This window comes from Botryllus schlosseri, chromosome 7 (genome assembly GCF_051294905.1).
Source record: "Botryllus schlosseri isolate E-star chromosome 7, Bs_hap1, whole genome shotgun sequence".
Taxonomy (NCBI): Eukaryota; Metazoa; Chordata; class Ascidiacea; order Stolidobranchia; family Styelidae; genus Botryllus; species Botryllus schlosseri.
In genome coordinates, this window is record NC_137242.1 from 3,805,556 (window position 1) to 3,877,644 (window position 72,089).

The 72,089-nt window shown below is 40.3% G+C and overlaps 3 protein-coding genes across 4 annotated transcripts in view; 1 reads left to right on the plus strand and 2 right to left on the minus strand.

The window, feature by feature from the left end:
- Positions 1–11,090: 11,090 nt before the first annotated feature.
- LOC145442611 (hydroxysteroid 11-beta-dehydrogenase 1-like protein) lies at positions 11,091–21,875 on the minus strand. The gene is made up of 8 exons (XM_080320574.1): positions 21,529–21,875; positions 17,533–17,663; positions 17,347–17,458; positions 13,932–14,019; positions 12,765–12,868; positions 12,527–12,695; positions 12,030–12,094; positions 11,091–11,335 (listed from the first exon to the last, which is right to left on the minus strand). The coding sequence occupies exons 1-8, from the start codon at positions 21,608–21,610 to the stop codon at positions 11,214–11,216; spliced, it is 873 nt and encodes a 290-aa protein (XP_080176700.1). The 5' UTR covers positions 21,611–21,875; the 3' UTR covers positions 11,091–11,213.
- Positions 21,876–22,106: 231 nt separating this feature from the next.
- LOC145442612 (hydroxysteroid 11-beta-dehydrogenase 1-like protein) lies at positions 22,107–57,560 on the minus strand. The gene is made up of 8 exons (XM_080320575.1): positions 57,118–57,560; positions 55,790–55,920; positions 53,973–54,084; positions 26,821–26,908; positions 25,722–25,825; positions 25,484–25,652; positions 23,119–23,174; positions 22,107–22,318 (listed from the first exon to the last, which is right to left on the minus strand). Exons 1-8 carry the CDS (start codon positions 57,200–57,202, stop codon positions 22,197–22,199), a joined length of 867 nt encoding a protein of 288 aa, XP_080176701.1. The 5' UTR covers positions 57,203–57,560; the 3' UTR covers positions 22,107–22,196.
- A 14,517-nt stretch (positions 57,561–72,077) lies between these two features.
- The window catches only part of LOC145442583 (G2/mitotic-specific cyclin-A-like), a 6,198-nt gene continuing 6,186 nt past the window's right edge, over positions 72,078–72,089 (plus strand). The window contains exon 1 of one of the 2 annotated variants that reach the window (XM_080320532.1): positions 72,078–72,089. This exon is cut by the window's right edge and continues 261 nt beyond it. The gene's annotated coding sequence lies outside the window, so the exon portion shown is untranslated. The other variant, XM_080320531.1, reaches the window with a different exon arrangement.

Consider the following 72,089-nt stretch of genomic DNA (forward strand, 5'->3'; position numbering starts at 1 on the left):
AGAACCGTCAGCACCGGACGCGTTCTCCCGTATTCACAAGTTGGAAAAAAGGTGCTACCGTTTGTTTTGATTTCAATTGGTGGAAAACCTCTCAAGGCTCTGGTGGACACTGGGTGCCAGCAATCTGTTGTTCTTGAAGACGTGTGTCGTCGTATGGGACATACCGTTTCGGGTCCGAGAAGGATTGTGGAGATGCTGAACGGGGAAAGCACTAGTTGTTACGGAGAGACCATGGTAATGATGGTTGTGGGCGAGACCAACGTCAGGGTGCAATGCTTGGTAGCCTCGGAGCTCGTATGTGCTGCTGGCGTGATTCTCGGTATTGATGTTATCCAGCAATTAGGCGGAGTATTCGTTGATTCAAATCTTGACGTGTGGTTTGGTGCAAAGGTGTGTGTAGCAAGTGCGGTGGCCGCGACGAATAAACGGTTACAAATTGACGATAAAGATTTCATTGCAAAATTTGATGGAGCGAAGTGGACTATGGAGTGGAGATGGGAAAATGGCGAGCCTGAGTTGACTAATCAATGTGGGGGATATCAGATGCCGTCGGAGTGTCGTACATCGTTTGATGATGAACTCAGCCAATGGATCAGAGACGGGTGGTTGGTGGAGTACGATCCTGCCCGTCACGGTTCCCACGGCGGAATAATTCCGCTGTTGGCGGTCAAGCAACCAAACAAGAAGCAGAAGGTACGGCCAGTGATGAACTACCGCGAGCTGAATTCCCATGTCATGAGTCACCCTGGACTGGATGCGGCAGTATGCCAAGAAAAATTGAGAAATTGGCGCAAACGAAGTAATCGCGCATCGATCTTGGATCTCCGGAAGGCATACCTACAGATTCACGTGTCCGAGAGGCTGCAAAAATTCCAAGTAGTGCGGCATCAAGGAAAAGTTTACGTTATGACGCGAATGGGGTTCGGTTTGAACATCGGCCCAAAGGTGATGACCAAGATCATTTCTACCGTATTGTCACTGGAAGACGACATAGCAGGGGGAACCGACCATTACATCGACGATATCTGGGTTGATGAGAATGTTGTAGCGGTTGAGAAAGTGCGCAGGCATTTGGCAAGTTATGGGTTAACGACGAAGGATCCAGTTCCGTTACGTGATGCACGTGTACTTGGATTGCGGGTGAATGAGACCCATAATGGAGTACTGGAGTGGAGAAGAGATGGTGATCTGCCGAGTTTGAACGGCCGCATGACGAAGAGAGGGCTATTTTCTGTGTTCGGCAAACTCACAGGGCATTATCCCGTGGCCGGGTGGTTAAGAACTGCATGCAGTCATGTAAAACGACTTACTAACGAGATAGCGTGGGATGCGGTAATCCCGAATCCAGTTATGCATTTGGCTGAAGAAATCTTGACGAAGGTACGAGAGAGCGATCCAGTAAGAGGGGACTGGAGAGTATATCGTGATGGAAGAGCGCAAATTTGGTGCGATGCGAGCAATATGGCGGTGGCATGCTGTTTGGCCGTAAATGGAAAGGTTGTCGAAGATGCAGCATGGATGAGGAAAGAGGACGACGGAACACATATAAATGTCGCGGAGCTCGACGCTGTCGTAAAGGGGTTAAGTTTGGTGTTGAGATGGGGTTTCACTAATGTGGAAGTTGTGACCGACTCGGTCAGTGTGTTCCATTGGGTCAAGTCAATATTGGAAGATTCGCGTCGACCTAGAGTCAGTGGGCTAAGTGAAATGATTATTAAAAGAAGATTGGGAATTATCGCGCAGCTCTTTCAGGAATACTGCATGGAGGTCACAATCCGTTGGGTACCATCGTCGGAGAATCTCGCAGATGCACTAACGAGAGTCCCGCAACGCTAGCTAAAGAAGGTGTGTCTTGGAGTAAACCGGCGTAATGAGAACGTGATTGAACAGGTACGGGCTCTTCATAACGTGCATCACCTAGGTGTGAATCGGACTCTTTTCGTGGCCAAAAGAAGCATTGGCGAAGCTGTTACTCGTGATATTGTTCAACGAGTAATCAATGAGTGCAACATCTGTCGCAGAATTGATCCGAGTCCCGTGAGATGGGAACACGGGCAGCTTTCCGTTCCCGTTGTCTGGGAGCGCCTGGCACTTGACATTACTTACGTAAACACTCGACCATACCTGAGTTTGATCGACTGCGGGCCTAGTCGATTTGCGATATGGCGGGCGGTGCGAAATGAAACGGCCGATAAAATCATCCAGATCCTTGAACAAGTCTTCTCGGAAAGAAGTGCGCCGAGTGAAATTTTGAGTGATAACGGACCTTGTTTTACTAGTCAGAAAATGCGCCAGTTTTTGAACAGTTGGGGGGTGGAACATGTGTTCAGCTGCGCCTACCGGCATTCTGGAAACGGTATTGTGGAGCGGAATCACAGAACTATCAAAAGAATGGCCGCGAGATCTGGAGGTAGTGTTGAACGAATGGTGTATTGGTACAATCACACTCCGAATTCGGAGGATATTGTACCTGCGGATAAGGTGTTTCGCTATGAATCTGGTTTGCCATCTTCAATGATCCGCGCAAGCAGAAAGAGATTGGACCGACAAAATAGTTCCAACCCATACCGAGTCGGTGATGTAGTGTTCGTGAAGCCACCAAATGCTCGATGCACTACTCCATGGAATAGGGGTGTCGTTACCAGGGTTGTCGCCGACGTGGTGGTCGAGGTTGACGGGATGAATCGACATCTTTCTGACGTTAGACTCGCCGTCGGGGATCTACCTAACCCACCAGGAAGCGTTACGATGCGCGAAATCGACTTGAATTGTAACAGAGGAGATGACGCCATTGATACGGAAAACAGCGGAAACTCGGGTGAAGCTAATGGTCCAGTCGGTACGGAAGAGAATATCACCGATGGGAATAACTCAGCTAATCTGGATCAACCTGGTGCTCAACCTGGTGATGACAATGTCGATCAAGATATTGAGAGAAATAACTCTGAACATTCGCGACCAAATCGGGATCGAGCGCCGCCACAATGGTTGGCTGATTTTTATGTAGGCTAGATGTTGAGTGTATCTGTACTAAGAATAAGTGATTTTTTTTACATTTTGATTTGTTCGCGCGTAATGCTTATGCCTTGTGATGATTGCATATACCTTGCAAGTTTTAGCCTTCAAGTACGAATTCTGTATGCTACAAATTCCAGTTATCATCGCTTTCGTCCATCGTTTGAGGCACACCTACACCGCAGTTTTTCGTTTCTTGTACGCCAGTATGTTTTAGTTGTGTGATCCACTTTGTGTGCTTCTAATAGCAAACGACTCGTGTTAATTTATTCAGAATTAGCCCATTGGCCAGACAGTCTTATATAGGCTCACTGCGGGGTTACACTCAAAAGCTTTGAATTTGGTTCAGTGATCAATAGATCACGGGGGTAGGAAGACCAAATGACTCCCCGTCCCCGTCAATAGATCACAGGCATATATCGAAATTTAACTTTCAATTTGATGTATCGATATGTGTACGTACACTGCGTATAAGTTTTTTTTCGTTTCCACACTTATCACGTTGACTTGGCTTCCCGTGCGATCTTCAGACCAAGGGGAAGTTTGCCGTTTCATGTATACACTGTTTTAGAATTGTTCACCTGATTTTCACGTTTGAAGTTACATCGTTGCGTTATGTGTTGGTTTCCCTTGTGATCTTTAGATCAAGGGAAGTGTGATTGTGATTAACGTAATTATTATGTGTGTGCTCCCGACGCTCCTGTCACGCGATCGACAGAACGGGCTCGAGGGCGAGAGGACTGGTTGTGTGGTTTTTACTGAAACGTTTTAAATACATTGAACTATATTACAGATATGGACAGTTTAACATAGGTAGCCTATTTTGCGTCCAGATAGTTCATTGTGGCTATGTCCTGGAATGCGGCCGTAGGCTACATAAGTAATCGAAATGAGGCCGTGATTATCAAAAATTGTTGCCCACATCTGTATTAGATGATGTGCATGCTCTTTTTGACATGACGATAAGTGCAGGGGGCGCATTTTTTGACCAACGCCAAGGGGGCGCATGTCCAAAAAGGTTGAGAACCGCTGAACTAACTGAAGGCCAAATATCCACATTGAACTGTCCATGTCGATAATTGTCCATTGCCAGTGAACTCCGGACTAATCCAATGAATTTCCTGACTTTGACATTCAGAGCACTATCGGTAGAGTTACTGCTCTTTATTTAAAAATATATAACTTTGAATGTCAAAGCTGAGAAATTTAGCAGCGGACGGGTAATCAGCGGAAGCAATGGGTAGCTATTCTCATTAATATATACCCAAGGAACAGCTCTTGGTTTCAAATAGGTTGTTGGAAATTAACATATAGTCTTCAGGGGAGTGATGAATATAACGTGAGCTTAACAAGGTGTGTAGAGTAAAAAAAGTATGGGAACCATCGGTGTACCATATTCCGAACTTGAGCATTTCCATGCACAAATGCAGTGTACTCTGGAGACTGCAATTTCACCACCTTACAGTCAAAAAAACAGAATGAAAAAGCTATGGAAAATTGTCTTTATAACCAGCTTTCAGATCATACCCTACTCGGTTGAATATATTCATAAGGTTTTGTTCAATTCGCATTCTAAATTATGTAACGCTTGACCGATTTCAGACCATCGATCAAGTTTCGCCCTAATTCAACCTTTAACACTACACCACATGGCATTTAATACCACATGGGAATATAGACCAATAGACTAGCTACTCAGAAAACCCAGTTCCAAATGTCAACTGTAATCCCACATCTGTTTACACCTTTTTGAATTTTACATTGATAAACCTGAATGCTGCAGAACTGAATGAGCAGAAAATCGTCAATTTTTTAAAATGACGTAACTTTTGACCCCGGGGATCAATTTTCCTCAAATAAACTTTATTGTGTTCGAAATCAACTAATCTATGCATATACCAAATTTCAGAAGATTTGGGAAGGTGGTGGTTCCAACTTTTGTTGTCCAGGCTGGGAATGGCCCAGATAGTAACAAGCTTTAAATGACTCGCCGCCGTCGTTTTACTGATGATGTAATTACCCGACATGCAACAATTATGCAGGTATTAGCATGAACGCCAATTCCGTTGCACCGCAAGCTGTAAATTGGTGAGCAGCGTGAAATTACACCCAACTGAAAATACGTCCCAAATACGGTACTACGAAAAACAACTATACATCGTTTGGTATGGCCGCATATTGTGATGTTGCGACATAGGCCGGGCGCGTCAGTGCAAGTTTTAAAAGCTTGAAAAGATACTCCCGTATTATTTGATTCGGATATTTATCCATGGAATCTCAAGTTATTCGTAGTCACTGGGGTGATAACTGTATCATAGATGTGAAGGGGAAAGAGATCTTTCGGTTCGTGTGTGTCGTCAATATTCAACGAAAATCCGGCTACATAATCGTGCGCGGGAGCCATTTTTGAATTTGAATTGATCAGCGTAGCGCTATTCATATTGCACCTTATCGAGAGCATCAATAGTCCCAGCGTAGTTGTTCCCAATCCTGACCTTCTGCTCGTACGGATGGCATCAAAGCGGCGTACCTCGAAACATCAACCGAACTGGAGGATTTTAGCAAGAAAATCGACGCAATGACGGACAACGATATCATTGATATATTTTTTTTTTCGGAATAAATGAACTCGTACACTATACAATGGTATTTCAATGAGACTGAGTAAAGTGTCAGAAGACAGGAAAAGGAGTGAATCGTATGAAAATGTGGTGACTACGGGAATCGAACCTACAACCTAGAGCAAGAAAGTCGCCTAATTCGTCCGTGATGACGTCATAAAACCTAGTTCAACGTCAAGTGTATTGTGCGAGAATTCATATTCTCAAAAACAGCTCAGTACGCATAGTCTGCGCGATAGTCATCATGATGTGGCATTGAGCATCATATAGGTAGATGATGTGGCACTATAGGCGTGGTTGATGATGTGGCAATGGGCGTCATATAGGTGTGGCAATTAGGGCGACGTGGCCTTCTCTGATTGGCGGGTCTATAAAACGGATCCCCTCACTACTACAAAGCCTATACGTCAGATCATTTACCTTGTGCTGATGGACTACCCTACGTTCTGAATCATCTTCGATTTCAAAATCTTCATCATTAGGCCTGCTATCCCTAAGATCTTCATCTTGATCCAAATTATCGAGCGTATAGGAGTTTCAAGTTACACCGTACAAGCTGAATGGGGCATTGGACCTATAGTTAATAGTTGATGTGATGTTTACTTTATTTGCCATATCTTGCAGTTTGCATCAAATATATGTCTGAAATCTCTTCAGATGATTGCATCCTCCAACCAAAAATGGGTGAAAGCATCGGCCTGGATCGATACCAGTACCTTTTTCCCTAATAATTCAATTTACCACTTGGCTATATAACTTATTATATGATAAAAGTGTGGATTTCTCAGGGTTGTAACCAAGTCACAAGGCTCCGAGTCACAAGTCAATCTCACTTTTATATTTTTGACTCGAGTCAAGTCGAGTCATTTTCAATTCCCACCGAGTCGAGTCCGAGTCCAAGTCAGCGAACAGGGGATCGAGTCCGAGTCATGGTATTATGACTCGAGTCCGAGTCCAAGTCATTGTGTTGACTGCTCAGTTTCCAGTTAAAGTCTTCCTAAACCCACTTTTTAAACTCTGTTTGGTGATATTGAATGGTTCGCATTTATAATATATCAATTTTCCTCACTTTTAGCAGTTTCTGGTCGCATTTTCAAGCACCAGTCCCCACAAACGAAATCCCAATAGTGTGTTGGCTTCGAAATTACAATGAAATGTGGGTCTTGGCAGTCTGAATCTAGAGTCAATGACTTGCTTCGAGTCATGCGCAATGACTCGAGTCCAAGTCGAGTCAATACACAGATTGACTCGAGTCGAGTCGAGTCATTTCCGTATTTTGAGAAAATGACTCGAGTCGAGTCAAGTCATCTGAAAATCGTGACTCGAGTCTGACTCGAGTCGAGTCATGACTCGAGTCATTACAACCCTGGGATTTCTGCATGGTATGGAAAAGTAATATGGCTAAATTCGTGAAATTTGCGTATTTTGGGCATATGTCGTAGAGCAAAAACTTGACGTGATAGAAAAAACCAGCGACAGTTTTAGAACCAGCACGCCAAAATTAGCCTCAATCAAGTGCAAAATCAAAGTCAACAAATTTTTCGTTCAAAATTGTTGCCCAGTGTTATCAATGATAAACTTCCTGTGGAAGTATCCTATACGGTACCGAATTGTAATGGATTGAGGATTTAACGCACCACATTAATCTTTGGAGTCGGTTTAAAAATGTCCGGCCGTGAACTCATTGTACATAATGTTAGAGCAGGGGTGGGCAAACTACGGCCCGCGCAAGCCTCAAGAAACGTAAAAATATTAATAAAATGAGCACTGACAATCAAATTACTGTGCGTACTTGATGGAACTTGGCATATTCTTAGCATAGCATTTTTTATTACATTGATGGCGCGATAGCCCGACATCGCGGCCCATGCGTTTTGAAAGGTTTTAATCGCAGAAACTGAGACGTAAATGACTTAATCCGAACCACGAGTGTGATTTTAGATTGGCCACACGAGCAAGTTTATTACTTTTAGTACTGTAATGTCATGTGTGTAATGCCGTGTAATGTGATGTGATGTAATTCGCGAGGGTGTCAGATAGATTCGTTCTTTGTATGTGTAGAAGTATTTATATTTATATATATTGTAGAAGCATATTAAAAGGTAACATTGTTATGATGCTGCCAGCATTGTTTGTGCTGGAGTTAAACCAAAACTACAATCAATAATCGTCAGATTATATTTTCATCTGATCATGACACACACAATGTACTGTACGATGTAATGAACAGATAGGAGGATGCCGAACGATCAGTTGTGGTGGCCTGAACTGGCATCCACCTCGACCTATTGTCCGATGTCACAGTCCTTTTTCTATATGTTAATCTCTATTCCGCGGCTCCTTCTTGCTCTTTCCATTCCTTGAGAGTGCATTCTTTCATCGGGTCTTTTTACTGAGCTTTTTTGTCGCCGCGACAGCGACGTGGGGAAGAGGAGCCCGAACAAACCCCTGACGCGGAATCGAACCCGGGCTGCCGGGCGTTTATCGTCACCACTACACTATATAACTCCTCCGATACAATCAGCAAAGCTATGAACTTATCGCTTCTCACATACTCAAATTTACATCTAGTTCTAAGAATCAGGACGCCGACTTTCATCCCTGATTTTGACAATGAGGACGACCACCTTACATATTTTCGCCAATGTTTCTGACGCGTGTACGTTATCATCAACTCAATGTTTGGTTTGTTTTAAATATACAAATACATATATATTATTTCCATGTCGTCAGTCACTATATAAGCAAATAACAATATTGAACTTGACCCGCCGGCCATCCGACAGTCGACGAGCATGTCCACATTCAAGTCGAAATACAAGCAATTACTACTAAATAAATACAGTCCATCCTCAAGATTACCGGACCACGACTGACCTATCGATCTCGCTTCCCATGACATGCCGCCCTATTTCTTGTCGCTTTCTTTTTCTATACTGTATTCTTTACTTTCATTCAGTGTGCATGCCTCCTCTTTACTACGCCTAGGCCAAGGTGGGTGTCCGATTCCATTGACAAATCCAAGTCGCTTCGACATCTTCCTGTCTATTCAGTGTATCGCATTTTTTGTGGTGTATTGAAGTGATAAAATTGCTAATAAACCAATGATGATGATGATGATGGCTTAGTATCCAAATTTTATATAGTGCGGCCCGCGAATGGATTCCAATGTCGAATGCGGCCCGCGAGCTAAAAAGTTTTCCCACCCCTGTGTTAGAGTAACATGAATCGATAGGCATACTATTTACAGTACATTGTACAGCTAGCATATTCAAGAAGTCTGTCTCCACTTCTCTATATAGTATCCCATTCACCACAGAATTGTTTGAAGCGTGTTCAAAATGGTTATATTTTTCCAAGAATGGTCATATTGTTCCCCACCATAGTGCAACTGAAACCCAGGGTTGTAACCAAGTCACAAGACTCCGCGTCACAAGTCAATCTCACTTTTATAGTTTTGACTCGAGTCAAGTCGAGTCATTTTCAATTCACCACCGAGTCAAGTCCGAGTACTAGTCAGTGAGCAGAGGGTCGAGTCCGAGTCGTGGTATTATGACTCGAGTCGAGTCCAATTCATTGTGTTGACTGACCAGTTTCCAGTTAAAGTCTTGTTAAGTCCACTTTTTCTAACTCTGTTTGGTGATATTGAATGGTTCGCATTTATAATAGGCCTATACTAATTTTCCTCATTTTTTGCAGTTTCTGGTCGCATTTTCAAGTACCCGCACCAATAGACAAAATCCCAATAGTGTGGTTGCTTTACTATTCTCCGAAATTACAACGAAATGTCGGTCTTGGCCGTCTGAGTCTCGAGCCATATGACTTGGTTCGAGTCATGCGCAATGACTCGAGTCCAAGTCGAGTAAATAGACAGATTGACTCGAGTCGAGTCAGCTCCGTATTTCGAAAAAAATGACTTGAGTCAAGTTGAGTCATCATAAAATCGTGACTCGAGTCAGACTCGAGTCGAGTCATGACTCGAGTCATTACAACCCCTGCTAAAACCCCAATCACACAGTGGATGCGGGGATTGGATCATTTGGTTTCGCTATGTGAGTGGAGCAGCGGATGTACACAAGAGTTATACGATCTTTCAGGGCCGTAACTGTCGCACCACAAACTCCCTATTGAGGGAAGCTTGAAGGTGCCCAAAATTATTTTCATTGGTTGCTTTTTGGATAAGATTTATTCAACATGAAGATGTCCATATAGGCCTATATTTATATATGTTTAGAAAGAGAAAATGTGCATATTTTAGAGAAATAGGCATATCGTCGACGGCGATTGCCACTGATTGTACAAAACTATGACTCTAGGATAAGAGGTGGTCCATAGAACATTTTCAAATCCGAAAATGGGCCACGGCAAAAGGAGGTTGAGAACCTCTGGCCTAGGTGAAGTAGAGAAGAGGCATACACACTGAATGAAAAGTAAAGCAGAGAATAAGAAAGGCAAGCGACAAAATGAGTTGGCAGCATGTGGCGGAAGGCGAGATCGATATGTAAGGTTGTGGTCCGGTAATCCTGAAGGCTGACTAGTATTCATTTAGAAGAAATCGCTTGTATTTGGACTTGAATGCGGACATGCTCGACGACTGTCGGATAGCCGGCGAGATGCTGTTTCACAATTGGGATCCAGCATACTTAATAGAGCAATGCGTTTTCCTGCATACCAGGGGCGAGCAATATACGGCCGCGAAGAGATTTGAGCAACCAGCATACATGGTCTGACATGAGAATATGCCCTGCGGTTACAGTCTGCCTCAATTCTTCACTACTTGTTTACTACGTCAAATGATAGTGACAGTAAAGTCAATTCATTCCTTATTTCGGACACAAATAATAGTGATTGTTAGTCAGTCTTTAGTTCTTTGTTTTTTTTTTGTGTCCGACATGTAGCCGGAGTTCAAAGAACCTGTCCACAACTTTGATTGACCACAGATGTCTCATTGACTTCAACAGCTTTTACGACAATACGCAGCGGATGTTTCCTAGAAACTGATACCGATTTCACTACTTCTTTCTTTACCGATTTCACTACTTCTTTCTTTCTAGGCAGTAACGTAATCCTCTCGAGCGGAACATTTTCCTCAAACTTTGCAAAAGGAGTTCGTGTACCATCTTAAAATAGTACATTGAACGCTCTCTTATTTGAGATCTCATTTCATGCTTTCATGCTCATTTCATCACGTCATATTTTGTGATACGATTGTTGATATACAATGTTCTTTCCAATTCTCTATACTAGTTGCTGACGATTACCCCTGACGAGTGTCAGCCGAAAATATTCGGGTTTATTTCAACATGAATATACTATTCAATTGTAGCCGATATTGAAGTTCTGTACCTCCAAGAAGCTCTGCACCACGTTTAACATAAAACATATTGAAAATTTTTATGTTATATGCTCTGCTTAGAAAAATGTATGACTTTTGTAAATGAATTTGGCAACGTGTCTGTTTCTCTGATAACACGTCGAGAATATGGGCTATGATCACACAGTATAAATGCATTGATAGAGATCGAGTAATATGCATACAATGCCTCATTTCGAATGCATCGTGAACAGTAAAAAAAATCATGCACCGTAAATGAGATATAATATAGCTTTATCGAATAGCGACGGACTGATTTCTCGGATCAAGGAAAAGAAGCGCAGATATCCCGGGAGGTAAATGTATCTGTCTCTCCTCAAACCTCCTGCGAAATAATAGATTGTCCAATAAATTACCCGAGAACCGATATCTATTAGAAGTAGAGGTGGCATCGTAGTAGTTTCAAAGACGTGCCAAAACTATTTCAAGAGCAAAAAATGAAGCTAGGAAAAGCACACAAGTAAGCAGGTTCAAAATGTTGTTTTGATCGATGCGTCGCATACCTTGAACATAGTTCATCGTAGGTGGACGCTTGCGAAATTGCAGGGTGCATATTCGCGACTAACGAAAAATGAGTAATGCCACTACAAATATAGTTTTGTTTGAAAAACTGAGTGGAGAAGTAGTCTAAAAACATATAACCACTCAAGTAAGTAAGCCAACACTTATGAGAATATTCGGAAAATGTAAGTGCTTCGTTACGGACCAGCTATGTTATTACGAAATCAGGTCTATTCACATTTGAAACGCGAGCAAACTGCGAGAATTTATATTCCTATGGGAAAATCTTTCGGCCGTAGCATCAATCTCACCGGCATGCAGTGGGCAATTCCGTTACGCGGGAATTCACTGGGTGAGTGTTGGTTTTTCATACGGACAGTTTCTCAGGACATTGGAAGGGGAATCGCGGTGGAAGTACAACTAAAGGCGCCAAAGAAATGACACATGGCGTTAAGATTTATCAAATGATCACTCATGCAAAGGTCTAGTATAATTCCCAATGGCGCTGTTCAACCCACCTTTAATAATTCCTGAAGCTGTATCCGACAATGGATACCCCTTTATGAGCTTCGTCCCGATTTGCCTGCAAAAGAATGCGATAGAAAATGATGGAGTTTCATCACCACCATAATTTCAAAAAGGTTCATTTCACGAAATACGATGGATTTAACATTTGTGATAACGTATTAATGGGCTGGTCGAGTCGAGTATTCGATTGTCCCTCTTTATGACGTGTTACGAGTATGGATGATGTGGTGAGTTCGAATGAGTACCTTCTATGCGACAACAAAGCAAATGCCAGCTCTACACCATAGTTTGCTTGTTTTTCAACCATACCCATTTCATTGCAGTTTGTGTCAATGCTGTGGGCGGAACAGGACTTCACAGATATGCTATTTCCATTAAATATATAACATATATATATAATATATAATATATAAAGATATAAATCTTAACGGCACTGTATCAGAGAAGTCATTCGCGACGACCGAATATAAACTCCACTCAAACTTACTTAGTAGCCCATCTCGCCCCGTCCGTATCAATCGCTCCGAGATAGCATATCGTGATGCTCGGGTAATCCTCTCCTTTTAACATAAGCTCCATGCTCAAGGACGAGAAGAAATTGATGACGGCCGCTTTTGTTGCCCCGTACGCAGCGACATTCGGTAAAGCGGGTCGACCTACGGATATTAATGAATCCTACAACGGTCGTAAAATCTCATCGCCACGTCTCCGGTGTATCAAAATACCTGCCTGTGATCCCACTACGATCAGTTGACCTTGGGACTGCTTAAGCGCGGGCATAGCTGCTGTTGCTATCTCGACATAACTCCAGTAATTGATAGAAGTAGATCTGTAAAGAGGCAGTGGCGAAATGTGTCAGCGATGAAGTGTGGCACGCAAGACATAATGTCCCGTTAATACAAATTTAAATGTCATTTTGCCACTGTCCATTATCAGTTCCACAAATTGTGATTGTTGTAGTCAGAGGTGGTCAGGGTAAGTAACGAAGTATTTTTACTTTTTCGTGGTACTCAAATGGATTTTGCTTACTTTCACTATACTTACCTCAATGGATGTGTTTTGGACTCTATGCGCATTTATTTAATAGGCGGAGCTACTGATTTTTCATGCACTTTATCTTTTGAAAAATACAAGGTAATTTTGGATTAAGTGATCACTCTCTCATGAGAGAAATCATCGAATGTCACATTCGACAGTGTAATTGTCATAAGAACCGCGCGAAAGAGCGCCTATCGCGGTAACTTATCATCCTTATCATATATCTTATTATGCATTTTCAAATGTAGTCGCTTCAACTGCAATGCGATAGCTCGACCAACTATACTTTTCAAAACTGGTTACTTGAGTACCTTACAGACCATTCATACTATAATTCCATTGCAAGTAGATTTGAAAATCGCTACTTCTACTTCAGTAGAAAGGAAAGGACATAGTTTATTTTGTCCTTGATGTTTTTTGCGGCATATACACACTCATGATAGACATACACATGATCTGTGCAAATACATACTACGACTTCCTGATGTGCAAGGACAAGGACAGTACAAGGAAGGTACAGATATAGCTTTGTGCAGCTTTCCAAGTTCTGCACCACCCCTCCATGCTATCCCAGTGATGCATGAGCGCCAAGCAGGGAAGTCATGGATACCAGTGTTACTAATCAGGTCTTTGGTCTGACCCGGCCGGGGATCGAACCCACGACCTACCGACCAAGAAGTCGGACGCTTCACCATTACGCTGTCTTGTCGATGAGAAAGTTACTGCATTATCCCTATACTTCTTCTTTGCGAGATTCCAATAAAAATATTTAGATGAGCGCACGATTCAACGCACATGTTACTCGTTCTATTGTGTTGCACTGGTCTTAAATTAATTGCTTCTCTGACACTTACTTCTTGAGGTATACTAGGTCTTCATTGCTCCCATTCCATCTGAAATGTCTTCCCAGCACGTGATTGAGCACCAGAATATCGAGCCCACCTGTGCGCAGAGCATCGTGTTGTAGGATATTGGACAAGATATTTTCATTTCATACTTTATTGACTCTTTCCATACCATTACCATTCCACTAGCTTCCTTACGGCCATGAGTTATTACTATAGGGCAAGTTTTTGTTGCACTAAAATCAGGAGGAAGTTGCATTCATAATTTTTGTTGAATTACTAGGATGTGAGATAGGGGAGATGTGGTACCGATGGATCAAAAATTGCAAAATGATCTCTGGCCCTCAAATCTTCAGCCGAGAATAACAGATCCTTTGCTGTCTCAACACTTCGATACAAGGTCTACATATCGCGGACATTTACATGAATATCCGCCTTTTCAAAAGATATTTATAAACGTTTAAAGTTTGTTGCTCGAACGGGTCATCGGTCCCCACCCGGTGGGTCCAAAGGCACACGACCATGGGACCTATCAGACATACGCTCAAAAACTCAAATTTGTTAACTTGTTTTGTTGTGTACTATAAGCTAAGCTACAGCAAGCCAATGAAGAATGTTTGGTCGTGACCTTCAAGAATAAAATATATTATATCAACTCAAATGTTGGTATAAAATCATGTTTTGATTTACGCCTAAACTTACAAAATTAATGCCACATACATATTACCCGCAAATCGACATTTTGACTTTCAAATACCTCGTAATAGCGATAAAACACCCCAGATAACTATGATTTACACCCTATATATATGTAGGCGAGTTTCTGTTGTTAAGTGATTGGTTGGTCCATCTATTTTGCTTGATTTGGCTATGGTACCATAGGTCCCCCACCCCATAAATATTATAATTGACTTGAAAATAGTCCACTCGAGGATGGTATTGATTCACAAAATATGTGCCATTATATACCCTGATACAAGCCCTACACTTCACATAAAAAATTATGGCGGGTTTGTTAGTCTGAAAGATGATATAGAAAAATGCAAATGTCGATTCAAATTTACTTTACACCCCCTAAAACGTAAATCATTTGTCACAGACCTAATAACTCACGCAGGTCGAATTTTTTTGCATGTGAGGAAAGATTCTGTCAGCATGTAATTGTAGACAAATTCACGGAGTGTAATCATGGAATTATCATGGAGAATTTTTCCAGTATTTTCGGTCCCAGTGATCAATCGGTACCACATCTCCCCTACTCGAAAGGTTCCGTTGTATAACCTAGCTCCTGCAGAGCTGTCAAATTTGTTACTGAGCCATTTCACGGACATTCTGGCGAGACCGCCAAAAATTATATTTTTTCCCGGTACACAGCAAGAAAATTACGCAATGCAGGAATAATTATCCCCAAAAAAGCCAAACAGCATAGCGATAACCCCCTACCCCTAAAACAAGTCAAATAACTCACCCAAAACCTGCTAGGTCTGCAAACTTGACCCAACTGAAAAATCAGCCTTGGCGACTTCAACAAAATTAATAGCATGAATAAGGTGACCCAGTGAAAATGTAATTTTCGGCCGTCTCGCCTGGGCGTCCATGAAATGGGAAACTATCTCAAATTTAAACGTCAGAAATACTAAAGCGATCTATTTTCATATTGTTCGGACACGGTCGAGCTTCGACAGGGATAGTTGAGCTTCTTGCTTGCAAGCCGTTGTGTCATAGATAACACAGTGAGATGCAGCTAACGCATCATATAACTCTTTGTTATGCAAATCAAAGAGAATAGAACCTTACTAGAACTAGTTTATAGCATTTTCTAAATCACTCCTTTACATTTTGACGCAATATTCGATAAATGTCGCAGTAAAAATTGGTTTGAAAAATAGAGAAAAGTTGCAAAAAGTTGCACTATAAATTCCCTCCAAACAGCTTAAAACATAATTCTACATAGATTCTGAGTATCTAAGAAGCTGTTGGAAGCTGTAAAAAAAATTGCAAAAGTTGCAAAAAATTGCCCTTTATGATAATTACTAGGGCAAGTTTTTGCAACGTTTGCAACTTTTTTTTTACATGTTCTAGCAGCTTCCTAGACACTCAGAATCGATGTACTATGATGTTTTAAGCTGTTTGGAGAGGGATTTTATAGTGCAACTTTTTGTAACTTTTCTGTTTTTCATGCCAATGTTTACTGCAAGTTTTATCAAATATCGCGTAAAATGTAAAGGAGTGATTTAAAAAAACATGCCATAAACTATTTCTAGTATGGTTCTATTCTCTTTGATATGCATACCAAAGAGCTATATATGATAATTGATAGATCAGCTTCATCTCACTGTTTTCTATGACACACTGGCTTGCAAGCAAGAAGTTTAACTACCCCCTGCCAAGCACGGCCTTGCTAGAACTACATGTAAATGGATCACTTTATTACTTCTGTCGTGTAAATTTGAGATAGTTTCCCATTTCACGAACAACCAGACGAGACCGCCGAAAATTACAGTTTCGCAGGGTCACCTTTTCCCGAAGGCTATTGATTTTGTCGAAGTCGCCTAGGGTGAGTTTTTCTGCAATGCCTTGGGTCAAGTTTGCAGACCTATGGGGTTTACGGGGTGGTATTTGTCCTAATTTGTTTTAAGGGGACGGGGGTTATCGCTATGCTGTTTGGCTTTTTAGGGAAAATTATTCCCGCATTTCCGTCATTTTCTTGCGGCGTATCGGGAAAAATGTAATTTTTGGCAGTCGCGCCAGACCGTCAGTGAAATGGCAAAGTAACAAGTTTGACAGCTCTACAGGAACTAGGTTTTACAACGCAACCTCACGAGTATCTCATACCCTAATAATTTAACAAAAATTACAAATGCAACTTTTTACTGCAACTTTTGATAAAATTAAGTGCAACTTGCTCGCGATTTTAGTGCAACAAAAACTTGTCCTAGTTATTACTGTTCATTGGTTTTCTTATATGTTCATTATCATCCTTAGCACAAAATTAAGATACCCAAATGGGGTACGTTTTATAATGTTATTTCTCCCTTGAAGGCAACTTGAATAGCTTAGTACGAATTGACAGCCGAATTGAAGTGGTTTGCCTGTACAGTTCGGTACTTATTACTGAAAACGCACGATATGCTTTGCTTATCAGCATTTGTATATGTCGAGAACACGGGATAAAAGCCGAATGAAGAGAGAAATGACGCGCTCTATTGGGATGACGGGCACACTGGAAACGACTCACAACGACTTTTCAGTACGACTGGAAGCATTTCGTTGCGGCGATAATACATAGTTTTAAAACCCTACATCAAGAATTAATATATAGGATGGGCACTTGGGCAGGTAGACACTTGAAAACATCCTACCCTTGATTTTGACCGACCTCTCCACAACAGACTGGGTGGGCATGGGTAAATTAATCTCTTACCCATTATTTTTACCGACTTTTGCACAACAGACTGGTAAGCCGTTTCGTCGGCCATGTCAGCAACGATATATTCTGCTTGCGCTGCGCCGAGTTCCAGGCATTTAGCGGCGACCTGAAAGGTAACACAAAATTTGTAGATCAGCCTACCAGTTTATGACTATACAGTGTACAGTCACCCACTCGTACCTTTTTTAAAACCTGCTCTCGACGGGCAGTTATAACAATTTTTGCCTCAAGTTTTGCATATTGGTAGGCGATTTCTTCTCCGATATTTTGACTAGCGCCCGTTACAAGGACCTTTTTCCCGCGTACGGAGCCTTACAAGATAAATATATCAATAAGATTTTCAGGTGTGGATTAACATAATTTTCATTGTAATTCGTCAAATTGTACGAAATTGCCTCCCTACGTTCTACTGACATAAAAAAAGATCAGGGAGAGACGAAGGTATTAGGGCAGTGGTTCATAACCTTTCCGACCTCGCGGCACCCTTTGGAAATAAAAAATAGTTCGCGGCACACCATCACAGTGGTTCTGAACTTTTTTGGCTTACGGCATCTGCAAACTACCAGAATAGTTTGCAGCCCCAGTAGTACGCCGACTAGTGCAACCACCTCTGGAGTCAATCCAAAATGTTTTTGTACTTCCTTTCTTTTGAAATAAACTTCTCCATTTTAATATTTCTAAAAGTAAACTTTTTGTACGTAAAGCGTCCCTCATATAGCTTACTAAGCCGTGATATAAAGTCGTCGTTTTCCTCGGGCAAGAATATCGTCCCTTCGTGATTACAGCAAACAGGGCGTAATCAGGCGAAAGTAAAAGGGGTCATTTTGATATAGGACTTCACGGAAACTTCGGGCTGCCCTTAGATACTATTTCTTGAGATTTGTTTGACTCTAAATCTGCCCACTGCTGCATTGGGTCGAAAAGGTCAGGCACGATCGCCGCTAAAGAATGCGGAGGCGTAGAGGTGCAGGTGCATGCTATACCAGGCTATATATACAATGTGTAGCACGTGTGAGGATAGCCACCCACAGTCCAATTATATTTCCAACAAACCAAGATTATAACCTCAGCGGCGAAGAGGTTTGTTAACTGATATAATATGATCAACTTATGCAAGCAGCATTGATGATCCTACCAGCGTGTTTCTAAGAAAATATCACATCTTGAGTCAAGCACATAGAGGTGGTCAAAGTAGCCAAGAAAGTTACTTAAGTAGAAGTAGAAGTAGTACGAGAAGTAGTACGAGTAGAAGTACTTCTTCCATAAACAACCTAAAACTACTTAAAAGTAGAAGTAGAATTGACTGACTTTAAATCTACTCATGTAAGTAGTTGTGAAAACGATCGTAATGCGTTCGCATGGATTGTCACAAGTTGCAAATTGAACTATGTTAAAGGTGCAGAGCTTGATTCATATTGATGCATACCAGGAGGTATCCAATTTTCGACAGCATAAGCATTCGTCCGCATCATGGAATGAAAATGATAGTATTGATATGCAAATGCAATACTAATCCTCTGTTTACTCGAACAGCCCGTTTTAGAAAATATCATGGTATGGTGCCCTCCCCCATATTACAAGACCCGTAGTTTAGTCGAAGACCAATACGGAAAAGATGTATCGGATACGGTGTAAACACTTTGCGCGATTAGTAAACGTTGATAAAAAACATGGTGGATCGTAAAAATGCCATATTATGTATCTTTATTACCCGAAATTGAAGGCATTTCTACACTTGCTTTTATACTTCAACATGTATGTTCTCCGGAGGAAAGAACTGAAACTAATTATAACTCAAACTATGATACTAGGAATTGAAAGGAATTGAAATAAAAAAACTACTTTAAAAAGCGGATAATGTACTTCATGTCTTTGGTCCAGAAAGTTTCAAAGGTGGTGTGCTAAAGCAGGTCTGAAGCTTAAAAACGTCTGTGTCCACTTTTCCAGATTAATTCACGCCATGGACTGCTAGATTACGATATGAAAAGTAAATGCTAGACTGGGAAACATCAGTTTCAAACGTTATGATGGGCCATATCTACTGTGATGAAATATTTCATATTGGCGAAAATGCGGTGTGAACGCAACTATACGCAACCCGCTACCTAAATTATATTAACCGATACTTTAGTGAAATCATACTGGTCACCAGAGGTGGTCAGTAACGAAGTACTTCTACTTTTTTGAATTACTCAAGTAGTTTTCCTCTACTTCTGGTACTTAATCAAGTAGATCTTTTTTTCGCTACTTCTTTTTCTACTTCGTAATATTTTGTGAACTACCTACTTACTTTTCGTTATTTTCAGTTTGTCAAGTGGAAGTAGTTAAATCCCCCAATAAGAAAGATAGCCTGAGGAATTTCGGGGCTGTTTTCACGTAGTACCAACATTTAATTTTCATAAAAGTCATGTAATACCCAGAATTGTCGTTGCGCTTCGCGCACTGTAGATATGGAGTGACAAATGCGTTTTAACGAAAGTATCGCTGAATATAATTTAGATACCGGGTTGCGAGGTTCCGTTCACACCGCATTGTCGCCTATATCAAATATTTCATCACAGTAAGTATATGTCCCCCCATAACGTTTGAAACTACCGTTTCGCATTCTAGCAATTACCTATTATACCTAGCAGCCCATGACGTGTCCTAATCTGGAAAACTTTACTTTGACTTTTTTAACGTTAGACCTGTTTTGGCAGACCACCGTTGAAACTTACTGATCAAAAGACATGACATATATTTTCCGCTTTTTAGAACTAGTATTTGTATTTTTCTTTCAATTACGAGTATTATACGTTGAGTTCCAATTATAGCTTCAGTTCTATTGTTTGGAGAACAAACATGTTGAAACATAAAAGCAAGTGTAGTAATGCCTTATATTTTCCGAAAATAAAGCTATGCACTATATGGCATTTTTACGATCTGCCATATTTTTAATTACCGTATACTAATCGCGCAAAGTGTTAAAGCCGTATCGCATACAACTTCTCTGCATTGCTCTTCGACTGAACTAGGGGCCCTATAATACGGGGGAGGGCGCCATGTCATGATATTCTGTAAAACGGGGTGTTCGCGTAAACAAAGGATTAGTATCACATTTCCATATCAATCCCACGATGTTCACGACTGCTTATTCTGTCAAAAATTGACAACTCCTGGGATGAATTAATATGCATCAAGCTCTCTACACCTTCCGCATAGCTCCATTGCAGGCTTTTGACAGTCTATGCGAACGAATTACGATCGTTTTCAGAACTACTTACTTACTTGAGTAGATTTAAAGCCAGTCAATTCGACATCACTTCAAGTAGTCTTAGGTTGCTTATGAAAGAAGTACTTCTACTCGTATTTGAGTAGATTTTTTCATCGCTACTTCTACTTCTACTTGAGTAGCTTTCTTGACTGCTTTGACCACCTCTGCTGGTCACTCCATAACATCCACTGTGCGCGAAGCGCGACGAAAATTCTTGGCTTTACCCAACTTTTAGGAAAATTTAATGTTGATACTCCGTGAAAACAGATCTTAAATTCCTAAGGCTATATTACTGATTGGAGGATTTAACTACTTCTACTTGACAAACTGAAAATAGCGAAAAGTAAGTAAGTAGATCACAAAATATTACGAATAAGAAGTAGCGGGAAATTAGATCTACTTGAGTAAGTACCCAAGTAGCGGAAACTACTTGAGTAATTTTTTTTTTTAAAGTAGAAGTAGTTCGTTACTGACCAGTAACCACCTCTGGTCAAGCATGAGGTGATATAATTTCCTCCAACTATGACAATAACAAGACGCTGTGTATATGATACTGAATTGAACTACAGTTAAGACGCTGGTCGCTCATGCTACCATTAATGTCACGCTCGGGTAATTCACACGCCAGATGATTTCCGCCTGACTAGCTGGCGGCACATATTGCGTAACCTGTCGTAGTAACTTATAGCGGGGCTCAGTTTGTTAGGCTTGAACGCAACACTGTGTATGTGGAAGTTTGAATTGATATTTGATTCTTATAGGTACTGTCACATCGATATCCTGAACTGCGCAAAGAGCAGTACCTTGCATCGCTCACAGAGTACACTCAGTACCAGCGCATGAAGCATTCGGAAATTGATGTTTGCCTACTGGGTGTTTCGACAAATGATAATGCATGATATTAGCAATAAAGCTTCACTTACTCGTATCGACGTTCCTGTGAAAATAGGAATAGGCTGCGTATGATACCGCAGACACCAGCAGCGCATCCAACCATCTAACCATAATCAATAGTGAGTAAAGGCTACCTGAAAATGGTCGACGTCGAGCTATAACTAGTCTCGGTAAAACGTTTGAAACAGTCGCTAGATATAAAGAGCACTGTCTGATTACGCCACTTGTTAAATAAATAAATCGTATGCGAAGCAATCCCTCACTCAGAGCTCTTCGGCGGCATCTGCTTCAGTCAATACTGGTCTGCACGCACGTGGGCAAGGGCATGGAGATTACCGAATCGATTTTAACACACCTAGTTAGCCTCTGCCCAATGCTGTGTCATACCTTTTCAGCGCCTTCACATCTTTCTGATAATTCTGCAAGCTATTTCTCATTGAGTTTGCAATTGTGTATGCCTCTTTTTAACGCGATTCATTCTTATATTATATATTAGTAAGCAGGACCGAAACAGCAAACTATGTATCTAAATAGATTTGGCAACGCGTCTGTTTTTCTGGTAATATGTGTTGACCTTCCTGCATGTAGACACGGTCAGAATGCGCTATAATCACAAAGTGTAATTTATTGATAGCGATCGAGTAATAAATACGCCTGCAATGCCTCATTTCGATACATGGTGAAAAGTAAAGGAGAATCACGCTCCGTAAATAAGATATAATAAAGCTTTATCGACGAACGACGGATTGATTTCTCGGATCAAGGGTGTGAAGCGTACATATCCCGGTAGGTAAACGTACCTCTCTCTCCTCAGACCTCCTGCGAAATAATAAAATGCGAAATAAAGTATCCGAATTATACGGTTGTCACCGAAATCTTGGCAGTGGTCAAGTATAAGTACCCAAGGCTTGTACTCCGGTCGAAGTAGAACTAACCCCGTAAATTTATACTCAACTTTACTAAACCATTTCAAGGAGAAGTATAAAATGAAGTTATGTATACTATCCTGTAAGTAGTTTCAAAAATGTCGATTTGGACGATGGGTCGCACACTTTTTCGCAGTTAATCGCTTGTAGACACTTTCGCAAATCCAGGGTGCATCTTCGAGACTATAAGCCAAAATAATTACCAGCGACTCTTCAAATATAGGTGCAATTGTCGAAAATATATTCAAATACCGAGATACAGGAGTCCTGATGCCCCAATTGTCCCGATGATTTCGCCCATAAAAGGGATGCAAGCTGCAAGCATATCCCTAAACTACTTTCTACCTTACAAAAATGAAAGAGTAGCCTAAGTAAAGTACGTAGGCTAGTATAGTAAGAAGAAGAGGAAGTACATAGTCTAAAACCTACATGATCATCCCGACAAAGTAGAAGTATACGCCATTGCAGACCACTTCTGCTGGTTATATATTAATACCTCCGGAGACTCAGAGTGCGGAAAATAATAATCGTGATAAATTCAATGCGATACAACAACACAAACTTTACAAAATCTAAAGTGCAGATAGTAGAAGTAGTTGAAAACGACAGCCATATGCACTTGAAAAGTGCTAACTTGAGTACTTAGAAAAAGTAGTAATAGTTCGTTACTGACCGCAACTGTGTTCAACATACCTTCAATAATTCCTGAAGCCGCATCCGCCAATGGGTATCCCTTTATGAGCTTCATCCTGATTTGATTCGAAAATAGCACGATAAAGAATGAAGGAATTTCATCGCCATTTTAACACGGCCGAATACTGCAGTTAACGTCATTCATTCATTATTTCAAAAGGGTATTTTTCGTGAAGTAAATTTAACTGGAACTTTATGGTGCTCTTTACGACAAAGAGCTAATTGGAAATGTTCTCTTGATAATTTACGTCAACATATCATCCATGCCATAACTGCCGCGCACCTCAAACCCTCCATTGGGGGAGGGGGCAAGCTCGGAGCTCAAGATCACTTCGCAAATCAACATAAATTATAGATTATTTTGTGGGAGATTGATACAACTCAAAAGTTTCCTCCGCGCTTCGCTCGATTTAATAATATATGTTTACTTTTTAATATGGGTATACCCTTCCCACCCAAAGAAAAAATACGCATCATTAATAAAACATTTCGACGCCGGCCATTACAGTTCCACGACACACCAAGACTTACGATGTTTCGATCAACATGCGACTTCGCGAAGTGTGTTACCAAATAAAACCTTGGAAAAAAGTGGCCGTCGCTTGTTGGCCGTCGCTTGTTGGCCGAAACCATGGCCAGTTGTCCATGGTCAATAAGCGCCTAAAAGATTGCCGACGCGGAATAGTTATGTGCTTGCTATCTGATGTCAACCCGCCCTTAGCTAGCTCTACCGGTAAATCCAATGATTTGGTTTGAGAGAATATTTGAAATTACCTATTACGGGGCCCCGCCTATAATATAGACGAATTTCAATCCGGAGTATGAAATTCATTTGCGCATTACATGACTTCACAGAAATATACACAGACTCCCAATAACACTAAAATGTGCGTTTCTGGTAGAGGTAAAACGCTCCGTCGCGTGCTAAATATTTCGCTAAGAAGCGATGGCGAGAGACCTCAACACCATAGAGATCGCACGTGTGCAGCTCGAATGAGGTGACTTTGTGAGGAATATGGCTGCTTTCAAACATTTTTCCCAATTTTAACTTCAATTTTAGATCACAACATATTTAGGGCGCAGTGTCCTTTTAATCTGGAGGTGGGTAAACTTTTCAGCTGTCGGGCGGCACTATATCAAATTGGGATTATCAATCAAAGCGCAATGTTATTTACTTAATTAAATGGGGGCCGAGGAGTAATTGAGATGATATCTATTGTAGGGTTACAATACGTCCTCTTTTAAGAGGATTTGTCTTCTTTTTTGACTTTTTTGAAAGCGTCCGCGAAGGACGCCATTTTGTCCTCTATTTTGCGATTTTGTCCTTTTTTTAGATAATTTTGGTCAAATTCACACGGCCAAATTCGACGAAGATGCTGTAAATCAGCACCGAAGTACGCTCCGGTGGGTATTTCGGGAACTGAGCCGGAAAGTTGACCTTTTTTTGATAATGTGGAAGAAAAACTGGATTTTGGGCACTTGGCGAGAAAATTGACCTTTTTTTAGACAACCGACCACGAAGTGAGAAAAATTTACCATTTTTTCAGGATTTTCCTCCGGTTTTGCAAGCCTGAAAATTCTGAAAAATTGTCCTCTTTTCATATTTCCAAAATATGGTAACCCTAACTATGCATATATTTAAAGCAAATCAAACAATCATTAAATGATAACGTACAGGCGTCAGAAACATTGACAAGATTTTTTTAAGCTGTAAATAACCAATTTGGTAAAATTTGGGGAGAAAGGCGTCTGTGTCGATTCTTAGAAGCAGATGTAAATTTGAGTCCGTGAGGAACGATCCGTTCGCAGAATTGCTGATTATACTTTTGGTTCACCGCCAGGACAGACAATACTGACAGCGCTTCCTTAAATATATACGCTTCTACAATATATATAGTTGATATACTTCTACACATATCGAGGACAAATCTATACCTACCACACGCGCGAATCGGTGTCCCAAATACAGCAATAAAAGTAATAAAATTGCCGAAGTTGCCAATTCTAAATCGCACTCGTGATCCGTATTATGTTATTTCCGCTTTTAATTTCTGTGACGTTACCACTGAACTGAAATATTTGAAAATGGGTCGGTCTTGAAATCAGGCTACTACGTCAGCAATAAATTAAGCATCATAATAAGACTACAACTTGTCATAGTCATGGGGAAATATATGAAGAAAACGTATTGTCAAGTCGCTGCAAGAATTACATTTTTAGTGCGCATAAACTTTCTTAAGGCTTTCGCGGGCCGCACAAAACGGTGTTCCTGGCAGCATGCGGCCCGCGGGCCGTAGTTTGCCCACCCCTACTTTACTGTGATAATTCGTTCTCTACGAACAAATATCAACTCTACCAAACTTACTTAGTCGCCCATCTGGCCCCGACCGTGTCAATCGCGCCGAGATAGCATATCGTTATGCTCGGGTAATCCTCCCCTTTTAACATGAGCTCCATACTCAAGGACGAGAAAAATACAATGACGGCCGCTTTTGTGGCCCCATATGCAGCGATATTCGGCATAGCTGGTCGACCTATGAGTTTTATGTAACAACAACGATCATAAAATCTCATCGCCACATCTCGAGTATATAACGAAATACCTCCTTGCGATCCTACTACGATAAGTTGACCTTCCGACTGCTTAAGCGCGGGCATGGCTGCCGTTGCTATCTCGACATAGCTCCAGTAATTGACAGCAGTAGATCTGTAAGTAGGCCGTTCTGAAAATGTTTCGGCGATGATGCGCTGTACGCAATGTCCCGTTAATGAATGTTCATAATTCACACGTACATTTCACTGTCCGATTCCAGTTCTACGAAGTGCGATTGCTACATAGTTAGAGGTTGTCATGGTCAGTAACGGCGTAGCCTACTTCTAGTTTGTCTGAGTACTGTACTATAGGGTTTGCCTACTCGCCCAAATGGCTGCGTTTTGGGGCTATATACGTCATTCTCCACCACTACTAAACAGTTTTTGGGCAAAACTACTTACTTTTAACATGTTGGGCTTTGCGAAGTAGCCTAAAACAGAGTCCTTGGTAATTATGCGTTAGCCGCGAAGATACAACCTGTAATTTCGACAGTGGCCACCTCCGATTAACTGCTAAAAGAGTGCGACCCATAGAACAAACTTTTCGAAACTAATTACAATATTGCGCTGACAAACTGCGCTTGTTAAGGTGCAGTTAGCGTCTCTGCGGTGGATACGCTTAGAATTCTCATGATCAAGTAGTAATAATACATTGAATAATTTGGTTGGATGAGAATTCCAATGCTTTACGAATTTTAGATCCCTTCTCGGAAGGTCGTAGGAGTACTTTTCAGAACCTTTTATTTTCTGCGTCCTATGCGTATATTTGACACGCCCTGGAAATAGCTACTTCTACTCGAGTATATATTAACTGCATTACTTCTACTTTTTCTTGAGAGAGACACACACAGAGAGAGGGAGAGAGAGTCTTTATTTTCGTAGCAGCAACACTGACTGCCTTGATCACCTCTGGTTATAGTTAATCGGCGTATCGATATCATGTTTTATCAAACTGGACAGGCTAAACAGCAGCGCCGTTTCTAGGACCTTAACGAATTAACGCATCCTTTCTTGAAATTCAGATCAGGATATTTTGTTGGGCGTACCATGCAGTAAACGCGTATGTGACTAGCTCTACCGCCGTCGATTTATCGCTTCTCTGACACTTACTTCTTGAGGTATTCTAGATCTTCAGTGCTTCCATTCCATCTGAAAAGTCTTGCCTCTACGTGATTGAGCACCAAAATATCGAGCCCACCTGTGTACAGGGTATATTATCGTATGGTATTGAACAGGGTCGGGCAACATACGGCCCGCGGAGGGATTTTATGCGGCCCGCAGAGAGTTTCCGGTCTTATATGATGATGTGGCCCCGGCCGAAGAAACGTAAGTAGTGTAGTGGGGGTGCCTGGGGCTCTTATGAGCGGGTTGGTGACCTGCCGCGAAACCGGGGGTGATGACACCACCCTTCCTTTTCACGATCCTCCTACCGCGGTTTTTCACACTACAATACCAACTACATCTGTGCAACAAGAATACCCGAAAATAGTCGATCACCTGTGTTAATTTGTCACCTTGACATCAAGATAATATTATTCAAATTCTGGAAACATCGTAAAGTCTGTTATCAATAATATTAAGATTGTTGATCGCCTGTTTGTCGGATTATTCACACATTGATTTGAAACAGAACGTTGAAACTTACAACTCTATCAGTAATCGAATTATTTTTGTTACAATAGATGGAAATGCTATCATTATCGCATCCCGACATTTCAACATATTATAACACGCAAGAGAGTCAATCACTGAAATGGAATTCATTCGCGATACGCAATATTATAAAATCGAGATAATCCGAAATGAAATATTTTGACTTTGTCATTATATGAATTGAAGTCGGATTGACAAACATGATCGCTGACTTTCACTCGGCTACATTCAGATTAATTTATTCCCCCCATCGCTCGCGACTTGATAATACACAAACGAAGAATTATCTATCTCACAGAAACCGCTCTAACAGAGATTGTAATACACAATAAGTAATTATGGCAACACAGAACCACCATCCGCTTTACTCGGTAACTATGTGAAAAGTGCTATCGGTTCTAACCCTAATCTTTTGCGAGATTAATCCTTTTCACGACTTGCGGTGTAACAAAAGTTGAATCGTATCCGAAAATGTTAATTTATCACCTTGACATCGAGATAATATATTTCCAGATCCATTATTACGAATAAAGTTTTTTACTTGTATGACTGATTATTCACATTCGGAACAAAAGACTTTTGTCGCGTTCGAGTGACTGGAAAGTGGAAATGAAATCTCTATACGTCTCGATATTTCAACATTTTACAAAACTCAAAGAGTCAATCACGAGAAACATTGTAGAGTTTAGATCCGACTTACCCGATTATATCACTTCAACATGCAAACTAGATTAATCAATCCTGGTTGAATTCAAATTCCTAGTATGTGGCTTTTTATTTAACTGTAGAAGTCGTTGCTATTCTGTAATTCTTACTCGACGAATATGACTTAACATTGAGTGTACGCAGGGTTGTATTAACTCGAGTCATGACTCGACTCGAGTCCGACTCGAGTCACGATTTTCTGATGACTCGACTTGACTCGAGTCACTTTCTCAAAATACGGAAATGACTCGACTCGACTCGAGTCTATTTTTGTATTGACTCGACTTGGACTTGAGTCATTACGCATGACTCGAACCAAGTCATATGACTCGAGATTCTGACGGCCAAGACCGACATTTCATTGTAATTTCGAAGAATAGTAAAGTAATCACACTATTGGGATTTCGTTTATTGGTACTGGTACTTGAAAATGTGACCAGAAACTGCTAAAAGTGAGGAAGATTAGTGTAGTATAAATGCGAAGCATTCGATATCACCAAACAGAGCTATAAAAAGTAGGCTTAACCAAAATTTAACTGGAAACTGAGCAGTCAACACAATGACTTAGACTCGGACTCGAGTCATAATACCGTGACTCGGACTTGACCCTCTTCTCGCAGACTTGGACTTGGACTTGACTCGGTGGTGAATTGAAAATGACCTGACTTGACTCGAGTCAAAACTATAAAAGTGAGAATGACTTGTGACTCGTAACCTTGTGACTTGGTTACAACCCTGAGTGTACGAGAGTAGTTAGTATGATCGCTCGTGACCTGGCAGGGGCTCTTATGGGTGCGGTCGCATGATAACGCGAAACTCGTGGTGGCATGCGGCTCTTATTTCTTATGGGCGCGGTCGCATGATAGCATTACGGAGATAGGGATCGGTCGCATGCTAACGTTTTCGGGTATAGGCGGCGGCGGCATGCTAACGTGAAAACTCGTGGTGGCATGCTAATGTTTTTTGATATACGTGCGGCGACATGCTAACGACGATGTGTCTGTCATGTATTCTTACGAGATCTCTGGTGACCTGCCGTTGTGTCTTATGGCGGGGGTGGCAAGCGGCTATTGTGTCTTGTGGTGGCACGGTAACCCTTTTCAGCATAGGGATCGGTCGCACGCGGCTTCGTTGTTGGCATGTCGTACTTTCGGGTATAGACTGCAGGCGGCATGTCGTACTTTTAGAAAAAAGGCTGTGAAATAGTTTGCTAAATCTAAGAATCCGCCGCATGGTAATTTTTTGGTAATTAGTTTACCAGAGAACCGGCGTAGACGGTGATTCCAATACCAACAATAACCGCGTTCACAAACTAACACTTCAAATAGGTGTGAAATAGTTTGCAAAACCCCGCGAGCGCTGACAAGATAATGTCTCGGACATAACCATCTTTCGCGGCTTCGTGTTACAGGCATATCGATCGCTCACGCGGCGAAATTTTCGTAAGCAGTTTGTCACAGAGCTTGATTTCACTCGTAAAGATTTAATAAGTAACGAATAACAGACCGCCAGTGTCGGTAACTTGAATAGCGATAAATTGTCACTTATTTCTACTCTAACCCTAATCCTTTGTGAAGTGTACGCTTATTCAAAAAGGTGTGAAATAATTCTAAAATCCTACGATCGCTCACAAGATAACACCTATAAGACATAACCATCTTTCGTGACTTGTGGTTACATACATCCCAATCGCTACAATGTAATATGTTGGTAGTTTGGTGCAGAACTGGATTTCACGAGTCTGATATAATAAGAATATTACCTATTAAGTAATAAGCACCGAATAACAGAACCGTCGCAGACGGTGACTTGAATATCCAAGATTTGATACTTTTCGCGATCGCTATATGTTTCACGTTGACTTTGGTTGCGTGATGCGAATCATGAGAATATCCAATCAATGTGTCAATTTATCAACTTGAAATGAAACTCACTACACAAACCAAGTTGATTCGTATTTGAATGTGTTGATCCGGTACAACTCTAATCCTTTGAGAAATCCATTTACCGCGATCAGTTGATTCGAACGTAACCTGAATATAGCTGACTCCAAACTTCAGGCGCATCGAATTATTCACACATTCCACGCCGCTGTTTCACACCTATAGAATCAATACCAACTAACTAAACAAGAATCAAGAATCACAAGTATGCACATACAATAATTGTATTCATTACTGAGAAATCAAACGCTTATCAAAAACACGCAACTTAGCATTTGCCAACTCTAGCATTACCAAAAAATCCAGGCATTGTTGATTGAGAATCCTTGAGACCTTATTATCAAAAATGTTATAGTGCGGCGTCGGAATCCATTCGCGGGATGTACGAAAGGTAAATTGGGGTAATCCAAAATGAAATATCTCGACTTTGACATAGTCTGAATTGAAATAGATTGACAAACATGACTACCATCTTTCCAAGTACCATTTCGATATTATACGCATGTTGATTTGAAACAAGTTAACATTACAACTCTATTCACGATCCGGCTTTCCGTTTGTCAAAGCGACATTTTAACATCTTACCATACTCAAAAGAATTATTCATAACATTAACCGGTGTTAAAAATCAAGTTTTCACTTACTTGATTATATCACTGCAACTCATAAATTTGAATTAATTCATCCTGGTTGTATTCATATGACCGATAATTTTTAATCAACTGTAAAGGTCGTTACTATTCTGTAAGACAAAGTATTTACTAATCGGTGCATATACGCGATTTGACATAAACCTATTATATTTTGAGTATACGAGATTTGAATGTCTGAACAATAACTGAGAATTAAATTATCACAATTGAATCCATATATGACAGCGTAAAAGATATTGGAATGTCAGCAACTCTGCACGGTCATAGTTACTACCGCTAATTTACCCGGCCAACTCGTCATGATCATTCCTGAAATCAACACAAGCGCGACCACTGACTTGAGTTAACCACAAAACGGCATCAAGTTTTTAATCAAATTGCAGCGGACGGATAATTTGAATGCTAGTTATGTTTTGTTGTAATTGAGTGTACGGAAATAGTATTACGTCTCGGTATCTTACCATCTTACCATATTCAAAGAGTCAACCACAAAAAACATTGTCAAGTAAATCCGTTACCCGACTCAAACTCAAACAGTATCAGTATGAAAAACAGCCAAGCATACACGAGTCCATACAATCATTAAAACCTAAAATCCATAACAAGTTCGGTTGTACTCATATCCCTACGACGCATCATTTTTATCCAACTTTAAAAGTCGTTACTATTCTGTAAGAGGAAGAGGAATTACTACGCGGTATATTCTGCAAGACAAACTAATTACTACTCGGTATATTTTGTAAGGCAAAAGTAATTACTCTTCGGTACAGGGGACTTGAGCTTAACATAATATGTTTGAGTATACGAGATTTGAAAGTCCGACCAACGTAGTTGAGAATTAATTTCTTACAATCGAACGATGGTGTTATATTCAAAGTTATCATGCTGTGAACATAAGGATTGACACATTGATTTGACATATGAGATTTTGTAATAGTTGATCATTACTTTATTATTAAATTATTTGCGTTAATTAGACCCGGCGTTGTGGTAAATGTTATGACAGCAACAAACTTTTCAGTACCAATGTTATTAACATATTAAGCTGTAAAACTATGTGTGTCTGAAATGTTCTTGATAGGAACATTACTCCACCTTGGTAAAAATCACTCTGCGTATCGCGGATATCAGAAAATATTTCCAGTAACCAAGACTAAAGATGAAACGACAATATCGGTATTATTACATTCAACAATCAGTACAATTATTAAAATCTATCGTTTGCGATAAACAGCACTAAAGATGTAATAATTCCAGTATTCATTCATCCTATACAAAATGCTTTATTATCCCGATTCCCAACGGGTAATTGAAACGACTAAGTGTAGAATCAGTATATCACAGTATCGTTACTATTGAATCCAACGATTTATTGTCGGAATTTGTGACGGAGAATTGAAACATATGCACTTCACAGAGTGTGAAAATATCACTTTGAGTATCGAGTACCGTTCGAAGCTAGCGATCAATTCTTAATCATTTCAGTAACTCCCCATTGTGCGTGCTAAATGTAAAATATCGCGAGGTTATACACTCTAAGACTTTGATCATTACAAAAGTAAATTGTGATATGTTTGTTAGATGCATCCAATTCAGTTAGAAATGTCTGGTGCACAACAATCGTAATATCAAAAAGTACTTGCTACACTGTTATTTGCTAAACGTGTTTTGCATTGTTGTTCATTTGTAGTATTGATTGAAATTGTTCTTGAACCCTCAAATAATAATTCCTGACATGAAACCAACCCGCTGAAAGTCGTTACCATCACGAAGATACAATGTGTACGATGTTTGTCAAATGTGTCCTACCTGGCCAACAGAAAACAATTTTCACTCACTTGAAATGAAGCCAATGTGATGGTCTCCATTCGATATTTTGTTTGTGTCAAATACTTTGCAATGAACACATTTGTGTGGTTGAGCTTTACATCATCAAGCTGTTATTTGTAAATCAAGATTTCGGTAAACTTGTAAATGTATCGTTTAACTAACCGACATTTAGTGATTGGGGAACATACCAGACGATACACATCCATCTCCGAAATACTGCGTTGATCTTAATTTCCATCATCGTGATAATCGAAGTACATTTCTTTCGAATTCGTAACAACCGACTATGACATGATAAATTTTTGACAAGTTATGCTTAGAAGATTGGTTACATATCGCGAAAAAAATAATATACCACTCATATTGATACTGTTACTCCATTGATCGATATTTTCAAACGAGTAAAATTTATTACTTGAGTTTCCCCGCTTAATGTAAATGAAAACTCAACCGTCTTTTAACATCACAAAGACATTGATAAAAAAGTAGGCAATCAAACACAACACTTTGTACGACACTAATTATTGTTCCACACATCTCATTTCATACTAAGTGTATACGAAAGATATTCATGACACATGAAAATATTCCCATGCTACAAACCTGTACAATGATTGGTGGTGCTTTCAAACTGTTTCGATATCACAAGAAATTTATTGTCTGAATGGGTGTTCATGTATCTTAATAATCAAATAGTTCAACACAGAACTAGTACGAACAGAAACATCAGAGTTGTATACACAAAAGTTTGTATGTGCACAGTATGCGAATACCATATGTAAGTCCAGCACAATCGTGGTATCCATCCGATTTAGTTAACACAATTTACGACACCGAGGTCGCCTCATCTTTCGTAAGACAACAAACCAAGGCTTCAGGATATGTCCATGTCATAGCACTAAATCAGCTACTCCAACAACAGAGCACATATGTTTTCTAGTTACGGTGCTTACATCTTACACACAAATCAATCTGCTTTGCTAACGAAAAGTGCTGAGTCATCACATGGTTGTCCTCACAACAATACAACTAAAACATACTATCATACAAAATGGCCGTTATGGTCACCAATGGTACATCGTACAAGTAACAAGTCTCGAGAATCCAGTTATTCAAAAAACGTGAAAGTATTTCTACACCAAGTCGTTATGTTGACGAAGACGTATATTGTAATATCATGATCGATTTGTATTCGTTGACCACAAAATGTCACTACTCTAAATAATTATTTTTCACTCAAACACAAAAACCTACTTGTCGCCATTGGTTTTCATCAAGCACGAGTTCAAGAAACTTACTTACTACGACATGAATTGTTATTTTATGTTGTGTAAATAGGTAATAATTAATTCAAGTAACTCTATATCAACATCATCGAGCTGTGCGAATAGATTTGCATGTGGTCTTGTGGTTTTAATCGAAGTACACAGTACGGGCTAATGTGGAGTCATCTCTATTGTACAGCAACTCGGTAATCGTAATGCATGAACATTTAAACAACGATCTCGTTTCGTCACGCGAAAAACATCTTCACTATCCCGACCCGCTGATACTCTACACAAGATGTGTAAATCATTTTCATACTCGTAATATTACGCTAACGAGATACCGACGTCAAGCGAAAACGTTTAACAACACCAACGACACTAAACATACGATACCTACCCAAGTAAAATTTCCATTTTCACTCGGAGGTCAGCCGTTACCTGAGTAAAAATACCATTATTCTTTGGAGATTTATCGTTCAATCAGAGTAACAAAACATTTTCACTTGTGGGTCCATCGTTTCCCAGAGTAACAAGCCCCCTTTCCTTTGGGAATCTATTTTTTTTTCCGTGGGTAACAAATCTTTTTCACTTGGAAATATCTTTTTTCCTCGGGTAACACACCTTTTTCGCTTGGAAACATATTTTTTTCCCTGGGTAGCAAACCTTTTTCACTTGAAAATATATTTTTTTTTCCCGGGTAACAAACCTTTTTCACTTGGAAATATGTTTTTTCCTTGGCTAACAAACCTTTTTTCACTTGGAAATCTATTTTTTCTCTGGTTAACAAACCTTTTTCCCGGGTAACAAACCTTTTTCCCTGAGCAACAAGCCATTTTCACTTGGTGGTCCGTCGTTTACCTGAGTAAAAATATCATTTTCCTTTGGGGATCTGGCGTTTACCCGGTGTAACAATACATTTTCGCTTGGAAAAATACTTTTACCTAGAGTAACTAATCATTTTCTCCTGGGTAACAATCCCTTTTCGTCTGGAAACTATCATTTAACTGAGTACCAATACCGTTTTCACTTGGAAATACATTTTTTCCCTGGGTAACAATACCATTTTCGTTTTGAAAACTGACAACCACACCGGTCAATTTGATATTTTTGTATATTGTTACAACGAACAGTGACGGAAATATACACAGACTACCGGTTTCAGAGTACACCCCATCGGTCGTATCACGTCAATATCATCGGTTAACCACATACAATATACTCTTGTACACCGAAATGCACGCTTTGGAAAATTGGACAATAGGCTGCGATAGTTCTGCGATGTCCGGGTTCGTGCTTTAGATTTTCCAGAGTCAAAATGTCTGAATAAAACACCTCCTCGACGATGGTTGGTGTGTGGATAACGGTGTTCGGAAAACGGTTGGATTTATGTCGCCCATCGCGATAACAATTCCTGGTCGAGTTTTCCTCCGGCATGTTTGCTATATTGTGTCTTTATTGGTCAATGTATGTCTCGACATTCAGTTTGAAATCGGATATGATAAAGTATGCAACCGGATCCGGATATCAACTCTGAATCGATAAACCAATGAACAATATTCAAAGTAAACATGTCACACCCTGTGTTTCCACGAAAAAATACCATCCAGACATACGTCGCGCTTGTTTGCCCACATCAGTATACGCGCAAATGGAGGTGTGTGACATTGCATGCAATGTGTTGGTATACAAACATCGATCCACAGACATTATCATAGCCGGTAGTTTTGATGTAGATCGAATGTCACCCGATAACAATACCAATAAGCCACATTGCAATGACTCTGAGTCCCCGCTATTACATCGATATTTCGACACCGGTGGCTGATTTACTCGATGGTGTTATCGTGTTGTTACATTGCAAGATAGTCATGACCCTATCTCCGGACAGATCACCCAGACCAATTGGATACATCGGTCGATATCCGTCGTGTTGTCGACACCGAAGTTTTCTGCTGAGACTGCAGCGTTTGACCAATGTGAACTATCGAAGTACGGTGCTCGAAATGATTGCGATCAGTCTTTCAGTCACGATGCATGGATGTCGCTACTCCCACATAACGACTCCAGATAAATATCGTGCAAATCTCGGACTGGTACTGTGATCCAATAAGGTGTGCCTCTGTGAAGACTGCAATCGTACACCACAATAGAACACTACCTCGTGATTTCACTCGCAATCAAAAAAACACATCATCGTAAGGGTCCATTTCGCCCGGTGCCATTTCGAAACGGTCATCGCCACAAGAGATCGGTAACATTTTGAAACTATCATCACCACAAGGCTATCGACGTCGTTTCAGTTGGTCATGTCAATCCGTTTTACAAAGTACCGTTTTTCGAGTCCCTGCACCATAGTGTTACGACACAGACAAGAAGCGTCGGTGGAAATAATAAAACACGGAAAGCACACTTTGGTGTTATTTGACATGGATTTTACACCCGACGAACCTTACATTCGAACGATGCATTGGAACGACGCTTGTATTATTGACGTAGAAGGAACAGAATTGTATCGATTTATTGGTTTCGTACATATCCAGCAAAAATCTGGTTATATGATTGTACACGGTGAATGTCTGTGAACGCTCTATTGGTATATTCTGTGCAGTTCACTTTCACCGTCGTGCGAATAACCCATGTTACGGTTCCATCTTTGTGTGTCTGTATGTCATGCTCAGACGGACTCAGAGTCATTGCAATGTGGCTTATTGGTATTGTTATCGGGTGACATTCGATCTACATCAAAACTACCGGCTATGATAATGTCTGTGGATCGATGTTTGTATACCAACACATTGCATGCAATGTCACACACCTCCATTTGCGCGTATACTGATGTGGGCAAACAAGCGCGACGTATGTCTGGATGGTATTTTTTCGTGGAAACACAGGGTGTGACATGTTTACTTTGAATATTGTTCATTGGTTTATCGATTCAGAGTTGATATCCGGATCCGGTTGCATACTTTATCATATCCGATTTCAAACTGAATGTCGAGACATACATTGACCAATAAAGACACAATATAGCAAACATGCCGGAGGAAAACTCGACCAGGAATTGTTATCGCGATGGGCGACATAAATCCAACCGTTTTCCGAACACCGTTATCCACACACCAACCATCGTCGAGGAGGTGTTTTATTCAGACATTTTGACTCTGGAAAATCTAAAGCACGAACCCGGACATCGCAGAACTATCGCAGCCTATTGTCCAATTTTCCAAAGCGTGCATTTCGGTGTACAAGAGTATATTGTATGTGGTTAACCGATGATATTGACGTGATACGACCGATGGGGTGTACTCTGAAACCGGTAGTCTGTGTATATTTCCGTCACTGTTCGTTGTAACAATATACAAAAATATCAAATTGACCGGTGTGGTTGTCAGTTTTCAAAACGAAAATGGTATTGTTACCCAGGGAAAAAATGTATTTCCAAGTGAAAACGGTATTGGTACTCAGTTAAATGATAGTTTCCAGACGAAAAGGGATTGTTACCCAGGAGAAAATGATTAGTTACTCTAGGTAAAAGTATTTTTCCAAGCGAAAATGTATTGTTACACCGGGTAAACGCCAGATCCCCAAAGGAAAATGATATTTTTACTCAGGTAAACGACGGACCACCAAGTGAAAATGGCTTGTTGCTCAGGGAAAAAGGTTTGTTACCCGGGAAAAAGGTTTGTTAACCAGAGAAAAAATAGATTTCCAAGTGAAAAAAGGTTTGTTAGCCAAGGAAAAAACATATTTCCAAGTGAAAAAGGTTTGTTACCCGGGAAAAAAAAATATATTTTCAAGTGAAAAAGGTTTGCTACCCAGGGAAAAAAATATGTTTCCAAGCGAAAAAGGTGTGTTACCCGAGGAAAAAAGATATTTCCAAGTGAAAAAGATTTGTTACCCACGGAAAAAAAATAGATTCCCAAAGGAAAGGGGGCTTGTTACTCTGGGAAACGATGGACCCACAAGTGAAAATGTTTTGTTACTCTGATTGAACGATAAATCTCCAAAGAATAATGGTATTTTTACTCAGGTAACGGCTGACCTCCGAGTGAAAATGGAAATTTTACTTGGGTAGGTATCGTATGTTTAGTGTCGTTGGTGTTGTTAAACGTTTTCGCTTGACGTCGGTATCTCGTTAGCGTAATATTACGAGTATGAAAATGATTTACACATCTTGTGTAGAGTATCAGCGGGTCGGGATAGTGAAGATGTTTTTCGCGTGACGAAACGAGATCGTTGTTTAAATGTTCATGCATTACGATTACCGAGTTGCTGTACAATAGAGATGACTCCACATTAGCCCGTACTGTGTACTTCGATTAAAACCACAAGACCACATGCAAATCTATTCGCACAGCTCGATGATGTTGATATAGAGTTACTTGAATTAATTATTACCTATTTACACAACATAAAATAACAATTCATGTCGTAGTAAGTAAGTTTCTTGAACTCGTGCTTGATGAAAACCAATGGCGACAAGTAGGTTTTTGTGTTTGAGTGAAAAATAATTATTTAGAGTAGTGACATTTTGTGGTCAACGAATACAAATCGATCATGATATTACAATATACGTCTTCGTCAACATAACGACTTGGTGTAGAAATACTTTCACGTTTTTTGAATAACTGGATTCTCGAGACTTGTTACTTGTACGATGTACCATTGGTGACCATAACGGCCATTTTGTATGATAGTATGTTTTAGTTGTATTGTTGTGAGGACAACCATGTGATGACTCAGCACTTTTCGTTAGCAAAGCAGATTGATTTGTGTGTAAGATGTAAGCACCGTAACTAGAAAACATATGTGCTCTGTTGTTGGAGTAGCTGATTTAGTGCTATGACATGGACATATCCTGAAGCCTTGGTTTGTTGTCTTACGAAAGATGAGGCGACCTCGGTGTCGTAAATTGTGTTAACTAAATCGGATGGATACCACGATTGTGCTGGACTTACACATGGTATTCGCATACTGTGCACATACAAACTTTTGTGTATACAACTCTGATGTTTCTGTTCGTACTAGTTCTGTGTTGAACTATTTGATTATTAAGATACATGAACACCCATTCAGACAATAAATTTCTTGTGATATCGAAACAGTTTGAAAGCACCACCAATCATTGTACAGGTTTGTAGCATGGGAATATTTTCATGTGTCATGAATATCTTTCGTATACACTTAGTATGAAATGAGATGTGTGGAACAATAATTAGTGTCGTACAAAGTGTTGTGTTTGATTGCCTACTTTTTTATCAATGTCTTTGTGATGTTAAAAGACGGTTGAGTTTTCATTTACATTAAGCGGGGAAACTCAAGTAATAAATTTTACTCGTTTGAAAATATCGATCAATGGAGTAACAGTATCAATATGAGTGGTATATTATTTTTTTCGCGATATGTAACCAATCTTCTAAGCATAACTTGTCAAAAATTTATCATGTCATAGTCGGTTGTTACGAATTCGAAAGAAATGTACTTCGATTATCACGATGATGGAAATTAAGATCAACGCAGTATTTCGGAGATGGATGTGTATCGTCTGGTATGTTCCCCAATCACTAAATGTCGGTTAGTTAAACGATACATTTACAAGTTTACCGAAATCTTGATTTACAAATAACAGCTTGATGATGTAAAGCTCAACCACACAAATGTGTTCATTGCAAAGTATTTGACACAAACAAAATATCGAATGGAGACCATCACATTGGCTTCATTTCAAGTGAGTGAAAATTGTTTTCTGTTGGCCAGGTAGGACACATTTGACAAACATCGTACACATTGTATCTTCGTGATGGTAACGACTTTCAGCGGGTTGGTTTCATGTCAGGAATTATTATTTGAGGGTTCAAGAACAATTTCAATCAATACTACAAATGAACAACAATGCAAAACACGTTTAGCAAATAACAGTGTAGCAAGTACTTTTTGATATTACGATTGTTGTGCACCAGACATTTCTAACTGAATTGGATGCATCTAACAAACATATCACAATTTACTTTTGTAATGATCAAAGTCTTAGAGTGTATAACCTCGCGATATTTTACATTTAGCACGCACAATGGGGAGTTACTGAAATGATTAAGAATTGATCGCTAGCTTCGAACGGTACTCGATACTCAAAGTGATATTTTCACACTCTGTGAAGTGCATATGTTTCAATTCTCCGTCACAAATTCCGACAATAAATCGTTGGATTCAATAGTAACGATACTGTGATATACTGATTCTACACTTAGTCGTTTCAATTACCCGTTGGGAATCGGGATAATAAAGCATTTTGTATAGGATGAATGAATACTGGAATTATTACATCTTTAGTGCTGTTTATCGCAAACGATAGATTTTAATAATTGTACTGATTGTTGAATGTAATAATACCGATATTGTCGTTTCATCTTTAGTCTTGGTTACTGGAAATATTTTCTGATATCCGCGATACGCAGAGTGATTTTTACCAAGGTGGAGTAATGTTCCTATCAAGAACATTTCAGACACACATAGTAGGGTTAGTTCGGATATCAATAATTTTCACTATCCGGATAACGGATATATCCGGATATTTTGGAATTTATCTAACCGGTTAACCGGATAATAACTGCTAAGTGAGACAATCGATTTCATTAGGTCTGCATGTAAAACGGATCGCAAAATCATTACACAGTGTTATTGTAGAGTACCTACCTACGTGCGCAGTATGAGCGAATACGAGAAAAACCACGCAAATTTAATGTTCACTGCTTCTGCAATGCCCTATTATAAAGCACAGATGCATCAATTGTGGGATCCTGTAGCCGGGACCGGAATTTTGTAACAAAGAGTCCACGTTCATTGAATGCTTTTTCAGCTTCCACAGAAGTGGGCTGAATAGAAAGCAGCGCTTCGTAGAAAGACAAAAGGTTGGCAGGTCGTACACCGGAAACTTCAACGGCTTTACATCCTTTTGACCATCCTTATGTTTAGGTTTGGAGTACTAGAAGGACGACTAGCTGATACTGGAATTGATGCCGACATCATACCTCGCTCTAATTCACGTGATCAGGCACGCAGCCAGCCGAAAATGTAGGGGGATTGAAATAAAATCAGGGGGTCTCGATTTTTTTTCGAATTAATCATCAGCGGAAATCAATTACGCTTGCACGCACGCACATTTTTGCGAACATTCGATGTCATTCAGTTTCGCGGTGTAACTCTCAGAATCACTAATTAGAATACACTTAACGGCATATCGTCAACAAGCCATCGAGAGATAGGAGCCAATGCATGCTGGGTCCGAGATGGTTAGGCCAGCGATTATATCGTTCGTAGGCCTATTGCAGATGCGATTGTGTAGGTCAACGATAATATCGTGAGCACCAAGCCAATGAAGATGCGATTGTGCAGGCCAGCGATGGAATAGTGTGTGCACTGCACATGGCCTATTGCAGATGCAATTCTTCAATCCAGTGGAACTATCGGCTTGTTGAAGACGCGATAAATCAGGCCAGAGACGATAGCCGAGCGCGCGGCAATCAATGACCTAATTTAACGATCTTCTCAGCTGGAGATCGCGTCACATTACATTGTGCAATGTGTACAGACGCATCTCGCTAATTGGCAACACGCTTCTCGTTAATCGGCCGCGCCAACACTGAATACGACTTATTGAAGCTTACTAAAACGTGTAAAATGCATTAGCAACGATTCTTTTTTATCCGGTTAACCGGCAGAAAAATATCCGGATATCAGATAGTGAAAATACCTGCGGTTAACCGGTTAACCGGTTAACCGTTATCCGGATAATCCAACCCTAACACATAGTTTTACAGCTTAATATGTTAATAACATTGGTACTGAAAAGTTTGTTGCTGTCATAACATTTACCACAACGCCGGGTCTAATTAACGCAAATAATTTAATAATAAAGTAATGATCAACTATTACAAAATCTCATATGTCAAATCAATGTGTCAATCCTTATGTTCACAGCATGATAACTTTGAATATAACACCATCGTTCGATTGTAAGAAATTAATTCTCAACTACGTTGGTCGGACTTTCAAATCTCGTATACTCAAACATATTATGTTAAGCTCAAGTCCCCTGTACCGAAGAGTAATTACTTTTGCCTTACAAAATATACCGAGTAGTAATTAGTTTGTCTTGCAGAATATACCGCGTAGTAATTCCTCTTCCTCTTACAGAATAGTAACGACTTTTAAAGTTGGATAAAAATGATGCGTCGTAGGGATATGAGTACAACCGAACTTGTTATGGATTTTAGGTTTTAATGATTGTATGGACTCGTGTATGCTTGGCTGTTTTTCATACTGATACTGTTTGAGTTTGAGTCGGGTAACGGATTTACTTGACAATGTTTTTTGTGGTTGACTCTTTGAATATGGTAAGATGGTAAGATACCGAGACGTAATACTATTTCCGTACACTCAATTACAACAAAACATAACTAGCATTCAAATTATCCGTCCGCTGCAATTTGATTAAAAACTTGATGCCGTTTTGTGGTTAACTCAAGTCAGTGGTCGCGCTTGTGTTGATTTCAGGAATGATCATGACGAGTTGGCCGGGTAAATTAGCGGTAGTAACTATGACCGTGCAGAGTTGCTGACATTCCAATATCTTTTACGCTGTCATATATGGATTCAATTGTGATAATTTAATTCTCAGTTATTGTTCAGACATTCAAATCTCGTATACTCAAAATATAATAGGTTTATGTCAAATCGCGTATATGCACCGATTAGTAAATACTTTGTCTTACAGAATAGTAACGACCTTTACAGTTGATTAAAAATTATCGGTCATATGAATACAACCAGGATGAATTAATTCAAATTTATGAGTTGCAGTGATATAATCAAGTAAGTGAAAACTTGATTTTTAACACCGGTTAATGTTATGAATAATTCTTTTGAGTATGGTAAGATGTTAAAATGTCGCTTTGACAAACGGAAAGCCGGATCGTGAATAGAGTTGTAATGTTAACTTGTTTCAAATCAACATGCGTATAATATCGAAATGGTACTTGGAAAGATGGTAGTCATGTTTGTCAATCTATTTCAATTCAGACTATGTCAAAGTCGAGATATTTCATTTTGGATTACCCCAATTTACCTTTCGTACATCCCGCGAATGGATTCCGACGCCGCACTATAACATTTTTGATAATAAGGTCTCAAGGATTCTCAATCAACAATGCCTGGATTTTTTGGTAATGCTAGAGTTGGCAAATGCTAAGTTGCGTGTTTTTGATAAGCGTTTGATTTCTCAGTAATGAATACAATTATTGTATGTGCATACTTGTGATTCTTGATTCTTGTTTAGTTAGTTGGTATTGATTCTATAGGTGTGAAACAGCGGCGTGGAATGTGTGAATAATTCGATGCGCCTGAAGTTTGGAGTCAGCTATATTCAGGTTACGTTCGAATCAACTGATCGCGGTAAATGGATTTCTCAAAGGATTAGAGTTGTACCGGATCAACACATTCAAATACGAATCAACTTGGTTTGTGTAGTGAGTTTCATTTCAAGTTGATAAATTGACACATTGATTGGATATTCTCATGATTCGCATCACGCAACCAAAGTCAACGTGAAACATATAGCGATCGCGAAAAGTATCAAATCTTGGATATTCAAGTCACCGTCTGCGACGGTTCTGTTATTCGGTGCTTATTACTTAATAGGTAATATTCTTATTATATCAGACTCATGAAATCCAGTTCTGCACCAAACTACCAACATATTACATTGTAGCGATTGGGATGTATGTAACCACAAGTCACGAAAGATGGTTATGTCTTATAGGTGTTATCTTGTGAGCGATCGTAGGATTTTAGAATTATTTCACACCTTTTTGAATAAGCGTACACTTCACAAAGGATTAGGGTTAGAGTAGAAATAAGTGACAATTTATCGCTATTCAAGTTACCGACACTGGCGGTCTGTTATTCGTTACTTATTAAATCTTTACGAGTGAAATCAAGCTCTGTGACAAACTGCTTACGAAAATTTCGCCGCGTGAGCGATCGATATGCCTGTAACACGAAGCCGCGAAAGATGGTTATGTCCGAGACATTATCTTGTCAGCGCTCGCGGGGTTTTGCAAACTATTTCACACCTATTTGAAGTGTTAGTTTGTGAACGCGGTTATTGTTGGTATTGGAATCACCGTCTACGCCGGTTCTCTGGTAAACTAATTACCAAAAAATTACCATGCGGCGGATTCTTAGATTTAGCAAACTATTTCACAGCCTTTTTTCTAAAAGTACGACATGCCGCCTGCAGTCTATACCCGAAAGTACGACATGCCAACAACGAAGCCGCGTGCGACCGATCCCTATGCTGAAAAGGGTTACCGTGCCACCACAAGACACAATAGCCGCTTGCCACCCCCGCCATAAGACACAACGGCAGGTCACCAGAGATCTCGTAAGAATACATGACAGACACATCGTCGTTAGCATGTCGCCGCACGTATATCAAAAAACATTAGCATGCCACCACGAGTTTTCACGTTAGCATGCCGCCGCCGCCTATACCCGAAAACGTTAGCATGCGACCGATCCCTATCTCCGTAATGCTATCATGCGACCGCGCCCATAAGAAATAAGAGCCGCATGCCACCACGAGTTTCGCGTTATCATGCGACCGCACCCATAAGAGCCCCTGCCAGGTCACGAGCGATCATACTAACTACTTACGAGATTTGAATGTCAGATCAATGGTAGACTTGGAGTTAATTTTTCGAAAGCGAATCTTTGTATCATAAGACATAGGACGCGAGTAAATTCTTTACAGTTATACTCATTAACACATTGTTTCACAGCTCAGCGCAAGAATCAACTGTCTGATCAGTACTTGACTAAAAGTTATTTTCAGGTGCACAGGTACCCTTGTGCTGTAATAGTCTTACGATATCAACAAACTTTTCTGAAACAGCATCATTAGTACATTGATTTGAAAAACTAGATTAATATTTCCGAAATGTTCTTGATAGCAAATTAATTCATTTGTCACGACCGCATCAATGTATTACAGAATGGTATAATGCAGGGGTCTTCAGCCGGGTGCTTCGTACACCCTGGGGTGTATACCAAAATGTACCACTCAAATGGGTGTACTGGGGTGTACCAGACCCGCATTGAAATGGACCAATGACTAGCTATCAAAATAAATAGGCAAGTTTTTGCCTCAGAATATGTTGACCGGTCGTGCAATATAGTTCATTGTTCATACCAGCTATACCAGTCCTGTGCAAAGTGCGGCCCGCGAAGCTATTCTGTACGGCCCGCGAAAGGTTGCTTGGAATTCAAAACATAAAACTTGCATTTTGAATGACTAAAACTGTATCAAATGAACAGGAAATTCGTTTACTTTGAAGCCTGTTCGTTAAAATGCCACGATTATACGCTGCCAACGTACCTGGCATGCGCATAATACAGATACAAAATAAAGGCAATGTGGCAAAGAATGAGTAGCAATTGAAGTCACGAGAAATCACTCTTTCCATGTAGTTTAATTTGATTCAAACCTTCCTTGTTGCCATTGTCACATTACGCATTATACAGTATATGTTTCAATTTTTTGCGTGATAAGTTTCCAAATCCCTAATTCGTAAAACAAGTCAATCAGTGCTCGCGATTACTATAGGACTCATCACATCTATCACCCATAAAGGATTCCATTTGTGTGCCTTGGAATCAACTTTTATCAAAATACACCAACCAAAACTCTGTCAACAAAAGGAGTTCGTGTACCACCTAAAAATAGTACATTGAACGCTCTCTCATTCGAAATTTCATGCTGGTGACGTCATATTTTGTGATACGATTGTTGATATACAATGTTTTTTCCAATTCTCTACTAGTTGCTGACGATTACCCCTGACGAGTGTCAGCCGAAAATATTCGGGTTCATTTCAATATGAATATACTATTTAATTGCATAAAGGATTAACGGACATCTCAAAAAAGAAAGCCGAATTACGACCACTAAATATTCGTATACTGGAGTCAGGAGTAAACCCGTCCTTTGAGTTTTTGCCGGGCATTTCGCCGAGATTAAGGATATTAAAAAAAGCCGGTCTTATGACAAAAACACGAAACACTCCGTAAAGGGAGGGCGAATTTCAGAAAAACTGCAAGCTTCGCTCAACATATAGGCTATTTAAGCTGCACCCTGCTCGGAAGGAAGCGACCAGGAAAATGAGCTTTGTACTATTGCATATACATTTCAGCGCAGTTGGTTTTCGAACTGGGAGACGTGAACGCATCATATGATCGGCGCGACGCTGAAGTTTATTTTTTTGTAAGTTCGCGCTCGACGCGCGATATACCCCAGCTTGTACTAGTTGCTATGTGCTCTCATCAACAGCCATAATCATCTTCCATGCCATCAACCTATCCGTTGGGGTTGCTAGCATTATGGTTGTACTTTAATATTTTGTGATACCATGATTTATTGTTTTGTGATATCACGATAAGGGGGTGCGAAATTATTCACTATCATAAAGGAAGGCGGGCCTAAAAAAGTTTGAGAACCACTGTTTCAGAGTCTTAATAGAAATAGAAGAACGTGGATAGGTTTTTAAAGAGGTAAAATGTACTATGTTTAACATGTTTTCAAATCATGACGGCAAGTAGATATTTTTTTAATGAACCGTCACTTTCTCATTACCTGATATCAACACATTGACTGAGCAGCATTTATTAACATTATCATTTAGAAATAAAATTAAAATACGCTGGAGAATATAGCTAAAATTTTTCACTCGGCCCGCCAATGTATTTATTGCTTCTCATTTGGCCCGCGGAGGAAAATAATTGCCCACCCCTGAGCTATACGCAGCTTGTAAATTACATTCCTTTGGTGATGTCATAAGCAAATGCTTATCCTCATCATTGGTTCATGATTCATTGGTAATAGTTCGAGTTTGAGAAACGCTGTGTCAAGTGGTGGTTCGGTAACCTGGAGCCCTGATGCAGCAATAGAATTTGTTTTGTTGTCCGGAAGAGAGAATAATGAATATATAACTAATTGACCAGGTGCACAAGGCCATTGTTGCCGAGCACCAAAAATTCCACACCAACAACAACAACGTTGCAGCCTTGTTCATCCATATTTAAACAGAACAGAGGTGGAAACCTGCTGCAGGGGTACGGTCGCATGCAGCTCTCTACACATAATTAAATTAGCGTGTGTTGACTGCCGTCAATATGCAATTTGAATTAACGAATTGGCTCTTAAATCTTTGAGAGATTTCAATTAAACTTGAAAACCTTATTCACGCTTGGTGCGATTCAGCGTGATTTTTCGTTGTTAATATAATAGTTTAATCTGCGCCACATCGTACACAACCGAACCGCGGAGGAAAATGATGAGCCCCATAAAGAAATAGCAAGTAGTAATCGTGTGCGTTTCACGAAAGAAGGTTTTTCTGCTACGTTTGGGCGATTCCAATATATATTTCGACTATGCCTACAATCCTCATGGAACGTCAAAAATAACAACATGCAACAAAGTGATTAATAAAAACCGAAAGATGCGTCATCATTATCTCTGTGCTCAAAATTTTCGAAGACACCCCTACATCAGCTTTAGCTAATCTGTTCACGTGGGCAAAGAATGGATAAATATTTGACAGTATAAAATTATTATTTTGGGGCAGATTTATGCTACATGAAATTTTTCTTCGCGCGGGGCGTGATTTAGTATCATATATGTTGGTTTTAATATGGGGACTGTAAAAAACTGCGATCAAAAATAAATATAAATAACATTCATTTACAAAAATAAGCGTAATTGTAATCGCAATTACAAGATAACGGTGTATTCATAGAGTCGGTTTAGGCCGTTTGGATGCTTTATTCAAATATAGTGGTTATAAACCTGAGGGTAGTTTGACTTTATTCTGGAGTTCGCGAATATGTTGAATGTATTCAGCTTCCAAAATAGGCTATGAGTAAGTCTGGACAAATGTGCCAACCTTTAATTAGCAATCAGCTCATCAAATTTTGAGCCGGACCACGGAACATTTTCAAATTGGAAATGCAGTCGCGACCATAAAATGTTGGAAACCACCGGATGGGCGGTGTATATATAGCTCGGTGGTACAGTGCGCTAGTGGGCACCAAAGAGCGTCCGGAATCTGTTCAACCGAAAATGGTATAACCCTAGTCGAGATGCCATGGCAGTTGTATGCCACATATCTAATCGAAAAAGGCCGTGAATAGCGAAAAGGTTGAACATCCCTGGATTTAGGCTTACTACGGAATCAGCGTGTTATGTGGTTAGGGGTGTACGAGTTTTGCATAAAACTTAAAAGAGTGTACCACGACGAAAAAGGTTGAAGAGCACTGGTATTATGTATACTCATCAACTGATATTTGACAAATCAAGCGTTAATAATAACCAATGCTAAAGATTTCGTTATTAATATATTCAACAACCGCTATCAATCGTTTGTAATATTCGATGCTAAAGATGAAACAACAATTTCATTATTGATACATTGAACAAGCGATACAAAATGCTTTACTGCCCGAATTCGTGACGGTTAATTGACACGGCTACATGAAGAGTCAGTATATTGCAATGTCATGTCGTTACTCTTGAATCCAACAATTGATACAATGATTTATTATCGAGATTTGTGACAGGGAATTGAAACATTGCAAACTGCTCAGTGTGAAAATATCACTTTGAAAATCGAGCACAATTCGAAGCATGCAATTGATACTTAATTCCGTTCACACTCTTTATTGAACGTGCTGAATGTAAAACATTGCGAGGTCTACGGAGTTTCGCAAAAGTGAATTGGAATATGCTTGGTAGACGCGTCCTATTCAACTGGACTTGAGTAATACACAAAACTCATAATACTAAATAAATCGCAATTTGTGCTACACTGAAATCTGCAAAATGTGTTTGCATTGTTGTTCATATGTAGGCCTAATTGTGATGAAAAAACTGTTCACTTGAATCTTTCAAAATAATGGTCATCATATAACCAAACCACCGAAGTCATTTCCGTCCCAAAAAAACAATTTGTATGATGGTTGCTAAATGCATCCTAGTTCGGTATACCGGAATTATTTGTAGAACGCATCCCATCAAAGAGATCGTAAAAACACTCAAACCATACTAACACCAATTCGAGTTGTGATTGAATTCCTAGTAATTTACTCGTGAGTACACTACAGCAGCTCTGATTTTTTCTGGACACAAGACTTGAAAGAACATCCTTTAGTTATCAACATAGCACACGTATTTGAAAATGTCGCTTACTGGTCTGAAGCTAAAGTATCGACAGCAACAATCGACGTAAATTATCATTATTCATTTCGTAATCATTTCAACAATATCACACACATACACGTATAATACATTGGTGTTTTTGTGTAACACCCTATTGATTTCAATCAATCCAAGCTCAAGGGAAATTTTTACTCGCTCGTTGCGTAATGGATATTGACCAACAACGTTTCATCGGTGTGCGTCGTTTTTTCTAGATACAAATTACGTTAGTGTAGCAGAAAACAATTTAGTGTAATAGAATACCATTTTAACTCTCTTGGATTATGAAACCAATGTGTGAGTCTTCATTCAATATTTTGTCTGTGTCAACTAGTTATTTTGTAGGATACGAATAATTATCCCCGCAACTCATTTCAGACCCAAAGTATGAAAGAAATATTTACATCACGCAAAGAAATCGACTTCACTCGATATTCTAATACTACGAAACTGTACAATGATTGGTTACGCTTTCAGACTATAGAATGGTTGGTTACACTCCACAAATTGTTTTGATATCGCTAGAGCTTTCAACATGTATGGTTGACATGTATCTAAATATTCAAATAAGACAACACGAGATAGTACTTACAGCAGCAACTACCGCCAATGTCTACAACTACACTTGAGTAGCATTATAACATGATAATTGAGAAAAATGGCTTGACTAAATTCTGTGACTTGTCGGAGGGGATTGTACCCAAATTGAAAGCAAAAATTCTGTTGAAACCAGATCACGAGAAGAAAATTTTCGAGGTTAAAAATCCGCACAATAATATTCTCTGGTCCAGAACCGATGTTATAATGCTACTAAAGTGTAATATAGTTGTAGACATTGTCGGCATTGGCGACATCGACAAAATCGACTCAGGTCGACATTGGCGACATAGACAAATTAGATACACCCCCATGGGGCTATGATTTAGATATGTGATTTCGTCATCGAAGTCAACATGAATAGCTCTAGGGTTGCATTTAAAACAAACTGTGCTTCAAACAGTGTTTTAAACAAAACCCTAATTGTAAAACTATGCCATAATTGTGTAAATACTTTCCAAAAAACATATTGTATGAGCCTACAAACAATTACCACCCGATTTAGCCGACGTATGTCGATATGGGATGGTTGGAACCCTCAAATGAGTCGGTTCAACATTAATAGTACAGATATTTCGTCAAAGCAGCTATATTTACCCTATATTTTCAATGGTCAATGTCAATCCACTATGACGTCACAATTGAATATTCGTGACGTCATGGTTTGAACAAATTAAGGCCTTGTTTTAAACATGTTTGTTTTAAATTGATTTTTGTTTTAAATGCAACCCTAAATAGCTCAGAATGTTCAACTGAAATGAAATTTTTGCTGAAAATTTTGGTGATAATTTTTGTAAACGTACGAGAAGGTTGTTCGCAATTACCAGGGTCTTAGGCGCCGACTTACGAGGTTACGAGGTGCCGCAGCCACCTCGTGACCATATTTACGAGGTGGCGGCCACCTCGTACAAAATGCTCATGCTCATGCGCCTAAGTCATTTGTGACCAGTAATTAGTAATCAGACGAATTGATGCGACCTCGTTAGAGACGTCTTCGATTTTGATACGCGCGTAGTTTCGGGGGTCGAACTTCCCTATTTGAAACGCGAAACCCCGTCACATCATACTAACTCTAATATTCAGCAGTTGCCATTCAATAATTGTGTTAACAGTACTCCGCGCGGCTGATTTGCAAGAACCGTGTTGTCAATTAATTAGAAGAGTCTGTGATGATCTCCCGCTGAGATGGTCGCGAAATTAGGTCATTCATTCCCGTGCGCGTGACAATCGTCACTAGCCTTGCTTATCGCGTCTCGAACAAGCCTGGTTCCGCAGGCTTGAACAATCGCATCTGCAATAGGCCCAGTTGACACTATATCATCGCTTGCCTACCCAATCGCATCTGCATTGGCCGCTTCGGCCTGGTGCGCACGATTTCATCGCTGGCCTACACAATAGCATCTGCAATAGGTCTGGTGTGAAAGATATGATAGCTGGCCTAACTATCGCGTCTCGGGCCTAGCATGCTTGGGCTCCTATCTCTCGCTGGTTTGGAGACAATGCGGTCGCGTTTACGCTAATTAGTGATTGTTTTATGTCATATTGATTAAAAAACGACATCGCTAAACTGGATAACATCGAATCGCTGCAAACAGACTTTAACGTGCGTAATTGATTCCCGCTAATACTTGAACGTATTAATCCGAAGATATGATCATGGCTCGAGTTCTGAAAGACGACAAAGGTTTGAAATCGGTGTCATCAAGTTCGGACATTCTGATTTGCTAAAATTGTCGCCGAGACTGCGAAATACGCGCGCGTATTTAATTGTTCACCAAAGATCAGCGCTCGCTAATTGACAGCGCTCCCGGACTCTTTGGCAAGCTTATCATACGCCTAAAATCGTCAATACGAAGAGATTACATGATCGCCATTTACACATGTACTTGACCCGAATTGAATTGACGCTATATTGGTAAATTTCTAAAAAATCTAAATCCCCGTAATTTTTCGACTGGCTACGCGCCTAGCGTGTGCTGAGAAGCACCATCCTAGATCTTCTCTCCCGACCAAGCGCCCAAATAGACGTTCTGCTTTTCTGAAATCAGAATTATGTGCGCCCACGTTCGTTTTAAAAACCATTCATGAGCTATAGCTAGCTTCATGATAGTCTTGGTAATCGCAGCGCGAAATCGGAGGGTGTGTTGCTGTTAGGGCCGGGCACAATGATTCGAGTACTCGAATCTGAATCGAGTAATAATTTTAATGATTCGAGTCGAGTAGTAAAATGTGATTTTTTCGAGTACTGAAATCATACACTCCACGCAACTGAAAGTTAGTTCATCAACCAAACTTATAGTTTCGATACTATATTTCACTGTTGAAGCCTTGGAATTTTGATTGGTCGTATCGTAACATACGAGATATACAGTAAAAGCTACGAACGCTACTGGAAATAGCACATTTTCGAAGTCATGATCATCCCACAACATTGTTACCAAGTGCAATGAAATCGGTATGGTCGAAAAATACCAAAGTATCTTTAATGTGATGGATAGAAGGCATTACATTCTTTGTGGTCTCATAAAAGGTACATATTTGAACTTGTTGACATATCACCTGCTGTTATGACGTCATAATGAGTGATACTCGATTACTCGACTCGAATCGAAGCATATTCAGTGATTCAGAATCGAATCACTCAGGTACTCGATATTGCCCAGCCCTAGTTGATATGTGCCTGCGCAGATTCGTATCTCTAACAAGGCTTTGCCAGTTACATTAATCGGGAAATGCAGCAATACAGCTTAAACACCGATATAATGAGAAAACAATTGTCGCCACGAAAGCTACTAGTTACGGTGTCAGACTCAAAACCCATTCGTGGCGACACTGATTAGAATACACGCTTTCTCATTTGCCATCATGCATATTTCTTGTTATCTACTTGATACATTCGTACTCCGAAATTGTCGCACAAAGTCATTTTTCAGTGTTCCTTTCAGTATTGACGTGCAGTGGGCCATGCCATGCCATTGTCAAATATTGATGCATCACAAGATTCTGGGTGGCACAAATTCTGATTTTATTCGATTCGTTTATACAGGGAACCTTAATAAACTTGATTGCTGGATGTACTCGTAACGACAACAACAATATAGAATATTAAACTATTAGGCATTAGATAGACGTTCGATTTCTATTGATAAGATCGCGGCATGCGCCCGGAAGTGGAATTAATTCTAACCCAGAGGTGGCCAACCCGCGGCCGTAGAAGGAAATTTGTGCGGTCGTCAACACGTAATTCAATTAGTATGTGTTGGCGGCCTTCGACCTCGACAAGCAGATTGAATTTGCGAATTGACCGATATACTCCCGAAATGCTTCGCGAACGTAAATCGGGAAATGCACCAACGCCGCCCAAATCGCTGTTTTAATCAGCTAACAATTGCCGCGATGCGAGTTGGTCAAGCAAGAAACCGCAAGACACAATCACTGATTGGCTGCGCGATTTCGCGTTTGTAATCATCATTATTGTCTGCTTGAAGTATTCGAGCGTTGTCGCGTTGTCGTTACTAGCAACACCAGTGCGTAGTGTATTTCGTTACTCACTCACCTCACACGGCGCATTACGTGTGAATAACATTGATGCAACTGCAGATTCTCAGTGACGTAAATGCTGATTTTTGTTCGATGCATTTCGTCGTGGACGGACTGGTAGCGCAGGCCGCAGTTATACTTTCGAATGATCGTACCGTTTTGAGATTCCATTTAATAACTCGACTGTATGGTTTGATATTAATGAGTGCAGGACCGATATAAAAACGTCACGCGAATGGTTTAACGGTGCACGCACACCAGCGGCATGTAGTAAAGTGCGTTTTCATGCGACGATGACGTCATCGATATGGAACAATTATGACGTCACAAGACTTCGCCACCTCGTCAAAAAATAAAAGTCGGCGCCTGGTCAGGGATATATGGGAGGATACGGAATAAAAGTTGAACTATACGATATGGATACAATGTACGTACAACACCATACACAAGAGACAATGCGATGCAATAAGCAGATAGCAGGATGTCGGAATTACCAAATCGCGGTCTTTAATTTGACATCCACGTCGGCCTACAGTGCCCGATATATCACATGGTATGCGGTCTTGGTCTTTCGGCAGTCATTTCAGATTTGATGAGGTAGCCGCTTTCGGCTCTACATATAGGAATGAAGGACATAAATATACCGACTTGCAACGACTCTACAATACGACCGGAAGCATTTACTTGCAGCGTTAATGCATACCCTAGAAATCCCAAACCGAAAGATAACAAATCATGGGCAAATCGAAACTTTAGAATCTCTTACCCATTATCTTTATCGACTTTTCCACAAGAGACTTGTATGTCGTTTCGTCTGCCATGTCAGCAACGATATATTCCGCTTGCGCAGCGCCGAGCTCAAGGCATTTAGCTGCGACCTGGACGGTAACACAAATTAATTCGGATATGTTCTGCCAGAACCAGTGTCGCTTGCTTATTTATTATTATTACTACGTATAAAATCATTAAGTGGTACCTTTCGCGTAAAATTCAATAAAGTTTGCTTATTTCAATCTTCATTGTTTGCTTGTGTACAATGCTAAGCAAGCGATAGTTTATGGGACTGCGGATGATAACTGTGAAGCGGATATTCTAACAAACCGATTCTGCATTGCGACAGTCCAGGCCAGTGGTTCCCGACCTTTTTGGATCTCGGAGTCGCATTTCAAACTTCAGAGTACGTATGGAGCCACATGAAAACACTCAAGTAGGCTACTTATAACGAAAATTTAAAAGTAGCTAGCCTACCTCTGCGTCTCACCATCCAACTAATTCAAAGGCATTTACAGACATCTATATAGATCAGTGGTTCTCAACCTTTTTTTTTGACACGCCCCCCTTTTTGATAGTGAAAAATTTCGCGCCCCCCTCATCGTCATATTACAAAATCCAACTGGGATGCTAGCAACCCCACCAGATTGTTTGGTGGTATGGTCGGTTACGAATGTTGCTGAGAGAACAAAAAATATGAAATTCGGTCTATATAGAGAGAAACACGTCTGCATTGGAGGTAAATCGCGCGGAGCGCGAAAAATGTTTTCAGGTGACCGCTTCTTCGCGCCCCCTTCAGATGTTACACGCCCCCCCCCCCCCAAGGGGGGCGCGCCCCCCGGGTTGAGAACCCCTGATATAGATTCTATATCGGTTATTTTTGCACTGACAGACGCAGATTGACGAGCGCTATATATTGAGATAAACTGAAGATGCATATCATTACTATCCAACATACTAGTATGCCGTTATGTAGTAGCTCTTCATACGTATTAGCACATTGGACTGCATTGCACATTGTAGAACTTTGTGGGCGATTATACGCTGAGTAATATTGGAATTATTTCAATTTATAGTTGACTATGAGCCGTTATTTTTATGCTAGTAAAATTGAGTCGACATTTACTCTTCAGAGAAACGGTATATAAAACTGTATGGGTGTTCAACTATTCATACATGCGTTTGACGCTAGTCTGCAAGAATTCTCTCTCCCGGTTTTCAGAAGCGGCCTTGGACGGCTTTAGATTTAACTAATATCCCACATTTTAGCGTTCATATACAGAACTTGACGTAACTATTCATAGAAACAAACAACAACAACTGTTTTCTATTATCATATTTCTGTCGCATATTTAGAGGTCAACCAGAGCCGCAAGATGGCTAGCTTGGAGCCACGGTTAGGAATCACTGGCCCAGGCTCACTTTCCATGCAAAAGATTTGGTCTAGCATGGTAAAGTCGTATCCAGCAGTGACAAATCTGTGTTTCAGGGGGGGTTGCGAGCAGGGTTTTCAAGCGTGTACATTTCCACAGCAATTTCAAGAATAGATTTACTCGTGAAGAACTAACGACCTCATTCTTCGCATTAAATGTGTGAAATGATTTTCGTAATGTTAAATACTTAGCTTGCTGTGTTGTTTTTCCTTTTCAATTGCGTACACTTGTTGCTACATTATATGCTCAAAGGGTACCCCATACATGCATATAAATCGAATTGGCATACGCAACTAAAGAAAACTTTGGGAACTCCTGATGTAGATCAACCCTATCAGTTAGTGACTCTATTTTAAACATACGGCCACCCATCGCGTACCTTTTTCAAAACTTGCTCTCGACGGGCAGTGATGACAATTTTCGCTTCACGTTTAGCGTATTGGTAAGCGATTTCTTCTCCGATGTTTTGACTAGCGCCAGTTACAAGAACCTTTTTTCCTCGTATAGAACCTTTACCAGAAAATATATTTCTTATGTTATCGTGCAATGGCAAAACAGACGCCATCTGAAGGCTAATGCAGCATGATCCTATCCATACAACCTACAGGTGCGAACTGCGGACTATGAGGCGTCTGCATTTCTACGCCGGGACACACCAATACATTTAAAGTTTCAGCCAAGATGCGATTTCGTGAAGTGAACTCCCAGAAAGATTAACGGCAATAAAATCTTTGCACGAAATGACCGAGGCATGTTGGCCGAGACCTTCGATGTCTATATGTCCAGGCGCAGAAATTACCGGCCACGAATAATCCTGTCCTGGCAATGGGAGCCCGGCGACACAAATGCATAGCAAAATATTCCACACTGTTGAAAATGCAAATTTGGAATGCGTCTCGTCAAAGGATTTTTTCGTTTAGTCTGGTCTGGTACGTGAGAGGAATACCTTTACCTATATTTAGGTAGCGAAATCTTTACAGGATATCACGAAATAGCAGCATTCTTCGACAAAGTAACACATACCAATATGCCTGCCGGAAGCTATCCACCCAGAAACTCAACACACACCTGAAGTATTTTTACATCGTGTATATAAAGAGGATTTAGCTACCACCCATGGGAACACTCTGCAGGACGGCAAATTATAGACAAAATATACAATTAAAAGCCGTCGAATATTTCGCGTACCACTTGAAAAGGTATCGGGTATACCACAAGTACCATGCATATCACAATTTAAGAACCACAGGACTAGAGCAGGGGTGGACAAACTGCGGCCGTAGAAGGAAATTTGTGCAACCGTCGACACGTAATTCATAATAGTATGTGATGGCGGCCGTCGACACGGAAATTGAATTTACGAATTGACTCCCTAATGTTTGAGAGATTTTAATGAATCTTGATATTTTCTGAGCTCTTCGCGATTCAATGCGGCTTCATTTTCATCAGCTACGGAAACCCAATTAAGGGATTTCGTCTTGAAACAATTAAAGTCACAAATGTCGATTCAATGAATGAAAGTCCGTGGTCGAAAAGTCTGTATGCTGCATTACGACCAATGGAGGTTTTTAGGCGTCCGCTGTGGAAAATAGTATCGAGACACAGAGTAAACTGCGCGTGAAGTGTTACGAATTGATCTTGGAGTACTGGTTGATTCGACAGATGATAATAGTTAATGCGTGATATCAGTAATATAGCTTCACTTACTCGAATCCACGTTCCCGTAAAAATAGGAATATGCTGCGAATGATAATGCAGACACAAGCAGCACATCCAACCATCTAACCATCATGAATGGTGAGCAAAGGCTACCTGAAATTGTCGTCACCTAGTCAAATAGTCTCAGAAGAGTATTTGCCAGCGTACTGTATAATTTCACTTGCTGTTTAACGAATATAGCGTGAGCGAGAGAGAGAGAGAGAGACAGACAGAGAAAGCCGCACTACACAGCGACATCTGCCGGAGTCAATCGGCTACAAATAGTTGCGACTTGGAGTTGAAACCGCAATAACTACATCACCATATTATCACCATTAATACTATTAGTAAGTAATATATCATGACCAAATGCTGGTCTGAATGTGCAACATTCTCAAAGAAGAAGGCGCGTCTTTACATTTTTGGTGTATCACTCGTTTGGAATTGACCAAAATGTAAATCCACGCATATTTCGGCTCATTGGCGAAGGCACCGTCGACGGACGCTTTGAGTTTATATCGAGTACGCGCGACTTCCCAATTTATCACTGTTGTCACGATAAAGTAGCCACTTGCCACTATCGCCACTGCTGTATTAACGATGATTACAGTTTCGATACTTTCTTTTCGCCGTGGAAGCTTTTAAATCACCACGGTATTCAAAACATGTAGCACAAGGCGTTGGCGGAATAAACGACATAATGTAGTGATCGACCAGCAGCATTGTCATAAAGGCGCTATGAAATAGTAATGGTCGAAAATACTTAATTATCTTTATTGTAGTGTAACTGGCCCTATTTCGTATCCGGTGGCAGAATAGTTACAGATTTGTACTTTCCAAGTCACCCATACTGATATGACGTATCAAGCTAATCAATGAGGGAATGTGTTTTTTGCTCTGCACTGCATGTTGGCCGTTGCAACTACACGAATACACGATTCGGACCGTCGGTTGTTTCACAGCGCTGCGATTGTCGGATTATTAGTCAACAATCAGCGAGGCGGATGACAATGACGTGACAGTGAAAATAGCGACATCGCAACTTCCGGTGAATTAGTACATGCATAATGCTCGGATGTCAAGGGCTGTTATGACTTACGACACGGCTCGCAGAACAGATTCGGGTTGCTAACAGAAACATTACGTAAGTTCTTCCTGATTCAAAAGTTTACATGTAGCATATATTCTCAATATTTGTATACGGCCTTTTGTACGAATGGCTTATGTTCCACTGAAGTCGGATACATAATCCCGTTCTTGACTAATTTTACCATCGCATCTCGTTTATTAACAATGGAATTCGGAAAATTCGAAGGAATGATCTCGAAACTAAAACAACTCGTTGCAGATAGCGACAGTAGCGATTCTAGCGACATGGAACAAACCAAGGAAATATCCGATGATGAAAAAGTTCTTGCAACACTTCGCCAACTTTACGTCCTCAGTAAAGTGAGAATATTCAATGTGGCAGATCATATTGCAGCCGGTGAAGTAACAGAATCAACGCCGATTTCGGAGCACTACTCGACGGTGGAGACACCCATTGCGGACTCCTGGGATTTTCGCTTAGGCGACATCGTCCGGATGAAATATGCCTTCCGGGACTTTAAGAATATACAATCATCTACAGTTGGCTGGAATACAAAACTCAGCACCATTCACGGCGTCGACGCCATTGTGACAGGAAGGTGGAGCTGTTACGATCATGTAATCGTGATCTATACACCATCTACGTTTTCGACAAGTCGTGTATATGCCGGACTCCTCGATAGAACCAAGCGCGGCGCGACTAATCAAGCAGTTACCGTTGAAAGACAATGGAGCGTGGACGAATATGTCATGTTGACGAAAGACTTGGCGGTGGTGGAAATTATGCAGCAACGCCTTGATATAATTCCTCGGAGATATCTTGGTAGACGAGGTAGGATCGTCGCGATTACCAAAACAGCTGTAATCATGACGTTCAACGAGAGGACAAGTTTTTGCGTTAATTCACACTTGCTGTTGAAAAGCAATGACCAGAGTTCCCTCAGTACAGAAACAAGGTCACACGATGACTTTGCGATAGGAGAGACCGTCGTAGTAATAAGTGATATTAAAACACTGGTAAAGAACCAAAAAGGGTTCGGCGGATGGAACGAATGCATGACCAATCTCGCAGGTAAAACTGTAAGAGTCATCCACATATGTAAAGACAACCGGCTTCGTGTACAGCACAAACTGGGATTGAGTTGGGAGATAAACCCGAAATCTGTGTATAGTTTGCATGATCCCGTAACGAAACAACAAACTAGTAACTATTTTGATTACATTTCGGGCGATGTCGTAAAAGTGAAAATGTCATCAAGGTGGAAAAAATTGTTTAAAAGACAGAACATCCCTTACTCCTTTTTGTCATATTTGGAGTCCACGGCAGAAATAAAGGGAATCAACAAAGATTTGTGTTATCTAATCACCTATAACAGAGGTCAGGGCGTCCCGATACATGAATCCAACATTCAAAAAGCAACTGAAAGAGAAAAAAGCCTTCAACAATTTATAAAAAACGATATCAAAGATATGAAACCCGGATCGCCGGTTTATCTAGATGTCGGTCCGCCACGTTTTGTCCAAGCGATACTAAGAGAGTGTAATGTGCATCGCGAAATAGTCGACGCGTTAACTAGGCCGTCCACGTTTATCGGATACGCACACGACGGTAAAGCAGTTATCCAATACCGAAATGGTAAGAGATACAAGATCAAGATTAACTATCTTACAAAACCCGAAAAATACGATGATCACGATCCTCCGGAAGGAATGGATTACGAAACGGCAAAGGAAGTGCAGAAAACAGTTGAGCGTTGTGTGAAGACGTTGTCAGCTCGCAACGAATCAAATGATTCCGGAGTCAAGCCGGTACAGTTACTATCGCTCTCTATAAACCCAACTCCTACCATACATTTACGCGTGCAATCCGCCGGGGATCTACGCCGTGAGTTATCGGCGTTACTGGTGAAACAGTTCAATTGGGAAAGTACGTCGAAAAGTCGCGACTGCAGTGTATTTCACGCAAGAAAACTGCAGACGTTTCACAATAGGATCCGAATATCACTTCACTTTGATCAACACTCCCAATCGGACTTGGACGACATAGAATTGGACAGGCACGAACCGAAACGAAATGAATGTGACACTTCGCGCGTTGTGTCCAACGCTGAAAGTTTGGTCGGAGCGGATCCCCGATTCAAGAATTTCAAACCTCCCGCTACATTGGAAGGTTTCAATTACTTACCTTTTCCTAGTGACGGAACGGGTGCTACTGTGTATATCCCATATTACGTTTCTGGGAGACTGGAACGTTCTGCCTTCAAAAATTTCGCGGAACTGCGGGACAAAATATCGGAGAAGTCACATAACATCAATGTATTCAATATAGGAAATATAGCGAATTTGAATAATATAAATAACTGAGCTAAATATATTCTTGTTTATTGTAGATTAATAGAACCACTTATCTGGAATGATATGCCTATTCATCACTTGCCCGCCATTCGTATTTTTATCTGCATGCATCTTTTTAACGCGTACTTCTGTTTGAATTAGTATTTGTGTATGAATATAGTCAAGGTGGGAATTTAATTGATCCACTTAACCGGATCGATTTTCTATAGTGTTCTATTCGGGTGAATTCCTACGCCTATGAGCTATAGCAGCATTGCAATATCGGTGTTCAATAGGGTTGTCCAAAATTTGGAAAATCTCAAAAAGTCTCCGTGATTGTGTCTCATTCTATAGATTATTGATAAAAAAAAAAACAATTAGCCTGAAAGAAGCTTACAGGAAAGCCGTGAAGATTTCGGTCAAAGCGTTTGAAAGTAGCTGCTCAAGAATGGGCGTGCCACTGACCATAGAACGGCGAGAAGACTTGTAATCGAATAACCACGGCTCTTGATTGGCTAATCGGCTATGCTTCAATGACCACGGCAGCAGCAGCTTGCTGATCAAGTGTTCAATAAGTCTGCTACCGGCGGGGATTCTGAGTGCGCATTGTTAGTAGTTTGGCAGGTGATGATTTAAGATTAATTCAGGACATGTTGAGGTACGAAATACATGATGAACAAACAACACCTGCTTCACAGAAGCTTTTACAGCATGACTTCTTCATTGTGAAGGAAACGGCTGAAGCCTACATATCGTGTTTTCATCGAGAGAAAGCAAAGGCGGTTATGCAAGTGTTGAGCGAATTCACCGTTTCAGTACGGATCCACCATCAGTGAATACAAATATATAAAGCTTAACAATGACACTATACGTTGTGTGATCTTATTGGGCTTAAGCTGTAGTATATAGGTGACGTTTTGAATGCTCTAGGGATCGGCGGAATCAGCCGGTTATGCTTGGCCCTTATCATGCAGATGCTTACAACAAATTGAATGCACTTGTAGGCGTTGTGAAAGTCCTTGATGATAACGCATAAAAGAGGTGGTAATGTACGCACTCTCGCACAGGCTGTGCTGGATATGGTATGTCAAAGTCCTTATTGATCCCGCAGAAAAGAGGTGTAAAGAAAAGCACAGACTATGCTGCATATAGTATCCAGCAGAGTTTGGATATCATATCCAGCATAGCCTGTGCTTACCTTAAACCTCTTTTCTGCAGCATCATTAAGGACTTTGACAACTCTTATAAGTGAATTCAATTTGCTGTAAGTATAACTGCCAAGCATAACCGGCCGATTCAGTCGATCCCTAGAACCTTCAATGCTTCACTATATACTACAACTTGGATCCAATAAGATCACACATAGTATAGTGTCATTGTTAAGCTTTATATATTTGTATTCACTGATGGTGGATCCGTACTGAAACGGTGAATTCGCTCAACACTTGCATAAGCGCCTTTGCTTTCTCTCGATGAAAGCACGACATGTAGGCTTCAGCCGTTTCCTTCACAATGAAGAAGTCATGCTGTAAAAGCTTCTGTGAAGCAGGTGTTATTTGTTCATCATGTATTTCGTACCTCAACATGTCCTGAATTATTCTTAAATCATCACCTGCCAAACTACTAACAATGCGCACTCAGAATCCCCGCCGGTAGCAGACTTATTGAACACCTGATCAGCAAGCTGCTGCTGCCGTGGTCATTGAAGCATAGCCGATTAGCCAATCAAGAGCCGTGGTTATTTGATTACTAGTCTTCTCGCCGTTCTATGGTCAGTGGCACGCCCATTATTGAGCAGCTACTTTCAAACGCTTTGACCGAAATCTTAACGGATTTCCTGTAAGCTTCTTTCAGGCTAATTGTTGTTTTTTTATCAATAATCTATAGAATGAGACACAATCACGGAGACTTTTTGAGATTTTCCTAATTTTGGACAATCCTATATAGTGTTCAATGTCCTTTTAAAAAGATCGTATCTAACTGGATGAAAAAGCATGAATGAAAATGATTAGCCATGCAGACTGACATTTCGCACGCATCATGAAAGTGTACGGATTGTGTGTTGTAAAATCTTGTCTCGGGTCGTGTGATTGCCAGATAGCAAGCAGTCATCAGCTGTCAAATCTATTGAGTATCAAAACTGAGCAAAGCTCGAAATCTTTTCCTAATACCAAATGCTCTCTCGAATTCAGCTGGACTCTGCCTGTGCTCGGTGGAGCACGACTTGAGTTTGAGATAGAGACGTGTCTCTGAATACCGTGGGCTAACTCAAGGCGTTAACCATTCCCTTTTTTACGGTTTGGCCGTGAATATATTGTAGAAATTGCGATGTGGGCATATTTGGTGCCTGAATTCATAATTCCAACTGTAATATATAGCACTGTTATAAGAAGGAAATCATGTTCTAGCGCCGTATGGCTTCATCGTTGGCTGCGTAGGCTATTCCCAAATCGGTGGACATTTTTCGTCAGAAAGGTTTGCGATGGATTCGCGAAATCGGTTAACGTTATATTTTATCATTTAATATCAAACGTAGCATATGGATATGTAGAAACGAATGGAGGATGAATGTTACCGAAAAACCACACAAGCTGTAGTCTACAATAGCGATCTTCCAATCCTAACAAAAACCGAATCCTCGGCGATGCGGACAAATGCAATGATGGTAGATGACCTGGTGCTTTATGAATGTACGCAATATTAGATCATTGCAATACAGTTGATAAAACCGTCCGTCGCTGTGTATGGCGGAAATATCAACAACGCGGTACCAATACCCATCATCAGTAATCCAATAAATAGCTTGTGCTTATGCCTGAAGTCTGATGATTCATTATTTGAAAATATTTGCTTCGGCTACTACGGTATGCCAAATAGTAATGTTATTGATCGGTGTTATTTCGTCTATACATCCTGCGTATAATTCTAATATAATGTGTTGACGTAATTGAAGGCAATACTAGGCAACCAACATCACATCTAAACCCGCGGATTGCCAGATCGCGAGCAATTAACAAAACCGCAGACGTCTGCAAGCAGTCATCAAGCTGTGAAATCTATCGAGTAAATACTCGAAACCGAGCAACGCTCGAAATCCTAACCGAATACGAAACGCTCTCTCGAATCGAGCTGGACTCGGCCTTTGCTCCGTTGAGCGCGACTTGAGTTTGCAACAGGGACGTGTCTCTGAATTAGTGCTTAAACTCATTTTGCGTCAACATTGCGTAAGAATCTGTATTCAGAAAGCGAGCCGAGAGAACGGGGCCCGTATTCAAGAAACCTTACTCAGTGCTCAAACTCATTTTGCGTCAACATTGCGTAAGAATCGGTATTCAGAAAGCGAAGCGAGAGAACGAATTTGAGTTCGACTGGAGTCGAACTTGGCGCTCTTTTGAGCTCTACTTTTGTGGTTATGGTATTAAATGACGACCTGAGGTTGGAGTCGATCTCGAAATGCGGCGTTTCAGCAAGCGTTTTCCGAGTCAAGCCGTGGGCAGACTCAAGGCCTTACTCATTCCCTTTTTTACGGTTTGGCCCTGAATATATTGCAGAAATTGCGCTGTGAAGCATGTTTGGTGCCTGAATTCACAATTTCAACTGTAATATATAGCACCGTTATAAGAAGGAAGTCATGTTCTAGCGCCGTATGGCTTCATCGTTGGCTGCGTAGGCTATTCCCAAATCGGCGGACATTTTCATCAGAAGGTTTCCGATGGATTCGCAAAATCGGTTAATTCCTCACAACGCTCTATTTTTTCACTTAATATAAAACGTAGCATCGGGATATGTAGAAACGAATGGTGGATGAATGTTACTGAAAAACCGCACACAAGCTGTTGTCTGCAATAGCGATCCTCCAATCCTAGCAAGAACCGAATCCTCGGCGATGCGTACAAATGCACGACACGATGGTAGATGACCTGGCGCTTTACGAATGTACGGAATGTTAGATCACAGCAATGCAGTTGATAAAACCGCCCGTCCCTGTGTATGGCGAAAATATCAACAACGCGGTATCAATAGCCATCAACAGTAATCCAATAAATAGCTTAATTGTGCTTATGCCTGAAAACTTCAGGATGAAGTCTGATGTTTCATTATTTGAAAATATTTGCTTTGGCTACTACAGTATGTCAAATAGTCATGTTATTGAGCGGTGTTATTTCGTCTATACATCCGGCGTATAATTCTAATATAATGTGTTGACGTAATTGAAGGCAATACTAGGCAACCAACATCACATCCAAACCCGCGGATTGCCAGATCGCGAGCAATTAACAAAACCGCAGATGTCTGCAAGCAGTCATCAAGCTGTCTAATCTATCGAGTAAAGACTCGAAACCGAGCAACGCTCGAAATCCTACCCGAATACCAAACGATCTCTCGAATCGAGCTTGACTCAGCCTTTGCTCCGTCGAGCACGACTTGAGTTTGAGATAGAGACGTGTCGTGTTTCTGAATACGGGCCCGGGTCTGAGTTCGACTGCAGTCGAACGAGTCGACTGCAGTCGAACTTAGAGGTCTTTCGAGTTGTACTTTTGTGGTTATGGTATTCAATGACGGTCTGAGGTTGGACTCGATCTCAAAATGTGACTTTAGAGCGCCCACATACTCGGGTACGGGGTGGTTATCAAGTTTGAAGACGAGATGGCCCTCATTCGTAATTCCTACTTAGATATTTGAATGGTCACAGTGCATATATATTGATGTATACGAAATAAAGTGTACCGAAGTAAAATTTCATACGTGGATTCCATTTCCTTGTTACAGAAAAAAATGTAGAGAAAGTAAGGCCTATCATTATTAGTTCATCGTGGTTATAGTGTAGGTCATCGGAAAGGGCATATGGCGGGCCAATAATGAGCTGCTATCTATAATTCAACATTTACAAAAAATTGTCGTTAGCACCAACGTAAATTACTATATAAATTACGGCGGAGATATGCGAAATAACATCAAACACAACTATACCAATTTGGGTGGTTGGGAAAGTTGCTGATGTTGGCCACGCAGATGTGATAACTATGCAGCATGTAGGTAGCCTAACCTCAAAAGAAAGCTAAAACTGCGTCAGGTGAAAGTATAGGAAAATGACTCGAAAATCATTCATTACACAATGTAACAAAAATTTAGTTGAGCCGATTTTTTGATATTCCCTATACCATATATTCCTTAGTAAAACATGTTTCTGGCATTTATTTGCCTCAAGTGTCGTTTAAAAATGTCATTTTAAGCTTTTTAAACTGCCCACACTATGTTTTTCAAGCTCCTTTATTGAAATTCCTATAAACTGTGACGTCACATTGATCCATCATTAGTTGGTTGTCATCTTCTCAGTCTCAGTTGGTAAATATATTGGCTACAACAAGCAATCTCAAATTCCTTTTCGTTATGTTCTGATTGTGGATCTGGTGCGTACAATCTCATCATTAATGTCAATATCACAATGTATTCTGCCTGCTGGCCGATTTTGATATATCTGCGATCTGTATATCAGTTTGAAACAAAGTTAAGCACAAAATATAGATAGAATTAAAGGGTTTTTTACTTAACTTTATTATGGCATGAAGTTGGGGACAAAGATAAAAACTGGGCATTTCATGTAATCTGCGAAACATGCGGATGAAATATGGATGGATGGCAAAGGGGTGATCAGCATTAAATGCCATTTGTTATTAAAGAAGCTGAAGGGAAATTCGAAACCTTATAGATGACTGTTATTTCTGTATAGGTGACATTCTAAGATTCAGAATAACTAAAAAATGACTTGACATTGCATATCCTTCTATGCTATCTCTATACCTCTCCGTACACTCTATACCTGTTCCGTATTGCAGTAAGATTTCACTGCCCAAACTATCAGTTAAAAAAAAGCTCCAGAAGACTCAACAGGGCTGCTACATAAAATGACTCCAATGACGACTTCAACATCTCCCATATGGATATAAACCCAAAACCACACATTCCTAACCAACACGAACGTGATGATTTAGTCGGGACTCACTAATTTTAATGCGGAAATTCTGACTCCAAGCTTGAAACTTGGAAACGATGTCCTTCGTCGAGAAAAGGGCATGAACGATTTTTACGGTATTCCATAATACCAGCAGATAGACCCAAATCATGCAAACAAAACCACTTCGGAAAATTTATGAAGTGTTTCCATCCTTTTATAATCTATGGTATACCATAGCCTAGCATAGGCTATAGCCACTATTTGTGCATATTCCTTCGTTTTGTTAGTGGAATTATGCGTTATTACAGGGCAATTTTGAGTAAAACGAGAAATCACAAAAAGTGAGATTTCTCAAAAGACTAGTGACACTTCAAAAGCAATTTTTACATTTTAGTGATTGGTTTGGAACAGCAAAACACAATACATAATTTTTTTACCCAAATAAAATTTTGCAAAATTTTGTTACATAGTGTTATTTTTGGTCCATAATAACCTTTTCATTAGCGTTTTCTTACCTCCAATAAAGAATTATTGTGATTAATAGGGAGCAATTATGAGTAAAATCAAAAATTAGAGAAATCGACATTTCTTTAAAATTTGGGACACACTTCAGGAAAATTTTTGTATTTTGGAAATTAGATTGGAATACTAAAACATAATACATAAATTTTTTTAGCCAACTAAAAATTTTGTTACATGGTATTATCAAGTTCAAATGTAGTTTCAAAAGATTGTACATTGTACAAAACTTATGTATATACCTCATGTTCACACCATCCCTAGTAGCTTGTAGCTTGCGAACAGCATTCTAGTTTTTAAAACTTTACGTTAGCACAACGCGGCGCTGAATAATGGGCGATGCTCATGGTTATCTCAAAATAATTAATACTTTATTGAAGTAGTACAAATACCAGCAATATCATGATCATATTGATTAATAACGCCTTTTTATTTTGAACTATGAGCTGCGCACGATACCTGACAACGCTTTCCAGCGACTAATGAATCGATATTGGGGCTAACCAGACATGTTACTTTGAAAGACTATAATCTTATCCTAAAGATTGATTGGGAGCCACTGGTCTAGGCGAAGGTGGGTGTTTTATTCCAAAGACTGCTCCATGTAGTTTCGATACCTTCCTATATTCTCATTGTATCGCAATTTTTTCTGGTGTATTGAACTGATCAAAATTGTTGATAAATCGAACTTGTCTTGAGCTTGTCTTGTTGTTGCCATCGCCGAAGCCGGTTTAGCTAGTGTGGAATACTGTTGTTGGGCACAGGCGCATAGCTTATTTTGAAACAACAACACTAATTTGAAACTGAAATCAATTCTATCATTTCAAAATGCTTTATTTCGCGTTCTTCCAAAATTACAAATCAGATCGCCGACCGCGATTGCGGTGACTCCTGGTATAGCACAAAACCAACCAAGCTTGCTGGAATGCTGGTGTATACAGACGTTTACCAATTTCATGGTTATCGGAATGCACTGTGATTAGATTTTTGCTGTATTAATTTTTCATTCACACTTTCATTCAATTTCCATGTTTTTGCCAATTCAGTATAATTCTAATTCTAATCTAATTTGGAAAAGCTGAAAATTTTCTAGTTGTCCAAGTCTGCTGTGAGGTGTACAAGCGAAAGAAATGTATTTAGTAGAGATCTTCAGCGCCAATAAGCCAATGTAGCGCCACATATGCTGCTTGATACCTTGAATATCGGAAAGGTATCTTGCTTCATATAGATTTTCCGATCGCTGCCCAAGAAGATTGAATTTCCCGCGCCTGGAAGCTACCTTTGTTTTGCGCAACGAGATTAGTAACAGAAATCCTGTCGGCAGTATAACAGAACGAATTGTTAGGAACGTATTGTCATCAGCACGTACGATCGCGACTCATGGACGGAAGTTGACAAAACCGACGCCTGCGGTATGCGATAACAAACCTATAGCTATCCAATATACGGCCCTTTATTTATTCATGTAATCCGATATACGAAACTGGTCGAGTTGACCATACCACTTTCTAGCGATACAGGTCTTATCAGAATACAGGCAACCTTCCATTTTTCGTATGGGCCTATTACAAATGGTTTACAATTGAATGATATATTCATATTGTATATTAAAGTTCCGTATCAGTTTATGAATAGGACTGCATTTATCATGTCTCAAAACATTACGAGACTGTGATACAATGTAAAGATAGGAAGGTGTCGAATCACGACTTGGAGTTATACAGTCTTTGGACTCGGACATCTAGTTCTGTACCAGAATGAGTCTCTGGAAATGATTTGCGACGGAGCTAAACAACATATATGCTGGGCGATTTCCTATTTTTGATGCCACAGTTAGGTCTACCTATTGCAAACAATTGGTGTATGTTATTTTGTTGATTACCTGCTATTTAACAATTATTCATCACGCTCATGCACCCTACATGAAGTCTTCCGATTACGTCAAAAAGATATAATAACAAAGACGATGATCGCAGCGTGTAGCACTTCGCATATGGCGTAACTATCAGGCTGCAACTTAACAAAAGAAGTATTCCGTGAAAGCTTGTGTGTGAACGAGTGCGGGATACGATCAAGAAGTCTCAGCCACCACCTTTATCACCTATAAAACAATCTCATCGGTGAAATAGCGATAATCTCCCGCGGCTTCCGCCGTGAATAATGCGCAAGCATCGCGATGCCAATTCGCATTCACATTCCTGAACAGTTCGGCTTGACATATTGAATGCTGCATTGAGAATAAATGACGGGGTTCGCAGCATGAGAACCAGCGGGATCATTTTAGGGGCGCGTCGTCATCAAAAATTGTGAGGCGATGTCATATTTTGTATGAGCAGTGCATTCATGAAATGGGATATAATTCTACACAATATAGATGCCGATGATAGATACGATTGACAAAAGTCTCAACTCTCATATAGCCTAATATCAGAGTAGAGAGGATCCGATATTTTAAAATCCAAATCCTCTGTGGAGTTGCACCCCGCACTAAAGCTCAACGTCACTTCAAATCCGTATGATGTGCTTATTCTATATCCTGTCAATATAAAAGTATACTGACTTCAATCCGCTAGAAAGTGAGATGGAAATTTATTATGATTCAAAGTCCGTAAATCCTAATCCAAACTCTGGTCCATCCCAAAGTGGGTGGTTGATTGAAAGACTCCTACTCGTTTCGACTCATTCCTATCTCTTCATTTTATCGCGATCTTGTGTTAGTTTGAGTTGATGAAGTTAGTACTAGGGGTAGAGTGGGGTAAAACGCCTTGGCGAGGTAAGACGCCCACCATCAATATCACAGAACAAAGCGAGCATTGAATGCGTCACAGTATCGCAAATATCGCCCAATGGTCAGACGAAACTGTCACTTTGATTTCCACACCAGGCTGAAGATTTGTAATGTTTTAAGAGATTTTATGACTTTTACACATATTCTTACCAAAAGATAGCCTTTTACAATCAAGTGAAATGTCATATTTAACGGATGCTACAGAAACTTTTCCGGTTCTATTTATGCTTTCACTACGCGTAGTTGGATTTAAGCCACGGTCCGAAGATGAATTTAAAGAATAACCACCTGGTAACTGATCCACAAACAATGGCGACCTTGAGGCTAAAATGCCTATACCCCACCCTTGGGGTAAAACGCCCCACCCATTTAGTCCAGTAAATGTTGACTGAGTATAGTCGTTTATGGGTTCATCAAGGATGCTTTCTCGCGGAACACCATTCCTATCGAAATTGCTATTCAGCTGTGGAATATAGACTATCCCTCCGACGAAATAAGATATATCTCAAGAACTTCCGACTTGTTTTTTGATTTTCATAATCAGTTGGCATTTCTGGATGAAATTTGTTTTCAAAAGATCCGGTACGCCATGATGAGGCGGAGAAGCATATATAGGGATTATATATTTACCGGTTACTGAGTGGCATACTTTATTTAGTAGGCTATAACGGGGTGAAAGCCTGTGGAGGCGTTTTGCCCCACCCATTTAACAAAACGTCAAATTGGTGGACATAGATGAATGATAATTTTACATATGATAATTGATACTTGGACTTTTCATACGATCGTGGCAGAGTGGGGACGATATCTCGCGCGCAAATTCCGAAATTCAACTCGTTTCGACCAGTTTGGTGGATATTATGACGTTTCCCGCTTAGGGTAGGCGCGCTGCCCCACTCTACCCCCACAGCTGAACAATAAACTGAGTTTCACACAAATCCAAGGTATAAATTCGATTAATATCCGGTCAAAACCTTCAGTCTACTTTTTAAAATCCAAATCGGTGTTGAGAGGATGCGTTCGGAATATATTTCGGCCCAATCGCTTGACGTGGATTTCAATTGAAGCAGGTGTAGTGTAGGTGCTATCCGCGTGTGATTTTCCGTCCAAAATGGCAGATAGATATAGCAGTGGAGAAATAGCCTGTTGGTGTAACGAGGCGAATTGCAATTCTTGTCATCAATGGTTGCGGGAAAATACAATTTGTAATGTTTGTATAATGTCTACAACTCAAATATTCTATATAATTTCAATTTACGACTCGAGTCTTTAAGCAAACTATCGATGAAACAGATATAATCAATGTGTAACGGCATCTGTAATTCGTTGACGTTGCAAAATGGAGTCAACACCCAGTGCAATCTGGTGTTCACGGTTCATTAGATGAGTTGAATTTTTGAAATGGCGCCAAATCGATCAACGTATTTGGCGCTGCATTTGGCGACTGATTAACCACGAGATACTCTCAAAATAAGCAATCCCCGCGAGTTCATGTAATCATTGAAATCGTCAAATATTGTAAACAGATCTTCTTAGCGATGGGTCATGGAATTTAACGCCCGTTAGGCGAGCTCATGTATGTTTACTTGGTAGTCAATGTTTCAGTTTTGCCTGAACAGCGTTATGCCCATTGACCCAACAATCAGTACGATATTCAAACAAAAAGGACGCCTATAAGTCATACAAGAAACTAAATAAAAGGTTGTACCAACAAAAGTGCCGCGAGAGAGGACGCGCTTTGCTGTCCGGGAGACGTGCGCGTTACACGAAGCTGTGAAAACAATAGTATCACGTGATCATCCGCCGATTTGATTGGACGCCGGGTCTCGCGGGTTATTTAATTTAAAAAGCGTTTCAAATGACTTCCATTCGAGAGCCGCGAGAATACATCTTTCTTCTATACATTTACATGAAGGCCGTTGAGTAGCTATGCCATCTGACTCACTAAGGAAACAAAATATCTTTAGCGTCAGTAACTAGGCGTTGTAAGGATTTGTAACTATTGCTGAAGCAAAGTGAAGTAGACGCTGGTTTTGTTGTAGTGACAATGTTTTCTGTCGGTATCTTGGATACACAACTGAAATTGTGTTTTTTCCAATTTCAGCTACAAAATTTATACTTTATCATTGCCTGTATGGTAGCTGTCAATGAAGGCGTGTATTCATCGTGCTGAGCCGGATCCCTTTTGCGTTTATCCCCCACTCCGGATAGGACAGTGACCCTGTTGGTGACGCGATAATCATCATTGATCAGAGAAGCGGGTAATTCAAATCAGCGTGGAAGCTTCGCAGTAGA

Excerpts from the sequence above, each read along its gene's own strand:
- LOC145442612 (XM_080320575.1), bottom strand. The coding sequence starts at position 57,202 with ATGATGGTTAGATGGTTGGATGTGCTGCTTGTGTCTGCATTATCATTC. Across the intron at positions 54,085-55,789 it reads GAGAGCAAGTTTTGAAAAAG|GTCGCAGCTAAATGCCTTGA; the intron begins GTACGCGATGGG and ends GTTACCGTCCAG. Across the intron at positions 25,826-26,820 it reads GATCTAGAATACCTCAAGAA|ATCTACTGCTGTCAATTACT; the intron begins GTAAGTGTCAGA and ends GCCTACTTACAG.
- LOC145442611 (XM_080320574.1), bottom strand. The coding sequence starts at position 21,610 with ATGGTTAGATGGTTGGATGCGCTGCTGGTGTCTGCGGTATCATACGCA. Across the intron at positions 12,869-13,931 it reads GACCTAGTATACCTCAAGAA|ATCTACTTCTATCAATTACT; the intron begins GTAAGTGTCAGA and ends GCCTCTTTACAG. Across the intron at positions 12,696-12,764 it reads CGTAGTGGGATCACAGGCAG|GTCGACCCGCTTTACCGAAT; the intron begins GTATTTTGATAC and ends TAATATCCGTAG.